General features: G+C 33.8%; 5 protein-coding genes across 7 annotated transcripts; 3 read left to right on the top strand and 2 right to left on the bottom strand.

The window, feature by feature from the left end:
• Positions 1-20465: 20465 nt before the first annotated feature.
• Positions 20466-22001, bottom strand: BDCG_02959 (RNA polymerase II mediator complex subunit Srb5). The gene is made up of 2 exons (XM_045418551.1): positions 21089-22001; positions 20466-21008 (listed from the first exon to the last, which is right to left on the bottom strand). Exons 1-2 carry the CDS (start codon positions 21691-21693, stop codon positions 20669-20671), a joined length of 945 nt encoding a protein of 314 aa, XP_045275090.1. The 5' UTR covers positions 21694-22001; the 3' UTR covers positions 20466-20668.
• A 1516-nt stretch (positions 22002-23517) lies between these two features.
• BDCG_02958 (uncharacterized protein) lies at positions 23518-24017 on the top strand (the record flags this gene model as incomplete). Its single annotated transcript, XM_045418550.1, has 2 exons — positions 23518-23599; positions 23719-24017. 2 exons carry the CDS (start codon positions 23518-23520, stop codon positions 24015-24017), a joined length of 381 nt encoding a protein of 126 aa, XP_045275089.1.
• A 962-nt stretch (positions 24018-24979) lies between these two features.
• Positions 24980-27461, top strand: BDCG_02957 (uncharacterized protein; the record flags this gene model as incomplete). The annotated part of the gene is made up of 7 exons (XM_045418549.1): positions 24980-25147; positions 25586-25683; positions 25907-25919; positions 25982-26045; positions 26124-26461; positions 26580-26624; positions 26691-27461. 7 exons carry the CDS (start codon positions 24980-24982, stop codon positions 27459-27461), a joined length of 1497 nt encoding a protein of 498 aa, XP_045275088.1.
• A 908-nt stretch (positions 27462-28369) lies between these two features.
• Positions 28370-33574, bottom strand: BDCG_02956 (G-protein signaling regulator). 3 transcript variants are annotated; one of them, XM_045418548.1, is made up of 3 exons: positions 33377-33574; positions 31539-33217; positions 28374-31099 (listed from the first exon to the last, which is right to left on the bottom strand). In XM_045418548.1, the coding sequence occupies exon 3, from the start codon at positions 30477-30479 to the stop codon at positions 29436-29438; it is 1044 nt and encodes a 347-aa protein (XP_045280244.1). In that variant the 5' UTR covers positions 30480-31099; positions 31539-33217; positions 33377-33574; the 3' UTR covers positions 28374-29435. The 3 variants fall into 3 exon arrangements, with proteins under 3 accessions (XP_045275087.1, XP_045280244.1, XP_045280243.1); XM_045418547.1 differs by having other exon boundaries at positions 31160-33210; positions 33377-33548; XM_045418546.1 differs by having other exon boundaries at positions 28370-31099; positions 31160-33574.
• A 25456-nt stretch (positions 33575-59030) lies between these two features.
• BDCG_16643 (uncharacterized protein) lies at positions 59031-59553 on the top strand (the record flags this gene model as incomplete). The annotated part of the gene is made up of 1 exon (XM_045425848.1): positions 59031-59553. The coding sequence occupies exon 1, from the start codon at positions 59113-59115 to the stop codon at positions 59551-59553; it is 441 nt and encodes a 146-aa protein (XP_045280242.1). The 5' UTR covers positions 59031-59112.
• Between the last annotated feature and the right edge of the window lie 12536 nt (positions 59554-72089).

Below are 72089 nucleotides of genomic sequence, written 5' to 3'. Positions count from 1 at the left end.
GTTACATACGATCTTAGGATTAGCTGCGCGCACCGCATCGTTGTGTTTGCAGATCTGTGGTGGGGTGGAGAGATATATGCACCGGATGGGAACGTTAACCTCCTTTGCAAGCTCGGTCCAGAACGCACGAGTTTCTGTGCCTGCATTTGTATTGTCTGGAAGAAGTGAAAAAAAAAGGAGTGAGCGATACTTTGAAACGCTCCGCAAAATGAAGATTTGATAGGAAGTGAAGCGTACCGACAGCCACAGACTTCCCAGCCTGTAAATATTCTTTTGCAACTTTGAGGCATTTAGGGCGCTTCAAGCGTGGAATTAATAAAGGTAAGCATATTCCATATGAGTTAGAGGAGTAAACGCTATAAGCAAATGTGTGCGTGGGTGGGTGTGTAAGGCCATCGTCTTACGCTCTTCAAGGTGTCCTGGTTCACTCTCTCATAACCAAGGGGCTCTAAGTATTTCCAGTAGAAGGTTGATTTTCCCGATCCCGGGCTCCCACAAAATATGACAAGTTCGGTATCATTCCTTTTTGAGAAAGTTATATTTGCTATAATATCAACCTTTAGCATACGGGATCACTTCCATCTTCATATGATTCTCATGGTGTACTTACGTTCAGCTTCCGATGAGCTAACAATATATGCCTTTGGATCAAATGCTCTCGAAATTGGCTTTGGAGCCTCATTGAGGAAGAATTCTTCAGGTGTTTTGAACGGAATTCCGACGTTCGCTGCAAAATCTCTGTATAGAGTACATCAATATAAAGACACTGCAAAAAAGCCCCGCAAAGGGCAAATTGGTGGGGAGTTACATACCGATCCACACAGGAATGGTCACCCTCGCGTCCTGCCGCATCTCCAACAAATACGGATTGTTCAAGATCTAATGAGCCAGCAACGTCTAGATCATAGTCGTCAAGCATCTCACTCCACATTCCCATGCGCGGCTTTCTAAACTCATCATTCTCCGTGGCAGCATAAATGCTGGATGGCACGCCCAAGGTTTGCATGACTGCGGTAACCTTTTGTTTGAATATAGACAAGCTCTTGGACTCCAAACTGCCACCTTTCAAGTCCTTTTTCAAGCTTATGGCTTTCTGATTCGATATAACGACAACCAGATACCTATCCCATCGGTAAGAGACCTAGCAATTGACAGGGCAACTGTAACGACGATGGAAAGTCTCACGAACCCTTTATCGTTCAGTTCTTTTAACTTGCCAGGTACAGTCGGGCTCCACCATTTCCAATCATGCTGGTTTGTCGCAAATCGCCTCCCGGATTTAGTTGCGATCAGAGTTGAGTCCTATTCCCTTCTTAGATTCAAAATAGTTTCCTCCTTATAATTCCAAAACTTCTCAACGTACGAGGTCAAAGGCAGCAATATGTCGTTTCACGCCGGATTTAACCGCTTCCAGAGACTGCTCTTGGTGATATTTGCCAATAATGCAGCTGTTCCTCACGGTCCTCCATGTGACTTGCTCCGGTTTCTTTTGTGATAATGGGGTGAAGAAGTTGGCCGCAGCTTTGTTTTCAACATAGTACATAACGGTAGTCAGCTACTCTGCACCAATGCCTGGGGATGAGCACTCCTATAGAAAATATACATACAGGTCGCTGTTCCTATCGCTTTGCGTTTGATAGGGGGCGGCGAGATGTCCACCCCATCGGGGCTCTTTCGTTTGGTCCCATTCATAATGAATCGAAGAGTAGATATGAAGACGGGGCAGGGATTTAGTTGGCTTTCAGACTGTAAGAGGGCGCACTGAATTGTCCGGAGATGCGTAAGGAGGGAGGGAGGAGCCATAAATAGGTTCGCCAGACAGCGATTGAACGATGGGCGAGATTTAGGCATCTTTGCACTACTGAAAGTCGCGACGACGCGAGGTTGCGTCGCCATGTCACGTGGTTTAAATTACTGTTAGAGGATAACTGTAACCTATCTAGGGTGAAACTATAAATAAGTTGGGTGGCACGTGATTAGGGTAGATGTAGTAATCATCAACACCCCCTTACTACAACGCCCCACTAATTGCGTTGCCACCATTCCACCCATTCTATCTCAATTCTTTCAAAAACACAATAATATTAATTACAACAATCAGACCCTGATTTCCTTATTAGGAAAAGCGTCTGTACAGTGATAACTGTAAAAATCAATAGATACACACAGAATTCATCAATACACTGTATTATTATTACCTTAGTCTCTCTTGATCTTCTTCAAATCAATCTTCTTAATAAATTCCTTAAATGCTGATCTTATCAATGGCTTGATAAGGTTATCAGCTATGTTAACTATAGAATTAATGTGTTTTATCAGTATTATAATATATTCTTTTTCAATCAGATCTCAGAGAATATAATATCTTATTTTAATATAATACAATCAGTGTAGTAGAGATTCTTCTTTTACTAGATTAATTACACTCTTATTATTAACTTATAGTCTTGAACAGATCTTTACTTTTTCATTCACTAGTTCAGTATTATATAATATATCACTCAGTTAGATAATCTTATAAGCTATCTTACTAGCTATAATGTATTCAGTCTCTGTAATTAATTTAATAATAGATGTTTATCTCTGTAATTACTACAATATTGATGATTTATTTATTAATATAATATAGTCAGTAGTTGATTTGCATTAGAAATCTATCTCTGCTCAGTTTAAATCATAGTATATAACAGAACTCAAGTTATTACTCTCTTTCTTATATATTATATTATAGTTCTTGATTTTCTTAATATATTACAGAATATATTTCAATACTGATCAGTATTCTTTATATAAGTATAAGTTATATCTTGAAAGATAGTTAACTGTAAATATCAGATTCAGTCTACTACTTGAGATCAGATACTGTAAGAATCTCAATTCTTATTAATACTATATAACTGTAAAATCATTATTCAGACTACTGCTCTTATCAGATTAGAATTTAATACAGCCTCAGTGACTGAATGGTTAATGCGGCCACCCGGTAGCGCCTTGGCGTGGGAAACTAAGACGCGTGGGTTCGAAACCCGCAGGGGATACATTAAATCCGGAAGTTAAGCACCTCAGATTTCTAATAAATACAGAGATGTACAAATCACTTCAAAGAATTACTCTATGTTTCTGAGCTGAGAAGTTATTATCGCATGTATCTAATTGTCACTTCTTTGTATTTTTCTATGTTCTTGTTATCTTGACATAGTCTCAATATCTGTATTTTCTTCTGTATAATTAACACTTGATCTGTATTTAATATTATGCAAGAACTCATCATAAGCTCTGCTTGTATATAAGTATAATGAAAGAATAATAATAATAATAATAATAAGAATTTAATACATATTTCAGCTATTATTAATATACTAACTGAGTTTATATTATTCAGTTCAAAATCTTCAAGAATTTTCTATATATAATGACTTTGTATCACTGTTATATTCTCATTTTTAAGATAGTTAACTTTCTTTCTCAGATATAATTTATTCTCATTAACACTCTTTATCTCAAACTGCTTAACTATCTTTATTAATACTCAATTCAGTTACTGTTCTTCAGAATCTGTTATTCAGTAGTTATTAACATATAATATTAAGTATATCTTTTGAATAGAGTAATATAGAAAGCTGTCATTATAATATAATATCTTAAATCTTAATATGATAAGATGTTATTATTATTATTATTCTTCAATTATAGATGTATACAGTCAGAGACTATGACATCTACCTGAGAACTTTTAGTTCTCAGGGTTTTTTCTATATCTGTAAAGTTAACTATTATACATTCATCAATTTCAGATATGCAAAATCAGAAAATTCCAGCTCAGAATACAAAAACTGTTTACAAATTACAGTGTTTTAACATCATCTCATACTTTGAAACCATTTGACAATATCATGACAAAGGAAAAGAGAATACAGTCTTAAAGATAGACATATTAAATAGATAGACAGAAAGAAATTGAAAGAAAAAAATAAAATAAAGAAAGACTGTAATAAAACAAATTATTAAAAGATAGTATATAGCTGTTTTAACAGACTATATCTGGTTGATTTCCTCCTCTTCATATTCAGATAATTCTGACTTTAGTCATTTTCTTGTAGCTGCTTGAGTTTCTGATAGAAAGTCTATTAAGTATTTAATTCCTGTCTCAGTTGAGAATAAGAATCTCATATTTAATTGATTTAGATCATACTTCTCTTTCAATCTGACTCTGAGACTATTGTATAATGCACAGTGCATTACAATATACTCAGAGTTCTCATTTGTATTGCAGAATGAGCATTCTATTGAGTCAAATCTATCATCAAATCTTTGTATATAAGATTTGAAATATTCATGTCCTAGTTTCAGCTGTATTATAGATGAGAATATTTTCTTTTTACATTTAATTGAACAAGATTTTCACTTGGGTTTTGTTTCAAATCTTGAATAATGTATACTCTTCTTTTGTTTCTGCCAGCTTTCATTTCACTTGTCTAAACAAGATTCTTTTATTTTTCTCTTTATAAAAGATCAGAACACAATTTTTTAAATAGATCTGTTTAATTCTGCACTCTTTTTTACAGCTGAATCAGCCAATTCATTGCCATGAATATTCATATGAGCAGGAACTCAGTGCAGATGAATTATCAGCTTTAATATTCTTCTCTTTTGAATTTTCAAAACAGAGTTTAAAATCAGTTCAAGATTCATTTGATCATTATGAATCTGACTATTTCTAAGTCTTTTTAAAGCAGCTTGACTATCAGAGAATATTCATGCCTCTTTTAAACTATTTCCTCTTTTCTGAGATTTTATTTCTATAAGTTTGAAAGCTTTTACTATTGCAAATAGTTCAGCATCAAAGACTTCAGATTCACAGCCTAGATTCCAGAAATCTGAGATAAAATTGATATTATCTTCAGTATAAGCAATGCCTGTGTCTAATCTATTCAGGTTCTCATTCTTTGAGTCATCTGAATAAATCAGAATAGAGTCTTTTATAATGATTATAGAAATTCTCTTCAAATGCTGTTCATATTCTTTCTCTTTTAATAGTTCACTTATTTATAAGTCTATAAGAGATTCAAGCTTTTCTCTTCAGAGAGATAACTTCTCATGATTCACTTTTTCAATATTTAAAGAAGAAAATTGATTTTTAATCAGAGAGCATAGTCTGTAAAGTTGAGAAGACATTTTCTTTGAAGAATCATTTTCATTTCAATCAAGAAATCTATTTCAATTCAGTTCATTTTCAGAGTTAATTGATGAAAATGAAGATGAGACTCTTTCTCTGATAATATGATTTGAGCTCATCTTTATAACTCTCAGAGCATAGTTTATACAGGCCTTTTCAAATCTAATAGCAGGAGGAGAAATTGAAGCTTCAATTTTCATTGCTTTAATAGAAGATGATTTGAATGCTCTCAGAATTCTTCTCAAGGCTCTGTTTTACAGACTTTGAAAGAGTTCAGTGAAATTCTCTTGATTATTTTATCAAACTTGAACTTCATAATCAGCTACTGATGTAATACAGGCTATATATAACTGTCTCATAGCCTGGAAGAATAGACCTCTCTCTGTATTTGATAGTCTGATTATGTTGTTCAATAGCCTTTCTGCCTTGACAGTTCTTTGTTGAATGTGATATTTAAAATTCAACTTGGAGTTTAATCATACTTCTAATCATTTGACATTTACACTGGGTTTAATCTCTCTATTTAAGAGAGATAGAGACAGTTCTTTCTCATTGAATCTAGAAAAGAAATGAATTAACTCAGTTTTATTCATATTAAATTAAATTTGATTGATATCTGCTCTAACAAAGATTTTCTTTACAGCTTCTTCAATCACTTTCAAATTCTCTTTGATAGTTTTTGAGCTGTAGACTAGATCAATATCATTCACATTACTCAGAGATCTCACTATTCTCATATTTCTATTCTTGAATAGATATGCAGTGTATATTGCAAATAAAATGAGCGAGATTGAAGATTCTTATGATACTTCTATTTTTATCTCAGTCTTGTCTTATTTCATTTCATCAAAGAAAAGTTATATAATTCTTCTAGACATAAAACAGTTAACTCATTTTATTAGAGAAAGTGACAGTTTTAACATCTTCAATGTCTGAATTAGCTTTGACTTTGAAACATGATCAAATGCTTCTTTTATATCAATAAAAACTGCAGTTGAGACCAGATCTTCATGCTTTGCTATTTGAATATCATGAACAACTGAGAGAACAGTGTCAATTGCAGAACACTGTTTTCTATCCCTCATTTATTCACTGAATAAAAGAGAATCACTGACAGAGCTTATAAAAGATAGTCAAGTAGCTATTATCTTTTCTAAAACCTTTTCTAGACAGTTCAATAGAGATATTACTCTATATGACTTAGAAATTGAAGTTTTTCTATTAGGCTTTGCAAGAATCACTTCAGTGACTTCTCTTCAGTATTCAGAATGATATCCATTTCTCAAGAGATTGAAAAAGAGCTTAAAATATTCATTCTTTAAGTAGAAGTATATATTTTGAATAATTAAGTGATTAATTGAATCAGGCCCTGCAGCAGTCTTAACTGAACTTAAGAAAATAGCTGACTCTAATTCATCTTGAGTAAGATCAGGTCATTCCCAGTCATTTTCATCAATATAGTTAAGAAGTGATATATTCTCTTTCTCTGAATCTGAATCTGATAAGTATTGAAAGAGAGTTCTCATAAAAGCTTGACATTTTTTCTCAAAAGAGTTTGCTGTATATGATTCATTCTGAAACTCATATTCTAAGGTTGGAAGTTTTGCTACACTTCTTGTTTTAGTATAGTTAAAAGCTTTAAAAACTTTCTTCTCTTGTGCTTCTTCAAGAAATTTATTCCAGCAGTCTGTTTTAGTCTTTTTAATATCTGAAAAATATTCATTTCTGACAGCTTTGAACTCTTTATCAGATATTACATCATTCTTTCAATCTCTTCTAGCAGTAGCTAATTCTTTTCTTTTAGATGAGATATTCTCATTTCATCAAGGTTTTGAATACTCAGAAGATTTTCTCTTTGAAATATTATCTCTAACACTTGTTAGAATAATAGATGTAATAAGCTTCACTCTATTCTCAAGCATTTCATTTGAGATATCTTGACCAGAATTTCAATATAGCTCATTTTATTTTTCAGATTTTAATAGTTTTATGCTTTCTTCAACTGCTTTTTAATCAGCTTTTTCAAAGTTAAACTGATTAGAGAGAAGAGGATTTTCACTCATTTATTTTTCACTCAGTTCAATCTCAAATTGAATAATCTCATGATCTGATCCTGATGTCTCATTTGAATCAATAAATCAGTTTACAAGTCTTCTTTTCATTAGATTTTGTGATATGAAGATTAGATCTATAATAGATTTCTGTTTCATGCCTTTTCTAAAGAATGTTTGTTGATCAGACTTATTAACCAAATTCATTGAATGCTCAAAGATTCATTTAACTAGATTATCAGCTCTCACTGCTCTCTTGCATTCTGAATTTCATCAGAGATGATGTGCATTGAAGTCTCCTGCAATTATAGAGTTTCTTGATGAAGTTATGTTCAGAAATTCTCTATCAATTGTTCAGATATTGTTATTTTCCTTCAATGACTTTTCATTATAGATATTTATGAGCTGTATAGTATCAAACTCATTTTCTTTATCTATAATATCACTCATCAGAATATCAGGGTCAGACATGATATCAAATCTTAGATTAAATTGATATCTTGATCTCTTTCTTTCATAGATCACTACTCTTGACTTTATCTCAGACTTTTGAGGTAAAAAGCAGTAGTAGCTTGAATGAGAAATGACATATTTTTACTCAGCATCAAAATTCAGCTTCTGAAGCAATACAAAATTAACTTTTTATTCAAATGCAATTTGAAGACAAGAATAAATGCAATTTGAGTTTCTATTCACATTATTTTGAATAAATATGATTTTTGAAGAGTTTTTAAACTTTTTTTATTGTTTTTGTTGTATATTCATACTAAAAGAGAGTAGAGTAGAATCTAATCACTATCATCAGATAGTAGATTATAACTATTCTGAAAAGTAGGAATCTCAACTGCTTGTATTATATCTAGTTTATTATCAGAGTCATTTCTCAATTCTCTAATCTTAACAGAAGTTTGAGGATTCAAATTCTGTTTACATTTAGCTGAAGAATTAGAGTTTGAAGATTTAGATAGTTGAGAGTTTCTTCTTTTTGAGCTTGCAGTTGTGAGTTTACTGACTTGACTATTCTCTTCAGTTTTAGATTTGCTTTGAGCTTCATCTTTTCTTCAGTTCTTTTGAGTTCTTGGAGCAAACATACATTCTTTTGAGCTAGATGCATGTTTTTCTTTACAGTTGAAGCATTTAAGCAGAGTGTGTTCACATATTTCATCTCTTTTTAAGCATGTTTCACATTTATACTCACTAGTTTTGTGATCTCTGACACAGAATGCACATTTTAAGTCTCTGAAACAGGAGATTGTAAAGTGTTCATATCTTTGACAGTTTGAACACTGTGTTTGAGCTTTGAGATTCATTCTTGAGTCTTTGTATTCATGAACTCTCATTTTCAAACCCGCTACTCTTACTTCAGAGATCTTTGACTGTTCAAGTGTCTTTGTATATACTAGAACAGAGACATTTCTTCTGCTTTGTCTGAACTCAATTGAATTTAATTATACAGGCTCTTTTCTTCATTGAATAGAGTTGTATTCTTTTAATTCATTTTTAAGAAGTAGCATTTCTTCTTCACAGTCAAAAATTTCAACTGAAATATTATAAAGAATGAACTTGTCTCACTTTTCATCTCTCTCAGATAGAATTTTTGTGTTTAACAAAGATTCTACTGCTGATTTTCAGAGATTCTCATTCTGAATAAGGAATTCTGCACTGAATTCAGGCATTGTAGTCAGAATGATAGAATTTTCAAAGAAGAATGACTCAATTGAAGCTATAACTGATTTTTAAACTTCAATATCAGTCATTAACTGAGAAAAGAACTGCTGATTAATTTCATTTCTGATTATGAAAATGAGATTTGAATTTAGCTTGTTTCTTTGCAAGATGTCCTGGTTTGAGACTTTGAGAATAAGTCTTCTATTTCTAGAGATTTGAAAGTTTTTCTTCTTTTGCATTTTTTTCTTCACTTTTCTATCAATAGAAGTATGAGCATTATTCTTCTCAGTTTTCTCAGGGTTTTGAGCATGTTTTGAGATAGCAGGTTTAGAGACAGCAGATTCAGCTGCTTGAGCATATGTTTTCTTCTGATTCAAAGAAGAAGAAGTAGAAAAGAAGAAAGAAGAGCAAGATAAGAAGTCAGTGATTGTACTAGAAATTTTCAATGTTTTTTGAACTGTGTTTGAGATTCCAAGTTTGAACTTGATCATCTTCTGTAGTTGTCTAGTCTGAGTATGAAGAATTAACAGAACTTCTTCATTCATCTCACTCAGACACTGCTTTTCAAGAATCTTGCTTGCTTTTTCAAGTTTCTGTATTTCTAGAACTTGTTATTTCTCTATTTCTTTCTTCTTTCTTCTCTTCAGAATTTCAATCTCAGGAATATTATTTGAGAAAGCATCTTTTTCCACATCAACTGAGTGTATTTTTGAACTCATTGTTTTCACTCAATGAAAAGTTGGTCAGACTGTTTCAATTGAGATATTTCTAAGTCTATTTTCAATTGAAAAGTTGGTCAGACTGTTTCAAAAGAAGAATAAAAGACTTTTATGTATAAAACACCTGATTTTTTTCACACTAGTTCAGTAACTAGGTTAGATTTTTGAAGAGAATCTAATAAACTAAAATTGATTTTTGAGATAAATCAATAAAATCTTTAGAATCTCTTTCTTGAGATACAGTGAGGAAAAGTATGATATCAATTGATAATAAATCAGATAATATGACAGTTTTTGAGAGAAAAACTGACAAAAAATAAATCAATTTTTTGCAGAGAAATTGATTAAAACTATTCAATTTTATTCTAAATCATTCAATTCTCCTCACACAACAAGTGTGCAACTCAAATCAGTTAATAAAAAGTGTAAAAAGAAATTAAGTATTAATAAAAGCTCTTCAGTCACTGAAAAAGTAATTCTTACTTAAAAGAATATGAAATTATGATAGAAAACAACTCTGTTTTTAATTCTTTGTAAGAATATTGTGTAAAATCCAGAGAAAAACACCTTACTTTTTTAAGAGAAGTAAAAAACTATTTCTAAAATCTTTTTTTTTTTTGTATTAACTGCTGCAGAAGAATGAGATAGAAACTGCTAAGATATATACTACTGTATACTCTCTATCAAGACTTTCTCTCTTCAGAGTCTTGATATTATAGAGAATATAAGTCTGTTTCTATATAATAATATAAATATTATCAGTGAGATGTAGAGAAACTGATTATTTATATCTCAAAATAGAAGACTTTGTCAATGATTATATCAATATAGAGTTAATTCTCAAATTCAATAGAAACCTAGTATTGCTGTTCTCAATTTCTTACAGAATCTATTGAATATTAAGATATTAAAACTAGATTTAATATATCTCACTGTGCAGAAATCAAAGACTCAGTCAGATCTTGAGATATACTGATTTTATAGTTGTCATATCTGCTGATTATGTATCAAGCACAGTTGCTGAGATATCTTTTTGTACTTTTCTGTCAGAGATGGGCCAGATTGAGAGAGGTAATATGAGAGTGAGACTCAGTGTTGATGTCTAGATACACTGAAGACAGATCACAGAGATTGCACTTCAGAAGTGACTGTTGATTATGTGCTTGATATTATTACTAATGTATCTTTTTATACTTTTCTGTTGAGGATGGGCCAGATTGAGAGAGGTGATATGAGGGTGAGACTCAGTGTTGATGTCTAGATACACTGAAGACAGACCATAAAGATTGCACTTCAGAAGTGGCTGTTGATTATGTACTTGATATTATCACTGAGGTATCTTTTTATATTTTTCTGCTGGGGATGGGCCAGATTAGAAAGGGCGGTATGAGGGTGAGACTTGGTGTTGGTGTTTTGGAACATCAAAGATGGACAGGGTTTTCACGGAGGTCGCTCCTCAGATATCTCCACAACTACAGATCAGGGATCTTCCAAAATCAAGAAGATTGGTGCATATGGCTAGGTCTCTTCACCTTACAATTTGTATGGCAATTTGGCCCGGGGTTGTGGTGTGGTAGGGGAGAATGGGGGATAATCCCACGCAGGAGTTCCGGATGACATCTGGTTCACATTTGACTGAATAACTCCACCACCACACGGGGTATGCAGTCAGCGATGGGGTCAAAATGCTCGTATGATCAAGGGCTTTTCGATGAATCTATCGGCGGGTTCTTATTTGAAAAATCGAGTGAGTTTGTGATGGAGCGGTTGGAGTGTTGTTTGTATTGACTAGAAAAGATATTCATTTTGATGATTTCTCATTGATTGTACAATGTCTATTGTTATATCACTGTATTATTATATCACTATATAATTTCTGTTATCATCATATGACTCCGGTGATGATCACTCTTCTTCTTTTTATTCTTCTTTTGAGCAGAGAGCAGACTTCTTTGAATCTCATTCACTGCTCTCATCCCCTTTCTCACACCTCATTCATTCACATATATGACATTTGCCTGGGTGTGGAGTTTTCTCTCAACAAGTAAAGCAGTATTAATTAGATGCTCTTCTACTCATCACTCTTTATATACTATCTTTTGAGATGTTCTAGAATCACACTGATATGATAACTATAAATCACTTTGTAGATGAAATTATCATACTCTGAAGAAGTCTGTGCTTCTCACTGATTTTTAGACATGCTATCAGATGTGATTCAAAGATTGCTTAAGTCAGTGTACAATTACAGGTGTACACCAGCTTCTTATATATTGTAATATTGTACACTAAATTAATTAGTGGCCGCTATGACTTCTCTTTACACTCATACACTAGTAGTTCAGAAGCGGCCGCGTTATTATCCGACAGTTGTACGTTCTTCCGAACCACAGTATGAAATCAGATTAAATGAGACTAAACATGAAATTTATAGTCTTAGCAGCCAGTCTAATTATCAGTGATTTTTAATCAGTAACTCATACTCTCTTTAGAGAGTATATCTTTCTTATCAAAGAGTGTCTTCTCTCTCTCTATCAAATCAATGAAGAATCTCATCACTGACTTAATAATTCTTATTATAGATTAAAAGATTGAATGTTATAAGAGATCTACACTGAATAGATCAGTATAATATATAGATCTTATATAACAAAGTGAAAAATATTAGAGAAGGAAAGAAAGAGAAGATGCAGAAATCAGTGATCAGAGTGAATATTTATACACATATATAGTAAAGCTTCAGAGTGAAAGAATAGAAATTTCATGAGTTTTTCAGCTGAGAATTGATAACTGAGAATTAAAGCATTCAGTAGAATCTGTGAAGTGTAATGAAATAGTCTTATAAAAGGCCTACGTCAAAGAGATTGGTATTATATTGATAGGTCTTATATAATAAGAAGAAAAACATTAGAGAAGAAAAGAAAGAGAAAGTGTGAGAATCAGTAATTAAAGTGAATATTTATATGTGTATGTGATGATGTATATAATCAGACTTCAGAGTGAAAGAATCTATACACATTTGTAACAGCTGAGAATCAGTGATTGAGAATGACTGAGAGTTGAAGCATATGCATTTGTGACAACTGAGAATCAGTGATTGAGAATGACTGAGAATCAGAGTGTATATATTCAAGAATGAAGCAGTTGAAATCTGTGAAGTGTAACAGAATAGTCTATATAATTAATCAGACACAGCTCATCACATTAGTCTCTCTCTTTCAGAAGCAGTTTCTATCAGTTAAGAACTGCTGTTTTGAATAATATACAACTTGAAGTTCAGATCAGTTAATTATAGCTAATCTATTTTATAAAATATTATCAGCTGCAGTTGTGTGATCTCTTATTAAGAATATCTTTAATCTCTCACTCAAGCTCATTATCTTCTTCTATGATTTCTGGCAGTTGTCAGTTGAAAGTCAGTTGAGAAGGGAACAGGTCAGTGACAGTGTGATAGAGTAAGCTTGTATAAAAGATATCATGAATTTCTGATGATATGTTAAGATAGTAGTTCTAACTATCTAGAACTTCTATTACTTTATATCTGATATAGAAGTAATCTAGTGTATAAGATAAATATGTAGTTTATATGTTCTTAAGATTTAATTATACAAGGTCTTCTATCTTATACTGCTCTGCAGAGTCTTGTTAAATATTAATTCAATCTTCTTAATCTTATTTCATGATTGCTATGAAGGCCTCTGCTCAGTTACAAGTAGACTGATCATGTAACTGTGACTGAGATCAGAACCAGATTTTTTGATAGTCTTATTATCAATTCAACTGATTTCATTACACAGTTTTAACATTAGATAGTAGTCTTATACTGTCTCAGTGAGACTTACTGTCTACTCTTATCACATTGTTCAAATAAGATCATGATTTTCACTTCTCAATTTAAATTACTTTTATTGCTTTAAATGACTTTAAATCTCATTTGAGTGTTATCAAAAAGTGTTACTTTTTAAAAAATTAAAAATAGTCTAAAAAAAACCTTAAAATATCTAAAAATAGTTACTTTATGCTAAGAATGGGACTAAATGAGATCAAATGAGACCACTTTCTCATTTTTTTCAAGTCATGATTTCATTTTAAGATCTCATATATAGTCACTTTGCATGTTTTTTTAATGACTAGTCCCAGCGGGATTCACACCAAGAAATGTATAAGATCAGATCAAATGAAATCAAACATGAAATTCATGATCTCAGTAGTTAGTCTAGTTACAGATATCTCAGAGCTTTATTACTATATTATCAGTGATCTGAATTAAACTGCAGAGATTGAGTGTGAACTGTGTAATCTTTAGAAGATTCAACACTTTCATATAATATCTGTGTGTAAGAAAGAACAGACTTATATCTGTTGAAATGATATCTTAACTGTTAATAGTGATCTCTGCATATTGAAGAAGATTATATCAATCATCTTGTAAGTAATTGCAGAACTGATGAAGATAATTCTTCATGATCTGAATTGTTCAGTCTGATACATCATCAGTCTCAGAATAATAGACAGTTAACAGATAGTATGTAATCTTGAGAACTTGATAAATTCTTGTTCACAGAGTACTTATAAATTGACAGTCTCAATTCAATACTATAGATCTCAGTAATTTATACATCTAATAGAATAGACTCTGTAGAAAAGCTTCAGTAACTTGTTCAGTATTTATTTTATTACAAGGTTTCAATATTACATCTTTGCTCAATTAATTTACAATGATCAGAATGTTTGTACAATTCTTACTTTCAGAGAGATCAACAGTGAAGTTAATTATCACATCTCATCAGATTCTATCAGAGATATTGAGCAGTTGTAACAGATCTTTTCTACAGTTCTTTCATAAGATAACAGAAGAATAATAATTGCAGTTTCAGACAAAGTATCTAATACTGTTTAATATCTCAGACTAGTAGAACTCTCAGAAGATCATTCTATACAGTTATTCATAGTCTGAATAATCAGTTATATACAAATCATGCATCTCTTGCATTATCTGAGTGTGTAAGAATTTAAAGTGAGAGACTCAGTATTGTTTACAGAATTATAGAGTGTTATTATCATTGATTGAATATTCTAAGATGTCAATTCTTATACATAGTTCTGAGAGAAATGAGAGTGCTTCTTGACATACTGCTTCAGTAAGTACTTAAAGAAGTTCATCAGTTTGAGCTGTTACATGTCATAATTCATCTAGTGTAGATTCAGAAAAAGTCAAGATATCAGTATCAGTATCAGTGTCAGTGTCAGTTCAGAGAGAGAGTGTTCTAATCAGAGAAGTGTATATAGTGCCATGAGTTATTTCATCTTGATTAACTAATATCTTCAGATCTAGAAGCTGATATTCTCAGTTCATTCAATGAGTGTCTGTTACATTGAAAGGCATATCTTGCTCTTGTTATAAGAGAACATCTGTTATTAAGTTCTGACTGCTGAAACAGTAGTGTATTATAAAATTAAAGTGACTTAGAAACTCAGATTATCATATCTATCATTTGATAAGTTTACAGATTATTATAAAGTACTTAAGATTCTTATAATTTATAATTATCTTAAATTCAGAGATACTTCAGAGTTCAGAGTCTCATTCTTCTAGATAGTGTATGATTATAAGAAGTTTCTTATCATAGATCTTATAATTGCATTCAGTGAGACTCAGTTTCTTAGATATGAAGATATATAATTGTAGAACATCTTTATTATCATATTACAGTATTACTTCTTCTATTATATAGTCAGAGAAATCAGCTTCAATAACTATCTCATGATCAGAGTTAAATATCATTAACAGAAAAATATTGATGAATATCTTCTTTATCTGTGTGAATACAGCTTCAGTGTTCACTGATCACTGAAATACTGAGTTCTTCTTGATAAGTTCTGTAAGTAATCTCATAATATCTGAGAAGTTTCATATCAATTACTGATAGAAGTTAGTAAATCTGATGAAGCTTTATACATCTTTCACAGTACACAGAGCTTTTCATTCAAGAATGACAAAGACTTTCTCAGAATTCATTCAAATTCTCTTATCAGCTTCTATAATAAAACCCAGATATTTAATACTCTTGACTTCAAAATCACACTTGTTAATATCTATTAGTAGTTCTGCTTTTTATAGTCATTGTAATATCTCCTGTACATATTCTTGATATTCTTTTATGAACTTATCAGTGAAGATGAGAATGTCATTGACATATATGAATGTAAATTCATTAAGAAAATCTTAGAGTGCTCAGTTAATATACTTCTGAAATGTACTTAAGACATTAGCCAGTCTGAAGAGAGTAACTATTCATTCAAAGAGATTATATTATGTTCAGAATACTGTAAGTCACTCATCTTCTTCAGTGATGCAGATCTTATGAAACACAGTGATGACATCTAGTTTTATAAATCATTGAGCTTGTTCAATGCAAGCTAGAGTTTCATTGATAAGAGATAGTGAATAGCAGTTCTTCTTTAATATTCTGTTCAGTTCTTGATAGTTTATACAGAATCACAGTTCTTCATCTGATTTCTTTACAAAGAGAATAGAGACTGCAGTGAAAGAATTACTAACACATATAAATTTCTTATTCAAGAGATCATTGAGTATCTTTTAAAGAAGAAGAAGTTTATCTCAGAACATGTTATAAAGAAGACTCTATAACAGTTCAGAGTTCTTATTATTCTTCTTCTCTAACTTGATACTGTTATTTACTTCAGAATCTTGTAAGAAGAGTATATTTATAATATTATCTTATCAGAAGACATCTAGATATTCATGATATTATTAAGAGAGTTTTGTACAAGAATCTGTTATTATAACATGAGATAACTTTTCTAGAGTCTTTTTGATATTGATCAGATTGATAGAATAGATTGTCATATAATTCTGCTATCAGTGACTTCTTTTTTAGAGTATTTTATACATGTTGACAGAGATCTGTGTTAGATTCATGATCTTGTAAATATCATCTTTATGAATTCTATCATTGTTAAAGAATATCAAGCTTCTGTTTTAATCATTTAATAAGATACCTTGTTCAGATAGTCAGACAAGTTCTAATATAAGATTATAATCAAGATTATCAATCATATACTATTTAGAAGAATGAGACTCTGAACTCTGAAGTGTCTCTGAATTTGAGATAATCATAGATTATAAGAATATTAAATACTTCATAACTATCTGTTTCTATCATTGTTAAAGAATATCAAGCTTCTGTTTTAATCATTTAATAAGATACCTTGTTCAGATAGTCAGACAAGTTCTAATATAAGATTATAATCAAGATTATCAATCATATACTATTTAGAAGAATGAGACTCTGAACTCTGAAGTGTCTCTGAATTTGAGATAATCATAGATTATAAGAATATTAAATACTTCATAACTATCTGTAAATTCATTAAATAACAGATATGATAATCTGAGTTCTTAAGCTGCTTTCATTTTATGATACACTACTATTCTGACAGCTAGAACTCGATGGCAGATGCTCTCTTATGACAAGAGTAAGATATGTTATCTGATGTAATAGATACTTGCTGAATGAATCAAGAGCACTGGCTCTTGAATCTGAAGATACTAGTTGATTAAGATGAAACAGCTTATAACACTATACATACTTCTTTAATTAGAACTATACATGCTTCTCTGATTAGAACTATCACTGATATCTTAACTTCTTCTGAATCTATATTAGATAAGCTATAGCATACAGCAGCTCAAACTGATAAACTTCTTTAAGTACTTACTAAAGCAGTATGATAAGAAGCACTCTGATTTTCTTCAGAACTATATGTAAGAACTGATATCTTAAAATATTTAATTAATGATAATAACACTCTATAATTCTGTGAATAACACTGAGTCTCTCACTTTAAACTCTTATACATCTGAATAATGCAAGAGATGCATGATTTGTATATAACTGATTATTCAGACTATAAATAACTATATAGAATGATCTTCTGAGAGTTCTATTAATCTAAGATATTAAACAGTATCAGATGCTTTATCTGAAACTATAATCACTGTTCTTCTATTATCTTATAAAAGAACTATAGAAAAGATCTACTGAAATTACTTAATATTTCTGATAGAATCTGATAAGATGTAGTAATTAACTTCACTATTAATCTATCTAAGAGTAAGAGTTGTAGAAACATTTTAATCATTGTGAATTAATTGAGTAAAGATATATTATTGAAATCTTGTAATAAAATGAATAATAAATAAGTTACTGAAGCTTTTCTATAAAGCTTATTCTATCAGATATATGAATTGCTGAGATTTATAGTATCAGATCAGAGCTGTTAATTCATAAGTACTCTCTGAATAAGAATCTATCAAGTTCTCAAGATTATATACTGTCTATCAACTATCTATCATTTTAAGACTGATGATATGTCAGTATGAATAATTCAGACTGTAAAGAATTATCTTTATAAGTTCTGTAATCACTTATAAGATAATTGATATAATCTTCTTCTACACACAGAGATCACTATTAACAGTCAAGATACTGTTTCAACAGATATAAGCTCATTCTTTCTTATATATAAATATTATATGAAAGTACTGAATCTTCTAGAGATTATACATTTCACACTGAATCTTTATAGTTCAATTCAGATCACTGATAATATAGTAATAAAACTCTGAGATATCTGTGATTAGACTGACTGCTAAAATCATGAATTTCACATTTGATCTCATTTGATCTGATCTTATACATTTCTTGATGTAAATCTCACTTAGACTGACTATCAAAAAAACATGTAAAGTGACTATATATCAGATCTTAAAATAGAATCATGACTTGAAAAAAATGAGAAAGTGATTTCATTTGATCTCATTTAGTCTCATTCTTGACATAAAGTTACTATTTTTAGACATTTTAAGGTTTTTTTTAGACTATTTTTAATTTTTTAAAAAGTAACACTTTTTGATAACACTCAAATAAGATTTAAAGTCATTTAAAGCAATAAAAATAATTTAAATTGAGAAGTGAAAATCATGATCTCATTTGAAAAATGTGATAAGAGTAGACAGTAAGTTTCACTGAAACAGTATGAAACTACTATCTAATGTTAAAACCATGTAATGAGATCAGTTGAATTGATAATGAAACTATCAAAAAATCTGGTTCTGATCTCAGACACAGTTACACAGTCAGTTTATTTGTGATTAAGCAGAGGTCTTCATAGCAAGTATTAAACAGAATTAAGAAGATTAAATTAATATTCACTGAGATCTCACTGAATAATATAAAATAGAAGATCTGATATGATTGAATCTTAAGAATATATAGATTTTATATTCATCTTATATACTGAATTACTGTTATATCAAGTATAAAGTAATAGAAGTTCTAGATAGTTATAACTACTATCTTAATATATTATCAGAGATTTATAATGTCTTTTATACAAGCTTACTCTGCTACACTGTCACTGATCTGTTTTCTTCTTAACTAACTTCTGACTGACAGCTATCAGACATCATAGAAGAAGATAATAAGCTTGAGTGAGAGATTGAGAATATTCTTAATAAGAGACTCTACAGCTTCAGCTGATAATATCTTATAAAATGAGTCAGTTATAATTAACTGATCTGAACTCTGAGTTCTGTATTATCTAAAACAGCAGTTCTTCACTGATGAGAACTGCTTCTGAAAGAGAGAAGCTAATATGACAGACTGCACTTAATCAATTATATAGACTATTTCATTACACTTCATAGATTCTTTCATCTCATTCTCAAATACATATGCTTTAATTCTCAGTCATTCTCAATTATCAATTCTCAGCTGCTACAAAGATGTATAGATTTTTTCATCTCAAAGTTTCACTGTGTACACTATCACATACATGTATAAATATTCACTTTGATTGCTGATTCTCACACTTTCTCTTTCTTTTATTCTCTAACATTTTTCTCTTTGTTATATAAAACCTATCAATATTATACTGATCTATTCAGTGTAGGCCTCTTATAATTACTTACATTTTTCATAGAACTGATTTGCTTTTTATCAATAATATTAACTGTATAAAATTACTTTGCTATTAGTAAGATTTCTTTCTTTCATATTAAATAGTTTTCAGAGTCTGTAAGAGTATCTGATTTTGTAATATACTTAATCTGATCTTGAAACTCTCTTAAAACCTTTATTAGAGCAGATATTCTTTCTTATTCTTATAAATATTGTATCAGATCTACACTGACAGTATTATTATTATCAGTCAGAGTCTTATTAACTCTGCTAGTTTTCATCTGTTTAATTTTATACTGAAGTTTCATTATCTTTAACTTTATATAAGTTATCTCACTTGCAGAAGTTATATTACATTTATATAGATTATTCTTATGATTTAATATTCTGATAATGTATTTAACAATCAGATCTTCAAAATCATTATTAAATTCATTTATTATAGATATTATTAAGCTCACTTTTATTCTCTGTTATACTTTCAGTACTTTCAGATTCTGTTTTCTATACACTGACATGTATTCTTTCATTAAATGTAGTATTCTACCAGATCTTAAATTAATCATAGGTTCAAAGAGACATCTAGACATGTTCAATGATACATGAAGATGTGATTGACATGTTATCAGTAGTTATTCATAGAAGGGCCTCATAACCTGTTAGAGAATAATGTTATTATCTGTAACCTATCTAGGGTGAAACTATATATAAGTTGGGTGGCACGTGATTAGGGTAGATGTAGTAATCATCAACAATTACTTCCAGGTGGTTGGCTGCTGGTTGCCTACGCTTGGGAACAGCGCATGGAGGGTTGAAGAATGTACAGATCATAGGCATCAGTCATGAATAAATTATGGCTAGTAACAGTAATATCAACGCTAAATTTTGAGGTGTACATTTCGGCGGCGCTCAATGGAGCTATCCATTCGCGAAAACCATCTCGATCACTGCAACCCGCTTGAAGATCCCAAGAAGTTAAACATCAGCCAGCTCGCCTCCTCCACAGATTCCATGAGAGCATAAAGGGAAAAAATGCTTTCTTTTTCTTTCTTTTTCTTCCCTTTTCTGTTATTTCACTCTGGTATCAAGAGAAAGTCGATCTTCAGGCTCCAGCTTCACGACAGACTTCAAATGTTCCTTCAATCCCAATAGTCGCTGAGAATTCGCTTTCAACATGTCTGGATTCCCGCTGTCCTGAACCGTAATAGAGGCCTGTAGGACATATGCACCGCTCGTGTCTAGCAGCACCATTTTATCTAAGGGAGGAAGATATTCAGTTGGCGTCAGCGTTTTCGGGCCACCACCACCGCCATCAGCACTTGGTGGGAATGTTAGCACACGGTGCAGAAATAATACAGTGTCGTCCAAAACAAATGTATGGCCTTCAACAACATATTCAGAGACGTAGCTAAAGTGAACAAGTTAGCGCTCAGCCTGGCGGAGATATAAATGTAAATATAGGGGGGAAGGGGTAGAGGGGGAACGCACTCAAACCCCCAAGCAGTCATCTCAGGAAGGATATTGCCAGAAGGGAGATTCGCAGTCCCTACAAACCGAGACGTGACGCCAGATCTGGCTCCGGCCTCTGGTGTATCTTTAAACTCCAATCTCCATGATTGATTCGCCGCTACATAACCCTTACTCACGGCAGCGGTAGCAGCTCCATGATTCATTGGCGTCGATGACCACAATGATCCCTGGCCTTGCTGAGTACCGTCTCCGCCCGCACCCGTACCTTGGGTGACAACATCTGATCGCAAAGAAGCAGAGGAAGAAGGCAATGATGATGATGAAGAAGAAGAAGAAGAAGAAGCTGGCATGGAGCCAAAGTCTCGTTCTTGCACATTGCCCACGACCTGGATATAGTACAGGCCTCCATTCAGGAGCTTATTCAGCCTCTGTGTTTCGGGAGCTTGCACGTCCTGGCTTCCACCCGGGCGTGTTTTAATGAAGCCTGGTTTTCTGTATGCTTTGAAAACTAGACGTCTCTCAAAGGTGCGGGTCGGCTGCATTGCAGTGAGCCCGGAGAGCTGTTGCAGCAAATCATGATGTTGCTTCGCTGGGACGGGAGAGAAGAGCAGTAGTTCATGCATGTGATATCGACGTGTACTTCCCCCAAAGATTTTTGCTCGTGGGTTTATTCTATATGTATTATTATTATGGTGCTGTTGTGATGGAGACGTCGAGTCCTAAGGCAAAGGGTGGAAGGGCTCTGTTCCGGTATGATATGAGCTAGGTAATCAATAGGAAGACTGTGTGTTGGCGGCGGCTGGGCAGACGAAGCGGAGAATATCGGACACGAGAAAATAAGCTGAATGATTGACGGCAGAGAACAAAACCTTGTGTGAATTAACTAACTAACTAGTTGCGTATCATTATTGTTCACATATCTCTCGTCAACTAAATTTTGTGTCTGTCAAGTGGACCCGGAGTGTTGGTGATTACTACATCTACCCTAATCACGTGCCACCCAACTTATCCATTAGTTTCACCTTAGGTAGATTACACGTATACAACAACGTTATCCTCTAACACGGAGTATCATCACGTGATTTACTCGCGGACGGTACCGAGCCGGAGGGTCTTTTTATGCCGTGTTTATTTACATCTACCAGAAGGAATAATAATAATAATAGGGATAATCATGGATGGTTTAGTAGAAAGACTTCTAATTACAGCAACCATGGATGTATGCATCTGGCCCTATGGAAAAGTTACCCAATGAAATACCAAAGAAGCTCGACGTTTCTTGGCGATCACGCAAGCTTGGATGGGCAACGGGGATGTAACTGGAAGTTTTAAGCGCATGAAGGATACCAGCGGGTTAAAAAATAGCATTTTGTGGCATCCCCGCTGCGCGCCGTGCAGTGGAGTACTTATCCATGCAGCCCTCTGAGCGTAATTGGTGTTCCAGCCAGTTGGAGCTATCCAGACGAACATGGGGATCGGTGGCGGGATTAGTTACATTATTGACTTTTTTTAGCACCACTCCCGGACTATGGAACAAGGATTTGAAGCTGATAACTTCAAGAAGAGGCATGTAAATATTTTGCGAGAATGGCACCGGATGGAGTCTTTGTACCAGGAGAATGGCCAGGGTTGATGAAGTAATTCCAGCAAATTTTGTGACGACGACGACGACAGACGACGACTTGATCAGGCCATGGATGATGCTGGCACCACCGGATAGAATCAGTGCCGTAGACACGTGCATTAGTATTAGCTCCAACAAGATGCCGACATCTGGGGGGATGGGGAAGATAATAAGCTACAGACATACTCCGTACTCTGTTCAGAGTATTTTCGCTGTTGATATGGCGGGGCAGAAAGTCGGCTCGGAAAGTTCGGCGTTGGGCCTTGGAGGTTTGGTTGGCATAGCTGGTTTGCAGCCTGTGATTCGCGAAATCGGGGGGTGAGAGCTTCCACCTCGGCGGTGTGATCGTGAGGGCAAGCAAGCCTAGCTAGCTCGCAAAGATTGCCGCCGTCGGGGCCACGGGCTGCAGAGCACGAGAATTGACGGAACGCTAGCTTATCTCTGCCCCCTATATCGGGTGCTGATTATTCATTGCGGTGGTCGCGATTATTAACGAAAACACCACTAACTAACTACCAGCAACCAGAACCACCAACCCTCGCCTGTCTCGCCTGTCTCTTCGTCTCTCTCTTTCTCCGTCTCTCTCTTTTACCTCTCTTCCCTTCTCCCTCTTCTCTCCCCGCAGACAACCAATTCCACAGCTGGCAGAAGAGACAGAGATCAAGAGAGTGGTCAATCGGACATATTATATCTTTTCCCATCTCCCGTCAATATCTGCCAGCTAGTTCCGTCCAGCCATCCTCCGTCGTTGAAAATCCGCCCAGCCCTGATCGAAGCATCCATCAAGTTACCACTCAATCCTCTCAACTTCAGCTAACTTACCATGCGTGCTTCATCCCTTCTGCAGCAAGCAGCCGCTGCCAGAGCTCCGCTGATAAAGTTCATTGGAAAACGCTCTGTTCCCAGTATGTTCTCCGCCCGAAGAAGGAAGCAGACGGAGGAGATCAAAGCCCGCTCCTCCGACGTCGAAACTTGGAAAAAGAGGAAGAAAGAAGAAAGAAACTAACCTGGGTGCTCTCACTAGAATCCATTGACCGCTCTCCCCGCGTTCATCCCGCCTCCCCTACTCCCGAACTACCCGAATCGTTCGTGAAATACAGAGCCAAGGCCCAGCAGCATGGCCCGCTGAACCACTCGGCTCAAACGAACGGAATCTACGGCGGTGCCATTGGAGGCCAACCGGGTGCATCTCTTGGGCCCGTGGAGCCCAAAAAGGGCGAATACTTCGACCGAAACGAGCTGCCTGAAAGATTCAGACGCCTGACCTGGTCGCAGGAAGAAATTGATGCTGTCGAGACCGGCGGCGCTAGCTTGTTTGCATGAATGTATGGAGCTACAACGGATGATATATTATTATTATTGTCTTTCCTATATATGAATGCTACTAGGACACTCGCGGTTCCTCTGGCCGTCCCAGAGGCGCTAGAAGACCGCGAGCATCATCCCACTAGGCTGGTCCTCGGCATTGGGCAGTCGACAATGTCGCCGTCCTCGATACCCGCTATATCACATCTCTCTTCTCATCCTCATCGAGTCGCCGCTGTTGTATCACCAATTTTCGCTGGTATGGGTATTGCAAGTTGGTTTTTCTCGCGGTATCATAGGTTATGGGGAGCATGGAATAATACGACTCAGTTCTTCTTCTTGCTACTGCTGCTATCTTGTCATTTACCGAGGGGCGTTGTTGGTCTGTTTGTCATCAAATATCACAATTTTGTCAATATTTTCTTCGGGATGTTAAGGGACCAATTCTGTTATGAACACTGTTTTGGTAGGCCAGGTTCTTCTCTCCTGCAATTACATTCCTTGTCAGATAAGGTGTACAGTACTATCTGCTCAGCCATTATTACAACTACTGTTTCCTTTAAACCTACTATTGTTACTCCTTCGAATATTTATTCCGGGATGACCACAAGCAAGTAGCAGACGGACGTAGCTTGCCTCTAGAGGGGGGCAAAAAAGAAAACAGAAGAAAAGAAGCGACCAGGGAAAACCTTCTCCCGCACCACCAATTCGACATCATTGAACCGGCCTATCCTATGCAGCCCTAGCAAGCTCGGAAGCACAGCTTCAGCAAATGACCGTCGCAGAAAAATAGTCAATCCCCCCCAACCTCTCCGAATCCAGAATCTCAACATCGACCTCAACAATAAGTGATTTGCGCAAAGTTGAACACCAAGCACCACACCCTCCCTTTCTCTAGCACCTCCCCCTCCCTTAGACCCCCACAAATAACTTGCATCCAATCACACAAAACTCATGTTAAACCAATCAAGAAAACCACAATGCCACCCGTCCACGGCGGCGCGATAACGGTGAGGGAGACGAATGAAATCGGCGCAACAACAGCGACATACATCTACTCTACAACACCGGAGCCAATCCAACTGCCCACCCCGGGTTCTTCTGAGAATGACAGTATTCGCCGTGAAAGGCGGAGAGTAGATATTGTTGTAGGTTTATATATATACTTTGTCTTTTTCCAACTTACAGAGTTATCGTTTGTTTTCTTTCTTCCACTTTCTATTTCGAACGTGTACTGTGCTGGAAATGTCCCGAGTATGCATCTGATATGCATACGTCCATTGTTTCGCATGCATTTCCGCTTCGGACTATATCTATCCATGAGAACATTAGGCCCTGCGTAATGCCCTGCATCCTTTCCCCACACCAAAATTGCTCTAACTAACCCTCTTCCTCCCGCAATCATTGTGGCGGTCTGGCCTGTGTCCGGGGCCGTAAGATACTTACATCCATACCAAGATATCCATCACATCCCAGCGCCCAGTTAGGAAATATCTAACCTCACCACCAGAGCCGCATGCCTCTCCTCTCATCTCATCTCTTACCATATCACTTGCTAACCTTTATATATCTATCTAACCCCTTAGCCGCCTTCACGAAAGGAATCATTGTCTTCTCTCACGTCGCTGTTGAATGTTTTTCTACCGGTGGGATACCCACATAGTGTCAGCGATGACTATCTAGAGTGAGCTGCTGTTGCCCTTTCTTCTTTACAGCCACGTTCAAAGCTCCTTGTTTCTTTTCCTGTTTCGTTTTGTTTGGCGGTCTCGTGTTTTACAAAGGAGCGAGTAGTTGTCCCCCTATTTTCACTCGACGGAATGACCTATCTCCATTTTGTCTCTTGTTTCTCACATGCTGTTGGAGGCCGAAGCTGACTAGTTCCACCTATGAACATCTACCTTCTCAAGGTATCAAATATATGTATGTGTGCGACCACTATCATGTTATAAAAATGACTCAGATCTGACCACATAGCTGTACAGGATTCCCTGCAAGCGTTCTCAAGCTCGATTGCTGGACTATTGGCATCCCGGGCTGTATTACAAGGTATTGTTCCTCTCGAGGTACACGATCCATCAAAATATCAAAATATCAAAAACTAATATTTCCGTCAATTTTTATTAGGCGTTGGAGTAGGAGATGCATCCGCATCCCCGACAGTAGCCTTGCTACATAGCGTCCTGCATGACAGCATGGGCAGGATAGCAACAATACTCTTCGCCCATCGTCTTGGGACGTCTCTCGAGCCCGAATGCAAGATGTATAGGCTTGCTGCTGACGTTCTCAATGACTCAGCGATGGTCTTTGATTGCCTCTCGCCAGCGTTTCCGAAGCACCTGAGAATTGTGGTTTTGGCTTGCTCGAGTGTTTTGAGAGCGCTGTGTGGGGTGGCTGCTGGGAGTTCAAAGGCGAGTTTGAGTAGCCATTTTGCGAGATGGGGGAATTTGGGGGAATTGAATGCTGTGAGTTGTTTCCAGCGTGCTAATTCTATTCTTCTGGGGGAATACATACGGGGAAATATGGGCCTGTCCCGTTTACGGTTCCTCCTACATTTGTTCTAGTGCTAACGAAAAGTTCCAGAAAGATTCAAGCCAAGAAACAGTAATATCGCTCTTAGGAATGCTGGTAAGTAGATAGCCCATACAACTAAGGTCATTGATTGCTCCTTATAGCTAATTGGCACGATTACAGTGCGGAAGCCTCGTTGTCTCACGCGTCTCCACCCCCTTTGCAACATGGGCAACTCTCTTATTTCTCCTCCTAGTCCATCTGTCGACAAACTACGCCGCAGTGCGCTCAGTTAACATGACCACTTTGAACCGCCAACGAGCCAACATCGTCTTCTCAACTCTCTTCGAAGACGGCCGCGTTCTCACGCCAAAACAAGCATCCAAATGCGAAAGGATATTCGAGCGCGATGGGGTTCTCCGCTGGAAAGCATCCGCAGCGACCCTGGGGTCCTGTCGGATAGGTGTTTCTTTCCAGGAGCTACTGTGTGGTTCTCGGGGCCGAGTAAATTCCATTCGTGACATCAACATTGATATCCGGAGGCTTCTGCATCTGTTTCGAGAGGAGGAATACATCCTGTGGTTCAACTCCAGCGATAAAGGGGGAACTATCGTCTTGAAGAATAGTGTGACACCTCTATCACAGCTCAAGGCCTGGAGTCATGCCCTGATGGTTGCGAAGCGCATGGCGGACCTGAGAGAAGGGGCTGGTAGTTTGTCTGGGAAGGAAGGCAATGGAGAAAAATCTTCACGGCGAGACCAGCAGAGGAATAAGGATGATTCTATCGCCAACCTAACCGACCCAGATACCATATTCTCGATTCTTGAGTCCACGCTCCATAGCCATTCTACAAGCTTCAACGGCCAGGTAGCAATGTTAAAAGATGCTGGATGGGACGTTGACACTCCCTCCCTGGAAACCAGGCCAGCCAGGAGGTTTCAGATCGTGGAGTGAAAGTATACTTCAATTCTTTTTTTCTTCCTGGAACCTGTCTCGTGCGATCTAATTGTCTCCTATCTCATATACGTGATTTTTCTCAAGTGTCTCGATGATGACATCGTTTTTCCGGGGTTCAGACCAACATGGCCACCTCATCTCGATGAGATGACAGGGATCATCATGTTTCTAGAGGCCATCGTGTTCTCACCCCCAGCGCACGTCTGGAAATAAATACACTGAACTTAAAAATACAGATACCATTCCAATATTTATGAAGGTTATGAGAAGAAAAAATGGGTTCCATCGATGAGAAAACTGAACCTCCACTGTTTACAAAAAGCCCCCAACCGAATGTCATAAATCCCTAATTGTCCAGGGACCTTCACACTTCACATGATATAATATCCCACAACTCCACCACTACTACCACCACCCACGTCCTCGTATTAATAATAACATCATTCCCGCCAGAGACAAGACCAGACCAGACCAGACCAGGCAGCTACAAAGGCAACCACGCACCCCACAGGGCGCAAACCTTCCAAGGAAGACCCTTTAAACTGGCCGAATAATCATTCGTTCATCGTTCATCGTTCATGGAAAGAAACATTTGATAACCAACCCCACCCCGGAAGATTCCGCTTGGAGTGTCAATTAAAGCCAGAATTGGAGACAAAAAAAAAAAAAAAAAGCCGAACCCAGCCTCTATCAAAATCGAAGCCCGCCATCAAGATTTGCAAAGAGGCGCTGAACTGGGGGTGTGCAGTTTCAATGTGTGATGTGTATATGCTGTGTTCATCTCCCCAGGAAATTTTGTAAACTGCGGGAAGTAAGCATGATTGTTGTCTGTGCTTGCTTGCTTGAAATTAATTTGAAAGTTCTTCTTCTACCTATCTATGTAAGTACTCTCCTAAGAAGCTTTTGGTCTTTTCATCATTCTTAAATTTTAATAATTTTCTTTTGTTGATTTATTTTATTTTGATTATTATTTTGTTTCTCCTACCCCCCTCTATCTCGCTTTCTTTGCATGAGTTCTCAAGTTTGAGAGAGCAAGAAGGGGCCAGAATAGCAGGTATATATATAATGTAGAATCAAAAGGAAATAATCACCTCAATGATATCGAAATAAACCGTAATAAAATAATAGTTGTTCATGAAAAGTAGTTAACACTGTTCGAAACAAAAAGGAGGAGGAAATTGAATATCTATTCTAACTTTCGTGACATCTGAAAGCACAATCGGAAAAACAACAACAAAAAAGCAAAAATAGAAGAAGATTGGGAGAATGAGAGATATAGAAAGAAAATAGAAAGAAAATACTCAGGTATTTCATTAAACCTAGGTAGATTCAGCCCAAAGTCACAGGCCTTACCCACCACATACAGGTTAGATAGGTTAGATACGAGGAGAAAACTGAATATAGGTTCAAGTTGAGACTGTAGAAGGGCAAGGGGGGAAAAAATGTAAGAATGAAATTCGCATGCTATAAAATTACCATTAATGCAAGTAATGGGTATACATGCCACACAAACACGCATACACACAAAACTAAAAATAAAAAATAAAAATAAAACCGGGAAGAACGGGAGAAAGAAAAACCGGCCGTGTTTAAAATGCAATAGAACCAAAAAAGAAAAACTAGATATGCGGAATATGGGGGAGGAAGAAAATGGCTGATAACATGCTGATGAGGAAGCCACACTGGCACATACACGCGTAGAGAAATTGTTTTGGGGGTTGGGGGAGAGTATTGTCGAGATAAGTGCAGAGATGAGGTGAAGGTATAGTTGGCGTGTCTGTGTCTGTAGGTGTGGATGAAGTTATGTCGTGAGGTGAGAGGCTAGGGGCCTGGGAGAATGCTTCATGAATGCTTCATATGCAACGCTCATATATGTCGGGTAGTGGTGGTCATGGTAGTAGTAATATCATCCAAAATGAAAAGGGGAGACGTGGGATCGAGCAAGAAAGGGCTGGATACTACTCCAATAATCTATTCCTCTTCAGGCGCAGGGAACCGGCCATCCCTCGACCCGGGGCCGCCCCCTGGCCTCTTTTTCCAACCAAGTTTCAAACCCATCTTCTTCCAAGCATTTTCCGGTCTTGTCTTGGAGCTTTGTCCCTGTCCGTGCCCCTGGTCGCCATAATGCAAACCCATATCGCTGAATGGTGGCGTGGTTGGCGGAGTCATCGGTTCACCAGCACCAGGGCTGGATGTCATGCTTCCGGAATCATCAGTGAGGTTGGTGGATCCGGAGTCACCGCTGGTGGTTGGGGAATGGGTCTGGCCCGAACTTCGAGATTCTGACGACCAGCCCGCCGACGTGTGGGACTGTAGGGCGTACCCTGCCATGGGCGAACGTGGCGAGGCAAATGACGATTGAGGTGAGAGTTTCCGGCGCATGGAAGTATGGCGGCCCATTTGGGAATCATCCTGTGCCGTTGATTCGTCGAAGGGTGAATATGACGACGATATTGGAGGTGGACTTTGGCTTTTAAGGAAAGGAATGAATATGGACTCTTCCATTAGATCTCGCATACGTTTGACAGCGGAATCTAGTGTTTCTGGTCGAGGCGGTGTGGGAGAGTTAGAATGGTTCAGGAGGTCGTCTCTGACCTCACTTGATACGTTGATCTCGCGTGGTGATGCGGGAACGATGTATGCTGTTAATATCCTCTGGAAGAGCATACGGAGATGTTGCGTTCGAGTAGGGTCTGCATAATACGTGTCGCGATATCGCTTCGCTTCCATGGTGAATTCTAGTGTCTCTAAACAGTGGTTCTGGGAAAGGAAAGCCATGAAGGCAGAGAGTGTGTAGGGAGGTGGTGAGGTGCCGGCTAATACATCATCCAGGGTAGGTCGAGCACCGGAGTGAGGGATAGCAAGACTGAGCGGCCTGGAACCCGACTGCCAGCGTTCCATCGTGTTATCGTCGTCCGAGTCGCAATCCGAGTAATCAGGGGACTGTTGAGGTGTAGAGTCAGGAGTGAGGGACCGGAATAAGAGGGCAGAGTATCGCGAGGTGCCCGCAATCATTGCGCCCAGTGGACAACAGAGCCCAGTCTGCTTCCAATTCCTTCGAGCCTGTTTCCGGCCTCTTTTCCCCGCTAGGCTTCCAACCCTTGTTTCCAGCCCTTCTGCTGTTGTCGCCGTTGTTGTTGGTGCTGCTACGAGCTGAGACGTTTTGTTTAGTCTGCGCAACGGTGCGTTCAACGCCAACACTACCCCGTCGTCCCAGGAGTGCTTGACAACCTTCCTTGACGAATCCAAGATTAGGGTACCTTTCTTCTTCTACTTCTTTTTCTTCTTCTTCTCCTTTGTTTTTATTTTCCTGCTCTATTCTATCCCCAAGGGTACCTAGTCGAGGCTGGCAGACCCAGGGAACCAAGCAGCCGGGGGGATCTTTGGAGTCCTTTATTTTGTTGTAGGTACACCAATACAAATGGGGAAAGATACCCGGTTAACAACCACTGAATTTGCGTGGATATCCAGGAACAAATTAACTCCGTCGAAGATAAGGAAGGTTAAGGATTATCCAACGGAACGCTCATGAACGCACGCACACACACAAGGCCAACAGCACACAAGGTCAACCCAGTGTTGGTTCTTCGAGCTGAATGGCAGACTGAAATTGTCGTCGAGGAGGGCAGAAACGACTGATATTTATATTAGATTAGAATGCATTAATTATCCTGCGCCTTGAACAGGGAAATTACCAAGAGAAAGAAGATGGCAATAGTAGTTGGGACAGCACACTGGGTGGTGATGGTATGAATTAAATAATAGACGACGTCCACAGGGTACAGAAACTGTGTGGGGAAGAGAGAGAGAGAGAGAGAGAGAGAGAGAGAGTGTGTGTGTGTGTGTGAAGAGAAAGCCAAACAGTTGGCGTACAGAGTAAATAGAGGAGAGAGAGAGGGAGAGAGAAAGAAAGAAGACGAGAAGGAAAAGAAGATAAGGATATATGTATGTCTCTGTGTGGGTGAGGAGGAGAAGGAAAGAAGAAGTAGTTGAGTAGAAGTAGAAGAAGAAGAAGAAGAAGAAGAAGAAGAAGAAGAGGAAGAAGAGGGAGAGGAAGAGTCCTGAGTAACTTACAAGATAGTCTGCTGCAACACATCACATCAAACCGCGTTGTTCTTCCTGTTCCTGCTCTCTCTCTCTCTCTCTCTTTTCTTCTTCTCCTCGTCTTGTTCTCGCTGCTGGCAGTTGGTTTCCCTGCTACTGTTGGTTGGCGTGGACAGGGATCCATACCGAGTATTACAGGGGTTCGGTAATTATTTTCTTCTAGAATATTACTCCGTCACACCGTACGGAGTACCCCGTATCGTCAAGGCGCCGATCTCGTCCGCCGATTACGTATGGCCTGCGTAACGATGCTCTGGTCGGCGGTCCCTTGCCAAATTCTCCTGACTCAATCACCCAGTATCTTATCATTACCGTGTACGTATTTAATCTGTACATGTACTGTACGTATCTATAGGTGTGTATCCCATACAGCAAACGGCCCCTGGCATGTTTCGCCTTTCGATTCGGTAATGTACTGTACCAAAATATCAGACCGAACCTTAGAGATGGGAAAGATAGATTCACTCCACCCCGGGTTCGTTCCCATCTCATCCATGGAAAATTCGTGGTTCCCTGCCGGCAGTCGAGCCGCAAAAACAACCTTGGGACAGGAAAAAAAAGAAAGAAAGAAAGAAAGAAAAAAAAAGTCAAGCCGTGCTCCAGCAACCCAAAAGGCCAGTTGCTCGAGTTTCTCTCCCGCGTGGCGGCGGGCTTTATGCTTGCCAAGGAAATCTTGTATCTTCCCCTTCCCATCTAAAAGTCACCCACACTAATCACGTCATACACCTCATCTGTACCTAGCATCGCCGCACTAATCTACTCAAATGCAAAAGTCTGACTAGGGTGTATAATTTTAGAGGCGTAGTTCGACTGGAAGTTGTAATGTACCGCCGCGAAGAGAAAAAATAAAACCGTACGCCCCGCGTGGCGACAGCCAGGTCTTCCAGAACAACTACCTTTATCCGACAAATCGCAAGAATAGGGGATAAGATAGAAAGGGCGATTGAAATGGCGAATCGCCGCTTTTCATCATGACATGCAGGTTGTTAGACTCATAAAACCTCTTGGGCAGACAACGCACTGCCTAGGCTGATGGGGCAAAGGGGTAGTTGATCTCTGCAAGTATCCAATCACTAATAAAAAATGATATCCATTTGAACAAACTTTCAATTGATATTCCAACAATTAAATACATGCCTCAACCTCCAAATAATGTTTCTATCCCAGGCAAATACGAAATCTGCTGAAAATTGTGAGAAAAATAAAACCTTATATAAAATACTAGGAGAAATACCAGAACAATACCAAGGTAAGCCCGTCAACACGGAGAAAAGAAAACAGAAAACCCTTGGAAATTACTGCCATGGTCCAGTGCCCAGAAAGAGGGCTGAACAATGACAGTACCAGGCAAATACAAGAGATCCACGATTAGCGCAAGGTCTATCTGCAAACCAAGCGGGGGGTTTTGCCCGCCACTTTGGTGTCGTTGGTTGTTTGTGTTGACGCCCCCCTCGCCGCTTTCTTCGCTGGTTCTGCGGTGTTCTTTTTAAGTGGGGAGGAACCCAGTTAGCCAGTTAGCTGCCCACAATCTCTAGTATTTACCGCCCGTCGCGTCGGGGAGGATGGTCTCTGGGTCTCTGAGTCTCTGAGGGGTCTGTGGCGTGCAGGCTGTACGCAGTAGGCGGTAGGGTAGGGGGGTTGACTGAAGCCTAATCGTCGATAAGTTGAACAACTACCGACAAGCCAAGAACAAGGCAATAATACAAGCGCCAGACTAACTGATCACCATGAATCACGGAGACACACATATGGAGAACTGTACTGGGAATTTTGATGATTACGGGATCAATAGCTGGAGATTATCTTACAAGAAGCTTTTTGCGACACTCATGCCAGATCATATCAATCTAGGTTATCCTCAAGGATTATTTGGCGAGTCAGCAAAAAATCATCACGTCACCCTCGTCATCGGCCTTTCAATTGTCAAACCAGGTAGAAAGAGAGAAGAAGAAAGGAAAAAAAAAAAAAAAAAAAAAAAAAAAAAAAAAAAAAAAAAAAAAAAAAAAAAAAAGAGTGGGGTGTGTATCCGCAAGGCACTCCTCTCATTAAATGAGCCGACTAGTTTCGGGGCCTGATCAGGTGGTCAATCAAAAAGTTCGCAAAAAGCAAAAACTCCACCGTTCCCCCCAACCACTCAAAATGGAGCAAAAAAAAAAAAAAAAAGAAAAGAAAAAAAAAAAAAAAGAAAAAAAAAAAAGAAAGAAAGAAGAAAGAAACCCGATAAGTTTTAGCCTCTTTGCCTAGAACTTGCTTTTGCCTTTCAACCTCTCACGCCGAACATCCATGACATGACGGACGGGGGGATCTGGCCCCTCCTCCCTCCCTCGTGAATAGCTGATTTATTTACTCTATATACTACTAACTATTTCCGTACGTGCATGTATGAGCGTTGAAAGTGGGAGGAGATGAGGGAAGGAAGTCTACTTATTTTTGGTGGAATACGTTTTTCAAGACCCCTCTCTGGCCCCTTCCAAGTTCTCACGACTTTAACGGTACAAGTTACTGTGAAAGAAAGGAGAGCTCTGAAGGAATATCCCATGATCCATGTCTAGATAATGTCTAGATGTCTAGGCTCTACAGGCATACAATCAACAAATTTGTCCTGCTCACAGAGGAAATAATAGACAGACAGATTTTGCAAGGCTCAGAGCATGGAAAAGTTACCAATCACCGGCCCCGAGCGGCCGTGTCAAGAGCCTCCACCGATCGGTGCAATCTTCACAGCTTGATTATTCTTACATCTCTATGATAACAAACTCCTGCAGCATATCAATAATCAGAAGGCGATTTCTCAGTCATATATATATGTCTCTTGAGTGAAGCCTGTCATTCATAGACTGACTATGTAGTATGTCATAGATCTAAAGCAGCTACTTTCATAAATTGATAAAATATCTTAATGCACACGAGCCTCTGATTGATTGATTGATTGATTGATTATATCTTTTAGTTGATGTCTGCATCCCGTAAGGGCGCTATGCAACTGGTCTCGATCTAGCCTAATTAGGTATCTTAAGCGGGGCCCGGCAGGGCCTCACATGCTGTCACACAAATATAGTCCTCAACACCTTGACATCACAAAGTCAAACAACTAGTATAAACAGTGTAAACAGTGCAAACAGTATAAACAGTACAAATAAGTCAATAAATAAACAGATAAGACACTCTGTGAAGGGTTATCAACTAGTATTTGAGTATAGATTTAAGTTACTCTTATAGAGATATAAAGAAGTTTCTATACTATTCAGATCTTCAGATTCTAAAAGTCTTTATCTGAAGCTGAGTAGATCTGTAGTATTGAAGATAGTCTGTATAATTAAGATTTCTTCTCTATATCAGACTCTGTTGAGTTGTTTATATTAATAATATAATAGAATTGAATAAGCAGTTCAGTCTTGTAAAGAAATTGTATAGTCTTCTTAATCTCTGTTAGTGTAATCAGTACTCTATTCAGATATAGTGAGATTAATCTTTCAGCTGTTAAAATACTTCTACAGAGTATACTGTAATTAAAGTACTTAAATAGAATATATTGAATGATTTGTCTTTTCTCTTCTAAGTATGTATAGTGTGAGTCTTCAACTTTCTTAATAGAGTGAAGATACTCAGACAGATGTATCTTGCCTGTTCTCATCTATGTAAGTATAGAACTTAGATGTCTTGACAGACTTTTATAATATTTAAGTATCTTCTTTATTAATTGTCAATATAGTCTCTTTAATACTGTTTTATAAGATAATGCTTATTATCTCTCTTCTTATCTTGTCTTTAGTTAATATATAATCACTGTCTTTCTCATCACTACTAGAAGATATAATGTCAGAGTTAGAAGAGATTCTGACTTATTATATTATGTAGCGGGCTGCGCCTGATCAATTATATAGACTATTCTATTACACTTCACAGATTTCAATCACTTCATTCTTGAATATATATGCTCCGATTCTCAGCCATTCTTGATCACTGATTCTCAGTCATCATAAATGCATATACTTCAATTCTCAGCCATTCTCAATCACTGATTCTCAGTCACTATGAACATGCATATATTCTTTCACTCTGAAGCTTCACTGTGTATATCATCATATACATGTATAAATATTCATCTCAATCACTGATTCTTGCACTTTCTCTTTCTTTTCTTCTTTAATGTTTTTATCTTTATTATATAAGATCTATCAATATAATATCAATCTATTCAGCATAGATTTCTTACACTATAAAAACATTCATTGTCTTCTTATTAGAAAATAATTATTCACATATTATCTTCTTATTAGAAATGATTATTTATTAAGAGATATCTGAACATGTAATGATATGTAAGAAATAGAGAAACAGTTAAATAGTTAAGCAGACACTGAGTTCTTAGATAGTTCTTAGATAGAAGCTTGCTCATCAGTTACTCTGATTCTGTAACAAGATCTTATAAAGAGAGTAAGATCTTATAAGAGAATGTCAGTAAAAGACCTGAGAGTTCTGACACTCAGATGTATGAGATATTTATATGATTACATATCTGATAATTGATACAATCATGTCTAACAATAATATGAAACTCTCAAATGTAAGTATAGATACAATGCTACAGTAACTCTGAGCAATGTTGAAATTACAACAGCAACAGATAGCAGACATGCATATGACTTAACAACTTCAATATGAAGAGATTCAATGATTAACTCACACAATTTCAACATCTACAGAATTAAATACAAAAGTGCTGAAAGAACACTTAGATACTTCTATATATTTCAATACTTTCAATCTCACTCTCTACTCATCATGAAGAATGAAAATGCTTGTGAAACTGAGTGTAGATGAAGATTTCATCAGTTCATTAATCAATCAAGATTAATATATCAATGAATGATTGAATAATTGTGTGAAACAGAAGTTTTATTCATGAATAAAAGCATGTAAATCAGTGTTGCAAACACCTGACAACATCATGAGACATCTTGATATTCTGTTTCAAGACACTGCTATGCAATAGAAAGTATTAAATTGATTACAGAGCATCTGACAGAGAAACACTTCTCTTACAACATTTATTCCTGACTTTGACATCAAGATCTTAGAAGCAGATAATCAATCTTGAGAGAATTAAATGAAGATTAGCATGCTTAAGAAGACATTAACTTTCAAACTCTTACAGACTCTTATAAGTATAAATGAAGACTCAACTTATGAAGGCTTCTGCACACAGCTCTGAACATTGAACAATCATCTTATCAAGCTCAAGAGTATACAGAACAGTGATAGAAGATATTACATTCACATATCTGCACTGAGAAATAATTCAGTCACTCATACACTCATACTGAAGAACAATGATGCAGATGCCATGAACTAAATAGATTTAAATATCTATACATAAGCAAGAGTTTTCACTGTTTGAACAGGCTTCTGAGTCCCTGAGATTACTTCTGAAGAAGTCATCAATTGACATTAACATAAAGTGTGCATCAACTGTAATCAATCAGAACACCTTGCTTTCAACTGCTGATCAATCTATGTGTCTTTACAATTGAGAGAAAGATCAGTGTCTTCTTATTTAAAGAATGAATCAGTGCCTGTTCATATCAATCACATTGCAGTGAAGAAAGATTCAGAAGATAACTATAAGAATACTCTGATAAAACAGAGAAAAGATTAGTTTCTGTTCAAATTTACAAACAGAAGCTTGAAGAGATTGAACAATAATAATTTAAAGAGAAAATGACAATGAATGCAATCCTTGTATCTACTGTGATTGATAACATGTATAATATGAAAGTCATGATAGACAGCGGTCTATGTCACTATGCAATGATAAAATCTTCAGTTGTAAGATGTCATAACCTTCAGTGTATCTCTCTATCAAAACTCTCACTTCTCACAGAATTTGATAATTTAAAAGACATTTGTATCCGTTACATGATGAAGTTGATCATAGATATGAGAGAATATCAATGTGAAGATGCCTACACATATGAAGTTAATAATCTTGATTATAATCTTATATTAGAACTTGTCTGACTATCTGAACAAGACATCTTGTTAAATACTTAAAACAGAAGCTTGATATTCCCTAACAATAATAGAGTTCAGAAAGATGACATTCACAAGATCATGAATCTGACACAGATCTCTGTCAACATGTATGAAATACTCTGAAAAAGAAGTTACTGATAGTAGAATCATATAACAATCTATTTCATCAGTCTAACTGATATTAAAAAGACTCTAGAAAAGTTATCCTGTGTTACAATAACAGATTCTTATATAGAACTCCCTCACTCTGAACTCTTATACACTCAGATAATACAAGAGATGCATGATTTGTATATAATCAGTTATTCAGACTGTGAATAACTGTATAGAATAATCTTCTGAGAGTTCTATTAATCTGAGATATTAAACAGCATCAGACACTTCATTCAAAACTGCAATTATCTATAAGATAATAGACATGATCTTCTTCTACATGCAGAGGTCACTATCAACAGTTGAGATGCTGTTTCAACAGATGTAAGCCTGTTCTTTCTTACACACAGATATCACATGAAAGTGTTGAATCTTCTAGAGATTACACAGTTCATATCAAATCTCTGCAGTCTGATTCAGATCACTAATAATATAGTAACAAAGCTCTGAGATGCTTATGATTGAGCAGAGGCCTTCATGACAACTGTGAAACAAGATTAAGAGAACTGAATCAATGTTCACTGAGATTCTGCAGAATAATATAAGATAGAAGATCTGATATGATAGAATCTTAAGAATATACAAATCACATATTCATCTTGTACACTAGATTATCATCACATCAGATATAAAGTGATAGAAGTTCTAGATAGTCATAACTACTGTCTTAACATATCACCAGAAATTCATGATGTATTTCACACAAGCTTGCTTTGTCATATCATCACTGATCTGTTCTCTTCTCAGCTGATTTCTGACTGACAGCTACTAGGCATCATAGAAGAAGATAATGAGCTTGAGTGAGAGATTGAGAATATTCTTGATAAGAGATTCTGTGGTCACAGCTGATAATATCTTGTGAAATGAGTCAGCTACAATCAACTGACCTGAACTCTGAGTTTCACATTATTTAAAACAGCAGTTCTTGATCAATGAGAACTGCTTCTGAAAAGAAAGAACTAATGTGATGAGCTGCATCTGATCAATTATATAGACTATTTCATTACGCTTCACAGATTTCAATCACTTCATTCTTGAACATGTACACTCTGATTCTCAGTCATTCTCAATCACTGATTCTCAGCTGTCATGAATGTGTACACTCTGATTCTCAGCCATTCTCAATCACTGATCCTCAGCCACTATGAACACGCGTATATTCTTCTGCCTCGAAGCTCCACCGCGTACACTATCATATATGTGTATAAATATTCATCTCAATCACTGATTCTTGCACTTTCTCTTTCTTTCCTTCTTTAACATTTTTATCTTTGTTATATAAGATCTATCAATATAATACTGATCTATTCAGCGTAGGCCTCTTACATATTATAAGTCTGAGATACTCTCTTTTCATTCTGCTGTCTTCAGTCTTCTTCACTGTGTGATTAGTTATCTTATTTTCTGAAACTTCTGAGTATACTGAGATTCATCTGATCTTCATCATACTCTTGAGTTTATTATATATTGTAATAATAAGCTTTAAAATCTTTTGATCTGACTGTCTTACTGATATACTCACTGTCTGTATAGCTGCTTAATTATTGATAAAGATAATACTTCTTCTAAGCAGCTTCTCTGAATTCTCACAGTCTTGAATAATTTAAAGTATTATAAGTATATCATAGAGTTCTTCTATATAGACTATGTATTAAGTGTTCAGTTCTAAGCAGTATATCTTCTCTCTGTCTGTGAATAAGAATATCACTGAGATATCTATACATCTCATTATTTCACTGTTATCAGTGTATATAAGATATACTATACTCAGTGATATCTTATTATACTGATTCATAACAGTTGCAGTGTCAGAGATGATGTATATTTTAATCAGAGTTTATTATAAAGATATTATATATACTGTCTGTATCTTCTGATCTCTCAGATTATAAGAATATAGCTTTTTCTATCTAGCTAGTAAATAATATAGTGATATGTTCAGAGTCTCTGATTCTTCAATAAGAGTGCTCATATCTCTGATTTTTTAATTGCTGCTCAGTCTCAGTACAGCTGTATTACTGAGTATCTTAAGTATTAAATTGTAAGAATAAGTACTCGCAGGCAATTATTCGGGTGTTTGCAGCTTGACATGATATGTACTGTTAACTACTAGAAGTATTTATAATAGAAAGATAAAAATGTAGAAGTTAAATGTATAATAGTATTCAAGCTAAGTTATGAATGATATTTTTAAACTTCAGTCTATATAGTTATATATAGTCAAGAGCTGCTAACTCTATTAATTACATAAGAGATAGAAATAGAGATAAAGAATTTGTAAGAAGTGAGATTTCTTACATATTTTTCTCTCTTTAAGACTTTGTTCACAAAGTCTTTCACTGAGTGACTTTATACAATCAGCTCAGCACTGCAGTGATACTCACTAAAAACTCTTTATATCTATAAAAAAAAACCTCAGTGAGAAAAAATCTCTTATTACTATGAAGAGAAAAGAGTCTGTTACTCAGTTTCTTATTTCATAAGATTCTTTATAATTTACAGATTTTTCTCTAACTATCATACAGATTTATCTTGCATCTTTTATACAGAAGAGTTCTGATTTACTCTTAATCATTTTCATAAAATTCTTATATAATTATTATATAGATTTATCTCACAGATGAATCACTCTCTGTAAGATCATTCTCATTAAAGATAAGTATTTATAAGTTAATCTTTCACTTATTCTTATGAATCATTATTCTTTGACACTGTAGAATTGTAAGAAATTTTTCATTCTTTCATTAACTCTGTAGAATTATAGAATCAATGTATTTACAGTCTGTAATCACTCTTTATAGTTATATAGAAAGATTCAGATCTGTAATTCATAATTACTCTTTATTTACTAGAGTGATCTGACTGTTCTACAGAATCATTCACAGTGTAAACAAATCTCTCTAGAGTAGTATAAATATTTCAGATCTATCTATAAAATCTCATCTTCTTTTCTCTTTTTCTGTAACAGGTCTCATTCTTACAAACTGTAAATATCTTCATTCATCTATGAAGTGTTTTCACTCAGATAACAGAGAGAGAGTGTTTCTAACAATATCTGTATATTGATTCAAGAACTTCTTAAGAATAAAATTTCTTTTAATTTTAACACTCTTATAAATAATATCTGACTGCTACTGAGCTTCTTATAAGTGTCTCTGTGACTAGACTGACCGTGTGACCGTGTCTGAGACCAGGACCAGATTTTTTGATAGTCTCATTATCAATTCGACTGATTCCATTACACGGTTTTAACATTAGATAGTAGTCTCATACTGTCTCAGTGAGACTTACTGTCTACTCTTGTCACATTTTTCAAATAAGATCATGATTTCCCACTTCTCAATTTAAATTATTTTTATTGCTTTAAATGACTTTAAATCTCATTTGAGTGTTATCAAAAAGTGTTACTTTTTAAAAAATTAAAAATAGTCTAAAAAAACATTAAAATGTCTAAAAATAGTAACTTTATGTCAAGAATGAGACTAAATGTGATCAAATAAGATCACTTTCTCATTTTTTTCAAGTCATGGTTCCATTTTAAGATCTGATATATAGTCATTTTACATGTTTTTTTGATAGCCAGTCCCAGCGGGATTCACGCCAAGAAATGTATGAGATCAGATCAAATGAAATCAAACATGAAATTTATAATTTCAGTAGTCAGTCTATCTGTGACTCTTCTGATTGCTTTTTACTGACTGATGAAGCAGAGATATCATCACTTATAATAGTATCTTTATTTCTTTCAGCTCTGTCACTGCATCTGATTTTCAGATCAGTAGTCAACTCTGTATCTCTCTCAGATCAATCTCTGACTTCAAGCAGCACAGTTCTGCTCTTTGCTGTAAGTCTTCTTATAAGTAATTTCTTACAGATTCTAACTAACAGTTCTTATAAAGCTCTTAGTATTATCAGTGTCTTCTACAGCTCTGTAGATCTACAATTATCTTTCTTCTATCTGTATAATCTCTGATTAGATATATACAAATATATCTAGATTCTCTATCAACAGTTCTTATACTGCAGCACATTTTCACAATTCTATTATCAATGAGAGATAAGTTCTCAGATACTCATAAAATTCAGATAATTAAAACAATATAAATACTATGAATTTATAATGAGAGTTAATCTGAGTATATGAGCTCTCTCTCTGTATCTTAATTATTTTCAGACTGAATACTTCAGTATAACTAAAGAAGCAAACACAGCTTTATAAGAGATATCTGATTATATATATAGATGATCAGTTCTTAAGATTCTGCTGCAACTATATACACTCTGATATTCAGCTTCTCTGAAGTCTGTGTATTTTCAGCAGTTTTCATATTAAATGTAATAATTATCTGTACTGCAGATATAATACTCTCTGCTTCTTTAAAGAAGAAAATTAATAGGTATGAGAGAATTGAGTATTACAGATATTAAGAATGTGAATATAAGTTTTCTTTATTTTTTCTTTATTAATCTCTAAATTATGTTTACAAATCTGTTTCTGTTTTCTTATTTTATAGCTTTAATAAGAATATAATTTCTTCTTTCTTTTATATACACTGTGAACTGTTCATCTCAGTAGAAACTCATTATCTTATAGACTAGAGTTTGTAAATGATAGTATTAATATCTTTATTATAATCAGATTCTTAGTAAAGATCACATCATTCTAACTTATCAGAATTCATAGTATAAAAGTCATGTCTTAGCTTTCACAGATATTTTATCTACTCAGATGATTCTTAAGTGAACTCATTTCTCTTATTAGAATACTCTTATCATTCAATCTTGAATCAGAGCTTATAATCTTACTTCTCTGAGTTAATAATTTCTTTAATCTGATATTCTCTTTCACTCTCTAGTACTTTATGAATAGAGTGATAAGTCACAGAATTCTCTTCTAAGAATTTCTTATATTTACAGAGTAAAGAGACATAAAAAACATTATATATCTATAACTCAGATAACAGTTTTAATCTATAGAACTGTGAGTTAATTTTCTTTATAATCTTATAAGACTCTATCTGTAAGAGATTCAGCTTCTTACTAGATCTCTTTATAATAATATTTTCTAGACTCAGTCAGACTTTATTATCTTTCTTAAAACTCTTTATAATATACTTGAAGTCATAGTATCTCTTCTAATACTCTTAGATCTTTCTCAAGAATTTGCAGACTGTCTCTCAGATATTCTGAATTCTCTCAGTCTGTTCACAGATATTACTATACTTTATAGTATACTCTCATGAGTTCATCAAGATCATCTGCAGATAAGTTTCAGTGAGTATCTCAAAGAGAGTTTTATCTGTACTAGTATGCTTTGAGTTATTATATATAAACTCTGTAAGTGATAATTAATACACTCAGTTATTCTGATTATAATTGATTAAGTACTGTAGATACTATTTTAATATACTTATCAGATATTTCATCTGATCATCTGTCTATTGATAAAAAGTCATACTTAAATCTCATGAGATCTGCAGTATAGTTATCAGATCAGATAAGAACTCTTCTATACAGATTAATCTTCTATCTGAGATAATATTTATAGATAACTCATACAACTGAATCATATCACAGATAAAGATATAAGTTAAATTCTTTGACTTTAAGTTCTTATAGATGAGTATAAAGTGTGTTATCTTGATAAAGTGATCTACTATTATCAGCACACTATTAAAGCAGATATTATATATGTTCTTACTTTTAGAGAGACTTATAAGAGTATTTATTTCTAGCTGTTCTCAAGATTTCTGTGAAATGAGTAGAGAAGTAAGTTCTTTATATAGTCTGAACTGTATTATCTATGAATTCTGATAAATAGTATAAGAATTCACTATCTTCTTTATAAGTTCTTATATCTTTGATCAGAAGTACTTTCTTATAAGTAACTTATGAGTTCTAATATCTATAAAATAATCTGCTAGAGAAGAGTTATAATATCTTTTAATAAGTTCTATATATAGAAACTTATTCATAGATATATAAATCTGACTCTCTCTTTATAAGAGATTATTTAAGTCTCTTTAATTCTTTATTTCTGCAGAATTGATCTCTGCTGTAAGCAGTTTCTGAATATACTAAGTATGTTCATTCTTCAGTTGCAGTTCAGATAATCTGAACAAAAGATCTTATAAAGACTTATACTCTGTTTTCTCTTACATCAGATCTTTCACAGCACTTCTCAAAGTCTGCAAACTCTTCAGATTATAGATACTCTCTTCAAGAATTCTTACAGAGATTCTCAGAGTGTTGACTCTCAGTGTTATAAGAAGTAGTTATATAGACTTCTTTTCTCTCTCTTCTTTCTTCTCTCATAGAGAATTAAGAGACTCTTCAGTCAATCTCTTTATAACACTCAGTCTAAGTATTCTGTGAAGCTTTTCTATCTTCTCTAGCTTCTCTATGTTTATTATTCTGATCTTCTTAACATAGTCTGATCTCTAAGAGAATTTATTCACTGAATTCTTAGTTTTCTTGATATATTCTATCTTGAATCAGAACTTACTCAGGCTCTGAGCTCAGTAAATCTGATATTATAAGAGTTTCTTAATTGAAGTAAACTATTATAAGCTGTTATAATCAGTTCTAATAGTAATCACTATCATAAAACTCTTAAAGTAGTGATATTAGTGATGAAAGAATTTCACTATTATAAGAAGCTTCTAATTATAAATATTATAGTTAATCTTCACAGATTATATCTTCTGTGAGAAAAAGATTACTAAAACTCAGTTTTTATTTAACTGTAGTTATAAGACTATTTCTGAGATTATAAAGAAGAAGATATTCATCTCTAATCTGATTAAGAGTAAGAAATTAAAGTGAAACAGTATCACTGTATCTATGAATATTTATTTTAATTTTATAAAGACTCTGTAAGCTTCTGAGATAAGAAAGTTCTTACAGTTCTCTTTTCTTAATAATTTTTTTATTCTTTATTCATGAAATAACTTCTTTTTATTTTCACTCTTCAGCATGTCTGTAAGAGTTAAGAAGATTCTTATAAATATTATAACATGACGGAACCGAAGCAGTGACTAGTCAGCGGTGTTATGTAGAGATAGTTGTTTGAGAAGCTGTATGAGTGAGCTTGACTATCTTGCTTAAATAGTGAGCTCATAGACTACAGAGTTATTACAAGAATATCACAGATATAATACTTAGTATACTAAGAAGATTGTATAAGACATGCAGTAACTCTCATATATATTCTAGTAGAAGAAAAATAAATCACTGACTTCTTTTATAAGAAGTCAGCATCTAGTTATTCTATATAGATAATGAGTAGATACTTTCTCTCATTTCATGAGTGAGAATAGCTGAAGTAATATCTCAGCAGTATCTCACTATTAAGAAAAAGTAATCTACTGATCTTATATAGAAGCAGAGTTCTTATATTTATTAATCAGATCTTTCTATAATATATCTGAATAATGTTATAGAGCAGTTGAAAACCAGTTCAGATAATCTGCAGAATAAATGAAATTATTCACATGAAAGCAATGAGCTGTGTGAAATTATAGCAGAGTCTTGATATGATCAGAGATATGATAATACTCTTCTCTTTAAAAGCATAGTTCTGATACTCTTAAGATTATCAGATTAGAAATTATCTTTGTTGTATAGTAATGATTATTAACTGATTTAACAGCATATATACTGCACATGATATAAAGAAATAGATGAGTTTTTCTGCTAATGAAAAGATCTTTTCTCTTATGAAATATTTTTCTTTTCTCTTTCTCAATTACAACAGTGAGTGTATGAGAGTATCATTCTTGAAGAATAATAAAGGACTTATTCTGACATTTTCTAGTGAGTAAATGTCTTTATGATGTGGCTGTGGCCTCTGTGACTGTTAAGAAAGCCAGGTTGAAGACAGAGACAGTATTAATGAGCCGCGAGAGTATCACTTCTATTGTCACACCTCCTCCCTCTTCTGCATCTCTTGCAGCTGCGGCGGTAGTAGCCGCGCTGTGCAGTGAGGTGTCATTTCTTCTGCTGACTGATGCATCTGTGTCCAGTCTGTTCCCTGCTCCTCTCACTGCTGTTGTGACGCCGCCCTCTCTCTCAGTCAATACAGTGGTGTATGACTCTGTATAGTCATTCAGAGAGAAACCCGGGGAGAGCTTGATTTCAGAGACAGTGACTCTGAGAAGCTCAATCTGTAGTTCCTCTCTCACATGTCTGAGCCCTGCTTGAGATGCTGCTAAGTTGAGTTCACAGAGTCCTGCAGTTTCTTCATCTTCCCTCTGTGAAAAGGCTCTGATACAGTCTCTAATCAGCACTGTCACTTGTCTGTGCTATGCTAAGCAGCTGAAGAAGAGAGAGATTTTATACACTTATCTCTTCTCTTACTTCTATTATTTTTATTACATCTGTAATAATAACTTCTGTCTCTCTATAAGTATTATCTCACAGAAAGATGTTGTATCAGCTCTGATAAGAAGTTTAAATACTTAAGTAGTACAGAGTAAGAATCTTGAAGCTTTAAGTATTAATAGATTCTATTAAGACTGAGAAGATCTCTCTTACTCATCTATAAAAGAAGATAAAAGTGTGAATCTCTGAGATGAAAAAACATCTCAGAATAACTGATCTTAAGAAGAGATTAGTCAGTATCACTGTTGAAAGTACTATAAAGATTAATCACTGATTAAAGAGAATCTCACTTCAATTGAAGCAGATAACTGAGATATTTTATAAGTTAGTAAATTAATATTTTTATATATTTTTTATACTCTTCTATAGCATGCTTCTCTATAGTACTGCAACACTAACTTCTCAGCAGATAAAGATATCAGTACTGAAGACTTTAACAGTGAAGAATGAGTTTGATAAAGATATAATTATTAATAAGTAGACTCTGAGATTCTCTCTTTTTACTTTTTCAGCAGACTGTAGTCTCATTAGAATAGTAGCAGTCTGTAAGTTAATAATAGTAATCTTTTTTATTGATTTCAAATATTTCTTTTCTCTAACTACTTCAGGAATTTTACACTTGTGTAGTCTTATTAAACTTCTAAAAAAATTCTTTGAGAGAAAATAGAAGAAGAGTGTTACAGAGTCTATAAAATACTGACTTATTACTGTGAGATCATCTCTAAAAAACTCTTTAAGAAAAATGAGAAGTCTTAAGCAGTATTTCTTACTTAATATCTCTGATATATAACAGAGTAATCTCTACTAGCTGTCTTATAGTTTATAATCTCTTTCTCAGCATTTTCTAAATACTCAAGCAGTTCTTACAAATTCTCTGATAATGAATAATCTTCTTATTTAATAAGATATTAAAGCTTGCTATAATATATTCACTTATTTAATATTTTCTTCATAAGATATTCAGTATCACTTTTAATCTCAATATTATTCAGCTAAGACAGCTCTGCTCTGAAGTATTACTTATAGAGTTTTAAATAGAAAATGTGAAAAATAGAATGAATTGATTTTAATTCTATAAGTAATTTTAACTCATATATCTGCTTACTTATTACTCTTATTACTGAGAAAGATTCTAGTCACTACTTACTGAGCTTCTTACACAGTCTCATTATCTTGATATTCTTTGTTAAAAGTAGTACTTGATTCTCTATCAAGAACTTCATTAGAAGATGTTTTTAATTATAGTATTTTATCTACTATTTCTGAGTATAATGAATACTTTTCATCATCTTCTCATGAATTTTATTTAAAAGTTTCAATCTTACTTTTACTTCTAATACTGAGAGATACTCTGTTCTCTGTATCTATTTAATATTCTGACTGTCTATTTCTTTCTTTGAAATGTTATCTGTGACATCACTGAGTAATGAAGAATTATATTTATAATAAGTATAGAAAGAAGATATCTTTAAGATTGCATTCTTTATATTATTATATATAAATTCAGTGATCAGAAGATGTTTAAGTCAATCATTCTGATAATATAAATAGAATGCTTAAAGATGCTGTTTTAGTGTCTGATTCAGACATTCAGTCTGATTATCTGTCTGTGAATGAAAAGCAGTACTGAGGAGATATTTTATCATAAGATAATAGTAAAAAGCTGATCAGTATTTACTGATGAAGAGGAATTCTCAATCTGTTATCAATGATTTTGAAGCACTATAATTATGAATGATAATATCTAAAAACAGATCAGTCAATTCAGAGGCTTTAATCTTTTTATAAGTAGAGATATATCTAATCATCTTCATGAAGTAGTTAATAATGATTAAAATTAAGTCATATTCTTTGACTCTTGTCAACTTCAGCAGGTCAACTATGAAATTCATTGATAGATTCTATTATAAGCTCTTTGAAACAGGCAGTGATATCAACTTGCTGTATTACTTATATCACAGAATCTTTATTCTTTGATAGATATTATAAGTCTTAACATACTCTTTGACATCTGTTCAGAGCTTGTCTTAAATATATTTATATTTTAGAAGCTTCTCAGTCTTCTCTAACTTAAAGTACTCTGTATGAGAATTATTATGATGAATTCTTAATAACTTCTAGCACACTGCTCTACTATAAGAGATGAAGACTGAATTATTCAGCAGTAGAAGTTTATATTCTTCTAGTTATCAGTGACTTGATTTCTTAGTAACACTGTCTCACTCAGAGCCTGTCTCTTTCAAGTTCAAATCAGATTCTTTCTTCTTCAACTTCTGAATTTAAGCTGTAGTAGAGATATCTCTCTTCTATAACTTATCAATGAATTTTAAAAGTAGTTGAGTAGAAAGATTGTAGACTGTTTCATTCTTTGTCAATTCAATAATAGTAAGATATAATATAAGAAGCTCATAATCTTCAGTGTCAGTCTTCTGCAGAGATCTAAGTTTTCTTTCATCTTTTATACTGAGTCATGCAGCTGTCTTACTAGTGCTATTCTCAAGCTTCAGAGAACTTCAATTCTCTGCAGTCAGCTTCTTCTGTAGTGATGACAGAGATTCTTTTATAGAATTCTTCTCTGCATTAATGATATTATAATTGAGTCATCTAGACAGTGTGTTGATAAGATTAAGCTGATCTGAACAGTATCAGATATAGAAATCATACTCTGAAAGCAGCTCTGCTCATCTGACTTGATGTTCTATCAAGCTCTTTATTATTAAGAAGTAATGCAGATTTGTATAATCAGTGAGAACTTACACTGAATACTTACTACTCTGAAGATAATGTTATCAGATCTTAAAGAATTTGATAATTACTAACATCTTCTAATTATAAGTATCATATCTTCTCTGTGTGAGTAATAACTTCTTGAAGAAGAAGATCACTGATCTTTATTTACAGCATCTTATAGACTCTGTGAAAAAGCCTTCTCTTATAGACAATTTATTGCCTGTTTTCTCAGAGATGATTATTCTCTGATTCTTTCAACATTGAAAGGCCTCTGATGTCAACTGTGAAAAGATTTCACAGATCTCATTTCTGAATATATCAGTCTCACACTGACTGAGTAACTCAGAGTTAAAGTGATTCAGTATTATAATATCTGTGAAAGCTTGTTTCAATTCTGTAAACACCTGTGCAGCATCTTGAGTGAGAATAAACAGTCTCATTTTTCTGTCTTTCACACTTCTCTTTAACAGATCTGTAAGAGAGATAGTAATCTGTGAATATGTATAGATGAATTATCTGTAGAAATTCACAAATTCTAGAAACATCTGCATCTTACAGTATATTCACAATACTGGCCAGTTCTCAATGACAGAGACTCAGCTCCTGTTCATTGAAATGTCATTCATTTCAATAATATAATCTAAGAAATCAATCTCCTGCATGTAGAATAAGCATTTTTCAGTGTTTATATAGAGTTAATACTGTCTCAAGTGACTTAACACTTCTCAAACATGAGTATCATGTTCTTTCTTCATTTTTGAGAAGATTAGAATGTCATCTAAGTATACTATGTAGAAGACATTGACAAGGCCCTGCAGTGTCTCATTTATATAGATCTGAAAGATGACTGAAGCATTACAAAGATTAAAAGATAAAACAAGATATTCAAAATTGCTGTACTTGATATGAAAAGCTGTTTTTCAAACATCATCTTTGTTAACTCTGATTCTATGATAGATATTCTGTATATCAATCTTTGAGAATATCTTTGCTTCAGATAATCAATCAATCATCTTGTCAATTAATGATAATAAATAGTAATTCTTAATCATCATCTTATTGAGATCTCTGTAGTCTATGCATAGATATAGTCTATCATTCTTCTTGAATATAAAGAGTATAGACATCTCTGCTGAACTCTTTGATAGATATATTCAGTTCTTTGATTGCACTTCTTTAAGATATTTATACAGAACATTCAATTTCTTTATAGACAAGTTGTAAAGAGACCTGTACAGTACTATTGCACTGTCTTCAAGATAAATCTTATATCATATCTTAGTGTCAGAAAACTTCACTGCTTCTCTTTTTGAAAAGACATTCTTATAATCTGTAAAGAGATGTTGTATACATTCATCTTCAATGACAGATACTGCTGTTAATCTTGTTGTAAGAGTGATGACTTCTTCATCTATTCTTAAGTCTTAATCACCTGCTACATAGTATATTAACTCTATCTTTTTCTCAAGATTCTTCTGATGAAACTCTTCAGATTTCTCTATCACTGTCTCTTCATTAGTGAGATGATACTGTCATGTCTGAGTGACTCAGTTAATGAGAGAATTGTTTTCTCTCAATTATAAAAGATTTAAAATGACATTCTCATCTATGATGTTAACTGTATGAAGAAGCAGACTGCTCTTCTTAAAGATTTCTTCTAAGTCTGTGATCACACACTTCACTTAAATTATGCTAAAACAGTGACATTTTATTTCATCAGTAAATTTTACATGATCTGACAGATCTATCTTCTTTCAACTCTTCATCAAAGAAAAGAAATAGAATATGAAGTTATTATCTACTCTGAAGTCAAGTAGATATCTCACTGATATCTTCTCATTCAGAGTATACATTATGATCATAACATGAACTCAGAGATATGAGAATTATCAATTCTTTTCTTTCTCTTCTTTATCTTCTGTGAATATGTTTGTTAGAAGAGAAGTTAACTTTGAGAAGATATCTTTTTAATTTCTTCTCTTCTTCAGCTTCTTACAATCACTGACATAGTAATCATCAGCTTCACAGTTGAAACAGAGATCTTTGTTAAATCTTTTTTAATATTTCTTTACAGTGAGTGAAGAATCAGAATACTTGAAATTCTTCTTTACTTTCTCTGTACTGAAGCTGTCACAGTGCTGTTTAGATCTCATTATTAATTACTTAAAAGAAATCTTATTGATCTTTTTCTCAGAGAATTGATTATTCAAATAGATCTGAGAAGTCAGGTTAACAAGCTCAGTGCAATTAGTTGATGAACTCTGATATTATGATATCATTGTTCACATCTTATGAGTCAGCTTTATAAGATAAAGCTGTATTTTTAATTGATTCAAATCATCAGTTAATTTCTCTTAATATTCTTCAAATCTTGCATTGAAATTGAAAGAATTCTTATCATCTTATTGATATAATAAGTTGAACTGCTGTATCACTGTGAAGCTGCAGTTACAGTGATCTTTGATTTAATTCAGTAGAAACTTCTTGAATTCTTTTCAAATTATAACAGTATTAATATACTCAAGCTCTCTCTTCTTAATGATCTAAGTAGTCATAGAGATGTCTTCAAGAAGGTTGATGATGTATATTACTTATATCTTATGAGTATTATACTGGCTCAGATTAAGGTGGAATTTCTGTTCAAGAGTACAGATTATTATTATTATTATTCTTCAATTATAGATGTATGCAGTCAGAGACTATGACATCTACCTGAGAACTTTAGTTCTCAGGGTTTTTTCTATGTCTGTAAAGTTAACTATTGTACATTCATCAATTTCAGATATGTAAAATCAGAAAATTCCAGCCCAGAATACAAAAACTGTTTACAAATTGCAGTGTTTTAACATCTTTTGATACTTTGAAATCATTTGACAATATCATGACAAAAGAAAAGAGAGAAAGAACACAGTCTCAAAGATAGACACATTAAATAGATAGATAGAAAGAAATTGAAAGAAAAAGATACAGAAAAAGAAAAAGTAAAGAGAGACTATAACAAAACAAATTCTTAAAAGAGAGTGTATAGCTGTTTTAACAGACTATATCTGATTGATTTCCTTCTCTTCATATTCAGATAATTCTGAATTTAGTCATTTTCTTGTAGCTGCTTGAGTTTCTGATAGAAAGTCTATTAAGTATTTAATTCCTGTCTCAGTTGAGAATAAGAATCTCATATTTAATTGATTTAGATCATACTTCTCTTTCAATCTGGCTCTGAAACTATTGTATAATGCACAGTGCATTATAATATACTCAGGATTCTCATTTGTATTGCAGAATGAGCATTCTATTGAGTCAAATCTATCATCAAATCTTTGTATATAAGATTTGAAATAGCCATGTCCTAGTTTCAGCTGTATTATAGATGAGAATATTTTCTTTTTATATTTAATTGAACAAGATTTCCACTTGGGTTTTGTTTCAAATCTTGAATAATGTATACTCTTCTTTTGTTTCTGTCAGCTTTCATTCCACTTATCTAAACAAGATTCTTTTATTTTTCTCTTTATAAAAGACCAGAACATAATTTTTTGAATAGATCTGCTTAATTCTGCACTCTTTTTTGCAGCTGAATCAGCCAATTCATTGCCATGAATATTCATATGAGCAGGAACTCAGTGCAGATGAATTCTCAGCTTTGATGTTCTTCTCTTTTGAATTTTTAAAACAGAGTTTAAGATCAGTTCAAGATTCATTTGATCATTATGAATCTGACTATTTCTAAGTCTTTTTAAAGCAGCTTGACTATCAGAGAATATCCATGTCTCTTTCAAACAATTTCCTCTTTTATGAGATTTTATTTCAATGAGTTTGAAAGCTTTCACTATTGCAAATAGTTCAGCATCAAAGACTTCACATTCAGAGCCTAGATTTCAGAAATCTGAGATAAAATTAATATTATCTTCAGTATAAGCAATGCCTGCGCCTAATCTATTTAAGTTCTTATTTTTTGAGTCATCTGAATAAATCAGAATAGAGTCTTTTATATTAATTGTAGAAATTCTCTTCAAATGTTGTTCATATTCTTTCTCTTTTAATAGTTCACTTATTTGTAAGTCTATAAGAGATTCAAGCTTTTTTCTCCAGAGAGATAACTTCTCATGATCAACTTTTTCAACATTTAAAGAAGAAAATTGATTTTTAATCAGAGAGCATAGTCTGTACAGTTGAGAAGGCATTTTCTTTGAAGAATTATTTTCATTTCAATCAAGAAATCTATTCCAATCCAGTTCATTTTCAGAGTTAATTGATGGAAATGAAGAAGAGACTCTTTCTCTGATTATATGATTTGAGCTCATCTTTACAACTCTCAGAGCATAGTTCATACAGGCCTTTTCAAATCTAATAGTAGAAGGAGGAATTGAAGCTTCAATTTTCATTGCTTTAATAGGAGATGATTTAAATGCTCTCAGAATTCTTCTCAAGACTCTGTTTTGCAGACTTTGAAAGAGTTCAGTGAAATTCCCTTGATTATTTCATCAAACTTGAACTTCATAATCAGCTACTGATGTAATACAGGCTATATATAACTGTCTCATAGCCTGAAAGGATAGACCCCTCTCTGTATTTGATAGTCTGATTATATTGTTCAATAGTCTTTCTGCCTTGACAGTTCTTTGTTGAATGTGATATTTAAAATTCAACTTGGAGTTTAATCATACTTCTAACCATTTGACATTTACACTGGGTTTAATCTCTCTATTTAAAAGAGTTAGAGATAGTTCTTTCTCATTGAATCTAGAAAAGAAATGAATTAACTCAGTTTTATTCATATTAAATTGAATTTGATTGATATCTACTCTAACAAAGATTTTCTTTGCAGCTTCTTCAATTACTTTCAAATTCTCTTTGATAGTTTTTGAGCTGTAGACTAGACCAATATCATCCACATAACTCGGAGATCGCACTATTCTCATATTTCTATTTTTGAATAGATATGCAGTGTATATTGCAAATAAAATGAGTGAGATTGAAGACCTCTGTGATACTTCTATTTTTATCTCAGTCTTGTCTTGTTTCATTTCATCAAAGAAGAGTTGTATAATTCTTTTAGACATAAAACAGTTAACTCATTTTATTAGAGAAAGTGGCAGTTTTAATATCTTCAATGTCTGAATTAACTTTGACTTTGAAACATGATCAAACACTTCTTTTATATCAATAAAAACTGCAGTTGAGACCAGACTCTCATGCTTTGCTATTTGAATATCATGAACAACTGAGAGAACAGTGTCAATTGCAGAACACTGTTTTCTATCTCTCATTTATTCACTGAATAAAAGAGAATCATCTATAGAGCTTATAAAAGATAGTTAAGTAGCTATTATCTTTTCTAAAACCTTTTCTAGGCAGTTCAATAGAGATATTACTCTATATGACTTAGAAATTGAAGTTTTTCTATTAGGTTTTGCAAGAATCACTTCAGTGGCTTCTCTCCAGCATTCAGGATGATATCTATTTTTCAAGAGATTGAAAAAGAGCTCAAAATATTCATTCTTTAAGTAGAAATATGTATTTTGAATAATCAAGTGATTAATTGAATCAGGACCTGCAGCAGTTTTAACAGAACTTGAGAAGATAGCTGACTCTAATTCATCTTGTGTAAGATCAGGCCATTCTCAGTCATTTTCATCAATGTAGTTGAGAAGTGATATATTCTCTTTCTCTGAATCTGAATCTGAATCTGATGAGTTCTGAAAGAGAATTCTCATGAAAGCTTGATATTTTTTCTTAAAAGAGTTTGCTGTATATGATTCATTCTGAAACTCATATTCTAGAGCTGAAAGTTTTGCTACACTTCTTGTTTTAGTATAGTTAAAAGCTTTAAAAACTTCCTTCTCTTGTGCTTCTTCAAGAAATTTATTCCAGCAGTCTGTTTTAGCTCTTTTAATATCTGAAAAATATTCATTTCTAACAGTTTTGAACTCTTCATCAGATATTACATCATTCTTTCAATCTCTTCTAGCAGTAGCTAATTCTTTTCTTTTAGATGAGATATTCTCATTTCATCAAGGTTTTGAATACTCAGAAGATTTTCTTTTTGAAATATTATCTCTAACACTTGTTAGAATGATAGATGTAATAAGCTTCACTCTATTCTCAAGCATTTCATTTGAGATATCTTGACCAGAATTCCAATATAGCTCATTCTGTCTTTCAGATTTTAACAGTTTTATGCTTTCTTCAACTGCTTTTCAATCAGCTTTTTCAAAGTTATACTGATTAGAGAGAAGAGGATTTTCACTCATTTGTTTTTCACTCAGTTCAATATCAAATTGAATAATCTCATGATCTGATCCTGATGTCTCATTTGAATCAATAAATCAGTTTACAAGTCTTCTTTTCATTAGATTTTGTGATATGAATGTTAGATCTATAATAGACTTCTGTTTCATACCTTTTCTAAAGAATGTTTGTTGATCAGACTTATTAATCAAATCTATTGAATACTCAAAGGTTCATTCAATTAGATTATCAGCTCTCACTGCTCTCTTGCATTCTGAATTTCATCAGAGATGATGTGTATTGAAATCTCCTGCAATTATAGAGTTTCTTGATGAAGTTATGTTCAGAAATTCTCTATCAATTGTCCAGATATTATTATTTTTCTTCAATGACTTTTCATTATAGATATTTATGAGCTGTATAGTATCAAACTCATTTTCTTTATCTATAATATCACTCACCAGAATATCAGGGTCAGACATGATATCAAATCTTAGATTAAATTGATATCTTGATCTCTTTCTTTCATAGATCACTACTCTTGACTTTATCTCAGACTTTTGAGGTAAAAAGCAGTAGTAGCTTGAATGAGAAATGATATATTTTTGCTCAGCATCAAAATTCGGCTCCTGAAGCAGTATAAAATCAACTTTTTATTCAAATGCAATTTGAAGACAAGAATAAATACAATTTGAGTTTCTATTCACATTATTTTGAATAAATGTGATTTTTGAAGAGTTTTTAAACTTTTTTTGTTATTTTTGTTGTATATTCATACTAAAAGAGAGTAGAGTAGAATCTAATCACTATCATCAGATAGTAGATTATAACTGTTCTGAAAAGTAGAAATCTCAACTGCTTGCATTATATCTAGTTTATCATCAGAGTCATTTCTCAATTCTCTAATCTTAACAGAAGTTTGAGAATTCAAGTTCTGTTTACATTTAGCTGAAGAGTTGAAGTTTGAAGACTTAGATAGTTGAGAGTTTCTTCTTTTTGAGCTTGCAGTTGTGAGTTTACTGGCTTGACTCTTCTCTTCAGTTCTAGATTGACTTTGAGCTTCATCTTTTCTTCAGTTCTTTTGAGTTCTAGAAGCAAACATACATTCTTTTGAGCTAGATGCATGTTTTTCTTTGCAATTAGAGCACTTAAGCAGAGTATGTTGACAAATTTCACCTCTTTTTGAGCATGTTTCACATTTATGCTCACTAGTTTTGTAATCTCTGGCACAGAATGCACATTTTGAGTCTCTAAAACATGAGATTGCAAAGTGTTCATATCTTTGATAGTTTGAACACTGTGTTTGAGCTTTGAGATTCATTCTTGAGTCTTTGTATTCATGAACTCTCATTTTCAAACCTGCTACTCTTACTTCAGAGATCTTTGACTGTTCAAGTGTTTTTATATATACTAGAACAAAGGCATTTCTCCTGCTTTGTCTGAACTCAATTGAATTTAGTCATACAGGCTTATTATTATTATTATTATTATTATTCTTCCATTATACTCATATGCAAGCGGAGCTTATGATGAGTCCTTGCGTGATGTTAAATACAGGCCAAGTGTTGGTTATACAGGAGGAAATACAGGTGTTGAGACCACACCAAGATAACAAGAACATAGGAAATACAAAGGAGTGACAATTAGGTACATACGATAATAACTTCCCAGCCCAGGAACATAGAGCGATTTATTGGAGCGATTTGTACACCTCTGTATTTATTAGAAACCTGAGGTGCTTGAGTTCCGGATTTAATGTATTCCCTGCGGGTTTCGAACCCACACACCTTGATTTCCCACGCCAAGGCGTTACCGGGTGGCCGCATTAACCATTCGGCCACCGGGGCGTCATACAGGCTTCTTTCTTAGTTGAATGAAGTTGTATTCTTTCAATTCATTTTTGAGAAGTAGCATTCCTTCTTCACAGTTAAAAATTTCAACTGGAATATCATGAAGAATGAATTTGTCTCACTTTTCATCTCTTTCAGATAGAATTATTATGTTTAGCAATGATTCTACTGCTGACTTTCAGAGATTCTCATTCTGAATAAGGAATTCAGCACTGAATTCAGGCATTGTAGTCAGAATAATAGAGTTTTCAAAGAATGATGGCTCAATTGAAGCTATAACTGATTTATGAACTTCAATATCAGTCATCAACTGAGAAAAGAACTGCTGATTAATTTCATTTCTGATTCTGAAAATAAGATTTGAGTTTAGCTTGTTTCTTTGTAGAATGTTCTGATTTGAGACTTTGAGAATGAGTCTTCTATTTCTAGAGATTTGGAAGTTTTTCTCTTTTTGCATTTTCTTTTTCACTTTTCTATGAATAGAGACATGAGCAGTATTCTTCTCAGTTTTCTCAGGATTTTGAGCAGATTTTGAGACAGCAGGTTTAGAGACAGCAGATTCAGCTGCTTGAGCATATGTTTTCTTCTGATTCAAAGAAGAAGAAGAAGTAGGAAGAAAGAAAGAAGAAGAGTAAGATGAAGAGTCAGTGATTGTACTAGGAATTTTCAAGGTTTTTTGAACTGTGTTTGAGATTCTAAGTTTAAACTTGATCATCTTCTGTAGTTGTCTGGCCTGAGCATGAAGAATTAACAGAACTTCTTCATTCATCTCACTCAGACACTGCTTTTCAAGAATCTTGCTTGCTTTTTCAAGTTTCTGTATTTCAAGAACTTGTTGTTTCTCTATTTCTTCTTTCTTTCTTCTCTTCAGAATTTCAATCTCAGAAATAGCATTTGAGAAAGCATCTTTTTCCATATTAACTGAGTATATTTTTGAACTCATTGTTTTCACTCAATGAAAAGTTGATCAGACTGTTTCAATTGAGATATTTCTAAGTCTGTTTTCAATTGAAAAGTTGGTCAGACTGTTTCAAAAGAAGAATAAAAGACTTTTGTGTATAAAACACCTGATTTTTTTCACACTAGTTCAGTAACTAGATTAGATTTTTGAAGAGAATCTAATAAACTAAAATTGATTTTTAAGATAAATCAATAAAATCTTTACAATCTCTTTCTTGAGATACAGTGAGGAAAAGTATGATATCAATTGATAATAAATCAGATGATATGACAGTTTTTGAGAGAAAAACTGACAAAAAATAAATCAATTTTTTGCAGAGAAATTGATTAAAACTATTCAATTTTATTCTAAATCATTCAATTCTTCTCACATAACAAGTGTACAACTCAAATCAGTTAATAAAGAGTGTAAAAAAGAATTAAGTATTAATGAAAGCTCTTCAGTCACTGAAAAAGTAATTCTTACTTAAAAGAATATGAAATTATGACAGAAAACAACTCTGTTTTTAATTCTTTGTAAGAATATTGTATAAAACTCAGAGAAAAACATCTTACTTTTTCAAGAGAAGTAAAAAACTATTTCTAAGATCTTTTTTTTTTGCATTAACTGCTGCAGAAGAATGAGATAGAAACTGCTAAGATATGCACTACTGTATACTCTCTATCAAGACTTTCCCTCTTCAGGGTCTTGATATTATAGAGAATATAAGTCTGTTTCTATATAATAATATAAATATTGCCAGCGGGATGTAGAGGAACTGGTTATTTATATCTTAAAATAGAAGACTTTGTCAATGATTATATCAATATAGAGTTAATTCTCAAATTCAATAGAAACCTAGTGTTGCTGTTCTCAATCTCTTGCAGAATCTATTGAATATTGAGGTATTAAAACTAGATTTAATATATCTCACTGTGCAGGGATCAAAGGCTCAGTCAGACCTTGGGGTATACTGATTTTATAGTTGTTGATGTGCTGTTGACTTGTTGTTCACTGATTATGTATTGAATACTGTTGCTGAGGTATCTTTTTGTATCGTTCTGCTGGGGATGGGCCAGATTGAGAGGGGTAGTACAGGGGTGAGACTTGGTGTTGAAGTCTAGATACACTGGCGGCGGACTGTGGAGGTTGCACTTCAGAAGAGTCTGTTGATTATGTGCTTGATATTATCGCTGAGGTATCTTTTTGTATTTTTCTGCCGGGGATGGGCCAGATTGGGAAGGGCGGTACGAGGGTGAGACTTGGCGTTGGTGTTTTGGAACATCAAAGATGGACAGGGTTTTCGCGGAGGTCGCTCCTCGGATATCTCCACAACTACAGGTCGGGGGTCTTCCAAAATCGAGAAGATTGGTGCATATGGCTAGGTCACTTCACCTTACAATTTGTATGGCACTCTGGCCCGGGGTTGTGGTGTGGTAGGGGAGAACGGGGGATAATCCCACACAGGAGCTTCGAACAACGTCCGGTTCACGTTTGGCTGGATAACTCCACCACCACACGGGGTATGCGGTCGGCGATGGGGTCAAAATGCTCGTATGATCGAGGGCTTTTCGATGGATCTATCGGCGGGTTCTTATTCGAAAAATCGAGCGAGTTCGTGGTGGAGCGGGTTGTTGTAGCTGCAAGAGTACAGATAAAGCTGTGAAATTCAGACAAGATGTTTTTCTTATATCTTGAAGAATCTTCAATCTTAATCTCTCTATCTCTATAATAGATGTAGATGTGTAGAGGCTGTGACAGTGACAGAATGATTGAAGAGCTCATGTCAAAATGTGCAGTGAGTTCAGAAATCTCAGATTTCTGTCAGAGTAGAGATGTATACACTCTAGAAAATGATGTAGTGTTTCTCTCAGAGAGTGAGATTGAGTCAGTCTCAGTGTGAGTGTATGAGATCATATCAGTCTGTTAGAGCTTGACTGATTCAAACTTATAATCAGGTTGAGTAATTCAAATTGTAATATAATGAAACTGAAGTGATGACTAGTCAGTGATATTATATAGAGATAGTTGTTTAAGAAGCTGTATAAGTGAGCTTGACTATCTTGCTTGAATAGTGAGCTTGTAGACTACAGAGTTATTGTGAGAATATCACAGATATGATACTTAGTATACTAAGAAGATTGTATGAGATATACAGTAACTCTTATATATATTTCAGTAGAAGAAAAACAAATCACTGACTTCTTTCATAGAGAGTCAGCATTTAGCTATTCTATATAGACAATGAGTGAATACCTTCTCTCATTTTATAAGCAAGAATAGCTGAAGTGATACCTCAGCAGTGTCTCACTGCTAAGGAAAAGTAATCTGCTGATCTCATATAGAAGCGGGGTTCTCATATTCATCAATCAGATCTTTCTATGATATATCTGAATAATGTCATAGAGCGGTTGAAAACCGGTTCAGACGGCCTGCGGGATGAATGGAATCATCCGCATGAAAGTGATGAGCCGTGTGAAACCGCAGCGGGGCCTTGACGCGGTCAGAGACGTGATAAATATAAAGATAAATTATCTATAAAAATTCACAAAGTTCAGAAAGATCTGAATCTTATAAATACTAGTTAACTTTAGTTATAATAGAATAGTCTTAATCTGCAAAGATTTCATCTGAATATTATCTATGATAATTACATATTCTAGAAAATTAATCTGACAGACACTGAAGTTATACTTTGTAAGCTTAATATACAGTTCTGTCTTATTTAAGACTTTTAATACACTTTGTATATACTCAGTGTGTTCTTTCTTCTTTGCAGAGTACATTATCACATCATTTAAATATATTATTATAAAGACATTCAGATATACATGAAGTGTTTTATTAATAAAAGACTAAAATACTGTAGAGATATTAGTCAAATTAAAAGATATCACTAGATATTCAAATAATCTTAGTACAGTTTTAAAGACAGTCTTTTATTCATCTTCAGACTGTATTCACAGCTATATATATATATTAATCATATTTAATTGTGTGAATATAACAGCTTCTGTGAGATAATTGATTACATTCTCAATCAGAGATAGAAAATAGTGACTCTTTATTATCTTAAAGTTCAGATTGTAATAGTCTATATATAATCTGAAATCTTTATTTTTCTTCTTTATAAATATCACAGAGGCTTCTGTAGAGATCTGTAAAGATTAAATAAAGTTATTCTTCAGATTCTTCTTTATATAGACCTGTAAGATCTCTGTCTTATAATGAAAGAGCTTATAGATTGATTCTCAGAAGAGTTTCTATTCTTCTATTAAATCTATTATCAGATTCTTTTCACAGTAAGAAGAAAGCTCAGCTGTCTTTACTGAGCTGAATATCTCTGTGAGATCTCAGTATTTCTCTGATATCTGAAGCTCAGTTTTCATGACTGTGAAGTTCTCAGATATTTGTAAAGTTATTATATAGATGAGCTTATCTTCTCTAATTAACTCTACAGTATTAACTGATTCTATCTCTATAAGTAAGTCTGTTAACACTGATCAGAAGTATAAATCTGACTTATAAACAGCTATTTATAAATTGTATCTTTAAAGTTATATAAGTCTTAAGTACATGTTATCTGTGATATCTGTAATAATCACAGTTTTTACAAATCTTCTTCAGATTTCAGAGAGATCTTATAATTTAAATATAACTCTTATAAGTCTCTCAACTCTTAGATCTGAGTTCTTGTATTCTGCTTATTATAAGAGTAGATTTTCAGTTTTCATTATTCAGCTCATTTATTCTGTAAGCTTTAGAAACACTACAGTGATCTGAGATTCTGAGTTTATCAATACTTTTCATACTTACAGAGTAGTAGTATTACAGTATAATCTCTTTCTATAAGTAAGTATTTTTATCAGAGAAGCAATAGATTCAGATATCAGCTTTAAGACTATTAAAAAGACTGTTACTAACTCTGTCTATGACTTCTCAAATTTTTATTTTAATTTATTCAGACAGTTTATGCAGAGATATTCTGATTTAGAATAGATAAAATAGAGATTCTTTTTTTTAATCTTTCTATTATATACTCTATTTATAGAAGCTTATGAAGCTCTCTCTCTCTACTTAATAGTTAGATATGAATCTCTCTATATCTTATTATCTTTTTCTGATAAATCTATTCTCTGTTATTCTATCTCTTATAGAGCTGATTAATAATCTGCTCTTTATAAGTCTGTAACTCTCATAGTGATTTATAAGTAATAAATAAAAGTTATCAGTTTCTTCAGACTCAAGAACTTAGAGTCTTACTTAATAAGCTTATTCTATATATCTTTATTCAGTCTCTTTATAAACATCATTATTCAGGTCTTATTTCAGAATTCTGTTTTCACAGATCTTAATTTACATTATAATTGTATAAAGTACTGTAAGTAATCTTTATCAGATTTCTCATCTCTTTTTCTAATATTAATAATTACAGCTCAGATATTCTCTGTCTGACTTACAGAGTCTCTTAACTTATTCTGTAGATTGATCTTGAGAACAGATCAGTGAGATCTCTTATAATCATTCTTTAAATAATTCAGTCAGTTCTTGACTTCAGTGTAGTAGAGATCTGTCATTATATAGATAACAGCTTCTTTATCTTTTATATCATACAGCTGAGCTTGTGCGTCAATTTTAAATACAAACTTGTAAAAGCTTTTATAGATTGTAATTCAGTAAGTAATCTTAAGTAATTACAGCTTAAGAAAGTTTCTTTTCAGTTTATAGATATCTCTGAAGATTATGTCTAAAGACTCAGTTTAAGAGTGTTTACAGATAGTAAGTATTTCTTATAGAAAAATAGCATGATTTTATAAAAGATACTCAAGAATGTTCTTTACTAAGATTGATTTATTTATAAATTTAAAGAGTTTCTCTATTATAGATGTAGAGAATAATATTCTATAAGTGATTAATAAGTTCTCTGAAACTTCTTTTATAGAGATTATTCTTGATTCAGATGACTGCTTCTGAGTATCTACAGTAGAGTTCACAGAAGTTGAAGTTTATAAGTTTCTAGTTCTGTCAGTTATAACAGAGAATTGCTGACTGATATAGCTTGAAATGTAAGAATAAGTACTTACAGACAATTATTCAGATATTTGTAGCTTCATATAATATATACTATTAACTACTAGAAGTATTCACAGTAGAAAGATAAAAATGTAGAGATTAAATGTATAATAGTATTCAAGCTGAGTTGTGAATGATATGTGAAAGATGTAAAGCTTGCTTGATTGAAAGGTTGCTAGCTTGTAGAAAGTTATTATAGAATAGTTGAAGATTGTATTAATAGATCTATCTACAAGAACATAATATAGTAGTGAATCACATGATCTAGTGAGATTGCTAACCGCAACAGCCGTAACAGTCAACACCTCTTCTCGAGATAACAAGAATCACATACAAAAACACTCAAATTATCAAGATAATCTGTCAAAATCAAGTACAAATGTAAAATTAAACATTCTCAACTTTTACACCTGTAAGACCTAGTAAAATCATGAATTATACAAATGTCACAGTGTTTAGAGATTTAGTAAGTTCATCTGCTGTTATCTGAGCAGTGAGAATGTATTCTAAATCAATGATCTTCTGATTCAACTATTAATATGAAAAATGAAAATGTGTGTCAATATGCTTACTTCAGGCTGTAATGACTGTCATCTTTGTGAGATCTATGACACTCTTATTATCAATGAGAATCTGTATCAGAGATATAGTGATGAAGTCAAGCTCAATTATGAGATTCTGAATTCATGTTACTTCGCGGACCGCCTCACTAAGAGTTACATATTCAGTCTCATTGAAACTTAGAGATATACAAGATTGCTTCACTGAATGTCATGAAATCAGACTGTCTGTAGACTGACCGTGTAACCGTGTCTGAGATCAGAATCAAACTTTACAGTTATTATATTATTAAAAAGCATTACTTCTGATCATGATTTGTATTCATTACATTGATTTCAAATCACATTATTTCAAATATTAAAGGTCTCAGATTCACTTTTCAAATAAAAATCTAGTCTCAGATAAAGAATATGTTTGAATTCTTAGTTACATTTTTATTCTGATCTTATTATTGAGAATGACATTAAATGAGATTATAAAATCATTTCTCACTTACATAATATCATAACATAGTACTCATTTGTTGAAAATTCAACAGAGAGTGTTATTAAATATTATTACTTTTCTCAACACAGATTATAATTCATATAATTTTAATTATGAAAAAAATATAAAATACAAAAAAAAAACAAAAAATAAAAAACAAAACAAAAACAAGAAAAAATCATAATAAAAAAAGAAAAAAAAAATAAAAAGAAAAAAAAAATAAAAGAAAAAGAAAAAAATAAAAAATAAAAATAAAAAAAATCAAGATTGCAGAGCTGCAGTATCTCTAAAATACTTACTTCTCAGAGTCTTTGTAATATTTATTATTAACTTTATATCTCTCACAGTGAGAGTAACACAGCTGTAATGTATCATTGTCTTAATATTATCTAATAAATAATCAGTATATATCTGTATAAATGTGAAAAATTAGAAAACATACACTTAAAAAGTGTGGTCAGAGTGAACTCTGCTATCACTTGAATAATATTAAGAGCAGAATACTGAAATTGATGATTTCTTTCATTGATTTCATAAATAAGGTATATGAAGATGATCTTGAGAAATATAAGATTCTCTGACTTCTGATAAAAATGAATCTCACAGAGAGACTCTATTTTCATAATATCAGAGACTGAGTGTTATTAAAAAGTGTTACTTTCATACAATGCATATACACTTACTGCAGTGATTCACTCTCTGTATATATAACTGAGAGTTGCAGCTTTTTCATACTGCATGACTCTCTCTGAGATACTGTCATCAGTTTGCAATTCACACAGTCTCTCAGTTCAGTACATACTGTGTATATACAGCTCTGCATGCTGAGACTGTATTAATTATTATAGTCTGATATGATACTTACTTTTCATGAGCTATGTTTTATTTGAGAGAGAGAGAAAAGATGTGACTGTTATTTTATTGAGAAGAAGATGAATAATTAGTATTATTGAATATAATTTAATTCATCTGTATTTAAAATTTAATTAGTTTATACTCTTCAATTTGAGGGTTTCTAAGAGTGTTTTAATAGTTTTCATATCAGCTTGAACTTAGTGATGAGTTGAAGAAGAAGAGAAAAGAGAGAAGAAAGAAATAAGAATAACTTATATTTATAATATGAAAATAGAGAATTACTGTAATTATTCTCTCTAGTAATAAAGATCTGTTTTCTGCATGTATCTCTGATATAGATTATATAATAAATGTATACAAAGAATATCAATAGTACATGTATTGAATAAAGATAATGTTATTATACAATACTATAGCTGTTTCTGTACATCTCTGAAAGCTGTTAATAGTTTCTTTATCTCTTTATGTTTGATAAGTTAATAATATATTCTGATGCACTCTCTCTTTCATCATTATCATTATTATCATCATCATTATCATTATCATTATTATTATTATTATTATCACTATCATCATTATTATTATATCATTGTCTGTCTTTAATCTCTCTTTAATACTTATTGAAATTAATTATATCATCTCTCTTCAAATATTCTGCAGTTCTGTGGATCATCAAGGCGCGTGAGCGCTGTCACAGATTGAAGAGAGAAGAAGAAGGTGTTTAAGCATAAGAAGACAGATTGTAAGACATGTTATAATGCCTTGAAGAGACTCTGTAAGAGAGTAGAATGATGATGATTTTAAATAATACTTCTGATAGATTTAGACTGAACTAAGTATAGAAATAATGCAGATAATATCACTCATGAGAGATTGAAAAAGAAGATAGTGAAGAGTTTTATACAGTAGTGATAGAATCAGAAGAAGTTCTGAGAATGATTTGAGATCAAGATGAAGAGAGAGAGAGAGAAGAAGAGTATTACTGTAAATAAGCAGTAGCAGAAGAAGATTGAGAAGATATTAAAGTAAGAGATAAAGAAGTTAAAACTGATAAGTTTTTTATTAAGAGATAATGATTTTTGATAATACTTCTGTTCTCTAATTGATTAGCAGAAGCTGACAGAGAAGAAGAGAATTGAGGTCTTATTCAGACCTCAAATATGCTTCATGATTCAGAATATTGATAAGACAGCTCTGATCTCTGAGCATGTCAATCTGCTTATCACTAAGATGAAACCTGAGACAGTAGACCAGAAAATACAGGATTTTGAGATGCAGATTGACCTGGCTGAGAGAGAGCAGTGAAAACTCTTCTCTGAAAAGACAGCAGAGAGAGATTTTAAGATGATTATTATCTCAGATAAGAAGAAGAAGAAGAAGAATAAGAATAAGAAGTGAATTATAAAGAATGATAAGAAGAATGAGAAAGAGAAGAAAGATAATAAGTAGAAAAAGTTTTTTTCTTTTTATATTAATTAGTTATAAGTTTGTAACTATTAGTTAATAATTGAAATTAATTTTAAGTTTTCAAAAATTATTGTACAAGTTGTAATCAATTATCAATGTCAGGAATAATGAATATATATATATTTAACTATCATGCTATGCCACTATAATATATAAGTATCAACATTTTTTCAACATTGATATTTATAATATTAATATATTTCTAATGATATTATCTGATAATATAATTTAATAATACTCTCTTTTATAATATTAATATATTTCAAGAAATATGACAGAGATTAATTAAGATTGTTTATTTACTTTTATATATTAATAATATTCAATCTGAGTTAGTACTAAAATTATAACTAAGCTAAGAAAGAAGATTATTTTCTCTTATATTAATTCTTCTTACACACATCTGTGGTTCGGAAGAACGTACGACCGTCGGATAATAACGCGGCCGCTTCCGAACTACTAGCGTACGAATGTAAAGGGGGGCCCTAGCGGCCACTAATTAATTTAGTGTATGAGATTCAATATATAAGAAGCCGGCGTACGCCTGTAATCGTACACTGGCTTAAGCAACCTTTGAATCACATCTGATAGCATGTCTAAAAACTGGTGAGAAGTGCAGGCTCCTTCAGAGTGTGATAATTCTGTCTATAAAGTGATTTGTAGTTATCATATCAGTGTGGTTCTAGAACATCTCAAAAGATAGTGTATAAAGAGTGATGAGTGAAAGAGCATCTGATTGATGCTGCTTCACTTGTTGAGAGAAAACTTCACACTCAGACAAATGCCATGTATGTGAACAGATGAGATGTGAGAAAAGAAATAAGAGTGATGAATCAGATTCAAAGAAGACTGCTCTTCACTCAAAGAGATAAAAGAGAGAGATAATCATTACTGAAGTTGTATAATGATAATAGATACTGATATAATGACACAGCAATATAATGATAGACATTGTATAATCAATGAGAAACCACTGAAATGAATATCTTCTCTAGCTGATACAAATAACACTCTTCTCTGCTATCTGAACTGAAAGATATGCAGAACCTCTCAGAGGGTTTACTCAAAGCAGTAAGAAAAGCAGCTGAAACTACTGAACTGAAATTGAAGCTCTGTACATGTACAAGAATTCTAAATGAGATCAAGGCCTTGTGTATGCAGTGGCAGACTGAGACAGAAGTTAAATAATAATTGACATTCACTGTGAATCAGACATTCACTATGAAGAGCTTCACTGACGCAATCATCATCATCAATAAGAATAGAGAAAATCAGATCTTAGGTCTGCAGTAAGAGATTGAATGTTTACACAGACAGATAACTATATCAAATCTGAAGATCTCATCACAATTATTCACAACCTCTTTAGAAGTGTATACATCATTGAAGACTGCTGCACAGGATGAGAATCTGAGCATGAAATACATCAAGTCAGAAGATCTGCTGAAGTTATTAAGCTTCAATGATGACTGAAAAAATGATGCTGTAATCAGCTAGCTAAATCAGATACAATTATATTATTGAATTGAATGTGAACTCACAGACAGACAGTCAATGAAATTTTAACAAGTCTTAAGATCTGCTGTGTTTCTGCATGAAAAAGTGAAGTCATTATAAATGACTGATGGAAAGATGAATCTCACAGACTCAGAGTGATATTCATTCTCATAAATATGAAATGAGTTTTTCAAATAAATCTTGCATAACTTTGAGAAAGTGAATATATAAGATAAGTGTTATGAACACTTTACTGAGTGTAGACAAGTGAGTGATCTTATATCATACTTTACACACTTCAGTTTATACTATCTCATGTTGAATGAAAAGCTTTTAACATCTTTCTGTTTACAGATCTTCATTCATATTCTTATACCTGAGTTGAGAGTAGAATGAAAATGCTTAATCTTGCAATCAGATATAATGAAAGAAGTATACAATATTCTCATCATACAAGAACAAGTGAGTCAATTGTGACAGAAAATACTGCAATTGAGTATGTCTCAGTGAAGAATGAGTAATCAGACTTCTATAACACAAGTTACACATCTGAATGTGATGAATCTAGATCTGAATATCATCACTAAAGCACTGAATTCCCTGAAAAAGAAATTCTCTGAATGAAAATCTTAATGTTATGAGCATCAAGCTTGCTTCAACTGTGAATGTTAAAATCATGATACAAAAGATTGCACTCAGCATGTGCAGTTAAGAGAAGTAAGAGAGTCAAAAAACTAGCAGAATCAGTGAGCTTGAAGACACTCACTGATATTCTATAAAAAGCCTTCAAAGTGAAAGAGATGTCTGTGTTAGATGACTCTCTGAATTCTGTGAATACAAAGAGAAAGCAGGCTTCTGACTGAGATGTGAACAAGAAAGTAGATGCTCATCTCAATGCCTTAAAGCCTGAAATGTTAATGTATAAGAGACACTTGAGTAAGAATTGAGAGATGGCTGCAAAAGTATTAGCAGATACAGAAGCTTTGATACAATATATTGATAATTATATAATCTGAAGATTGAAAGAGGTCTGCTGAGTGAAGAATCCCTGATATATAAGATTATCTGATAACTGATATTTGATATCATCTACAAAAGTAAGAGTTTCCTTGCACTTTGAAGAATGATCTTGCTATATTTGGGCATGAGAGCTGCAGAATGTGAAATACAATCTTATTCTCAGACTTAATTAGTTTCAAAGGTTCAATCTGCAGATTCAATAATGTACATGTCATATGTAATTGACTGATAGAAAGAAAATGATTCATACAATTCTATTAACTGATATGAGAAGAACATTTCATGTCTCTGATATAGAAGAGTTAAATCTGCTTACACATTAACAAGTAAAGAGAATGATTCATAAGACCTCATCTGAAAGTATTCTATATGTCATACAGAATCTGAAAGCAGAGAAAATTAAGATAAAAGATATACAGAAGAACAAGTGTATAAAGAAGCTTCTGAAGAAGCATGAGAAGGTCTTCTGAACAGATCTTTCATCAGAATTGCTACTGAAATGAGAATTTGTACATGAGATTGACATGAGGGATGCAAAATCAGTCAATCAGAATGTGTACCCTCTGTCACAAATGCATCTTAAAGAACAGAAGTGTCAGATCACAGACCTTCTAGAATGTGATCTTATATAATTCTCATCAAGTGTATGAGGCTTTCCAGTCCTATTCATGAAAAAGGCGGGTGAAGAGTGATGAATGTGTATCAATTATTAAGCACTTAACAAGCTTATAATTAAGAATGAATATTCACTGTCATGAATTCAACAATAGTTGAATACAGTCAGAAACACCTGATATCTATTGAAGATTGATCTTCTCTCAGAATACTGGCAGATCTGTGTAGATAAACTGTCAGTTCTGTGAACTATGTTTAATACACAATGAAAGAAGTTCAAATTCCTAGCAATGTCATTCAGTCTGACAAATGTGTCTGTCATCTTTCAAATGATGATGAATACAATTCTTCATAAACAGAATGAAACCTCATGCCTTGTATATCTCAATGACATTCTAGTCTTTTCAAACTCATATGATAAATATCTGAAGCATCTCAATGAAGTGCTTACAACTCCGACAGAGTATAAGCTCTACATCAAATCAATCAAGTATGTGTTTGAAATGAAAGAGTTGGAGTTCATGAGACATGTAGTGAGTGATGACTGTATACACCTCATTTCAGAGAAATTGAATGTCATAGTGAATTAACCGCAGCCGAGGAATGTACACCATGTATGACAGTTTCTTGAGTTGGCCTCATACTACTGCAGATTCATCAAGGATTTTGCATGAATATCTGCATCACTCTCAGATCTCTTAAGAGAAATGAATGCAAATCTGTAAAAGAAGAAGTTTTGTTCAATCATCTGAAATGCTGCATGCAAAGAGGCTTTTCTCACACTGAGAAAACATGTAACAACATTCTCAGTGCTTATTCAATCAGATTGTAATAAACCTTTCTACATTGAGATAAATGCATCTGAATGAGCTATTGAAGACACTCTTCTACAGATGAGTAAGAACAGCAAGCTGCATCTGATGACATATAATGATAGAAAACTATCAGACACTGAGCTCAATTACTCAGTGTATGAAAAGAAATTGCTAGTGATTAAGCACATGCTAGTGTTGTGAGATAGATATATCAACAATGAGTATACAACAACAGTGATCACAGATTATAAAAGCCTTGTCTATCTATAATTAATGATAAAATCTTTCAAATACTTAGCATGTTGAATCTCAGAGTTTCAAGTGTATAATCTTCATATCAAATACTGAAAGAGATCAGATGCAGTGATGTCTGGCACAATCAGTTACAGACCTGATTTCATGAGTGAGAGTTCTGCAAACCAGGCACAAGAGACATTCGCATTAAACATGCTGAGAGAATGCAAGGAATCAGAATGAGTGAACATCATAATCTCTCACTTGAAGAATGACAAGATGTCAGATGACAAGCATCTTGTGAGAGTAGTAGAAGAGATGCTTCTGAACTTCAAGCTGAGAAAATTGAAAAAGAAAAATGATGTTGTGCTTTACTGTAATCTAGAATACACAGAAGCTTCTTATCTAGAATCTTCATTTCAACACAACTTGATGGCTTATATGCACAAGGAATTCAGCCACTTAGAAAGCTCTGAACTCATGAGTGTACTCAAATCAAGAGCATACTGATCAAGCATGACTGAGAACATTCAGATGTACACTCATGAGTGCCTGAATTACCAGGTCATGAAAGAATCTAAGAAAGAGTTAGAATGTAAGAAAGCATAACATCAGATGAAGTGTACAATACAACTGTTTAAACAATGAGAGATGAATCTCATAGACATATTACTGTGAATATCAAATGAAAATCAATGAATAATCACTGCTATTGATTATGCTACTGACTGGCCAGTTGCACAAGCAGTTTCAGAGATGACAGAGAAGATAGTAATGAAGTTTCTACATGATGAGATCTATATCAACTATGAAATACCATGTGAGATTCTAACTGATAATGATGTGAACCTTGTAGAAGAAGCAGTGAGGTATTTCATGAGTCAATTACAGATAAGATATCATAGAACAACATCATATCATCTGCAGACAAATGAAAAGATGAAACACTTGAATGAAATCTTGAGCAACATGCTGATGAAATATCTAGTGAGTAAGCCTATGAGACTATGAGATGAATATCTCAGGCAGGCACTATTGACCACGCAGATTTGACAGCATGCAGTCTTCAAGCATTCATCATTCTATCTGTTGTATGAATTGTATCCGCGCATTCTGAAGAATGCTTCAGAAAAGGTGAAGAAGAAAGCAGTTGTGAATACAGCAGAAACAGCAGTTGTAGATGCAGTAGAAACAGCAGTTACAGACACAGCAGTAGCAGTTACAGACACAACAGTTGCAGATGCAGAACCAAGATTGAAAGAGATCAGCTATGCATATGCAAAAGCTAATAAGTTACTTCTGAACTGAGCAATCCAATTGAAAAGAATATAAGACTCACTTGTTAAGAAATTGAGTCTCAAGATGAGAATGTGAGTTCTTGTATATAATGAGAGTTCTGAGAAGTTTCAATCTAGATGGTTTAGATCATATAAAATACTCAAATCACATTCTCTGAGAATGTATGCATTGAAAGAATCAGAGAGACAGATCTTATGTAACTTAATCAATGATTCATAACTTATGAAAGCAAAGATGCAAGACCTGAGTGAATTATAATTATTCACAGCACTATCATCAG

The sequence above is a fragment of the Blastomyces dermatitidis genome (assembly GCF_000003525.1).
Source record: "Blastomyces dermatitidis ER-3 genomic scaffold supercont1.3, whole genome shotgun sequence".
NCBI lineage: Eukaryota > Fungi > Ascomycota > Eurotiomycetes > Onygenales > Ajellomycetaceae > Blastomyces > Blastomyces dermatitidis.
Note: the sequence above shows the minus strand (reverse complement) of the source record. Positions and strands in the feature narration are given on the sequence as shown.

Excerpts from the sequence above, each read along its gene's own strand:
- BDCG_02959 (XM_045418551.1), bottom strand. The coding sequence starts at position 21,693 with ATGCATGAACTACTGCTCTTCTCTCCCGTCCCAGCGAAGCAACATCAT. Across the intron at positions 21,009-21,088 it reads ATGACTGCTTGGGGGTTTGA|CTACGTCTCTGAATATGTTG; the intron begins GTGCGTTCCCCC and ends TGTTCACTTTAG.
- BDCG_02956 (XM_045418546.1), bottom strand. The coding sequence starts at position 30,479 with ATGATTGCGGGCACCTCGCGATACTCTGCCCTCTTATTCCGGTCCCTC.